This window comes from Manis javanica, chromosome 16, assembly GCF_040802235.1.
Source record: "Manis javanica isolate MJ-LG chromosome 16, MJ_LKY, whole genome shotgun sequence".
Taxonomy (NCBI): Eukaryota; Metazoa; Chordata; class Mammalia; order Pholidota; family Manidae; genus Manis; species Manis javanica.
The window spans coordinates 15,303,432-15,360,000 of NC_133171.1; the positions used below are offsets into that span (position 1 = coordinate 15,303,432).

The 56,569-nt window shown below is 40.4% G+C and overlaps 1 long non-coding RNA gene across 3 annotated transcripts; it reads right to left on the reverse strand.

The window, feature by feature from the left end:
• Positions 1-16,319: 16,319 nt before the first annotated feature.
• LOC108404445 (uncharacterized) lies at positions 16,320-30,826 on the reverse strand. Of its 3 annotated transcripts, none has more exons than XR_005059240.2 (5): positions 30,519-30,826; positions 26,426-26,538; positions 25,211-25,286; positions 20,168-20,344; positions 16,320-16,651 (listed from the first exon to the last, which is right to left on the reverse strand). It is a non-coding gene; the product is annotated as an uncharacterized lncRNA (long non-coding RNA). The 3 variants fall into 3 exon arrangements; XR_012126175.1 differs by having other exon boundaries at positions 20,168-23,172; XR_001854936.3 differs by lacking the exon at positions 20,168-20,344 and having other exon boundaries at positions 30,519-30,816.
• Between the last annotated feature and the right edge of the window lie 25,743 nt (positions 30,827-56,569).

Genomic DNA, 56,569 nt, shown 5'->3' on the forward strand with positions numbered 1-56,569 from the left:
CTCTCCCCTTCATGTAAATATCAAGTCATCAATCTTAACACATTCTGAGACCTATCATTCTCAGTGCACAGAATCAATTTTAGTTCTCATTGTGAGTTTTTGCATAAACCTGCATACAAATAGCCAGTCATCAGCTCAAACTACTAATACTGAATCCAGGCAGGTACAAGTTGGGATTTGTGCTATTCAAACATTTTTCTTTTCCCCCTTGCCGCCAGAGTGCTTCATTACTGGATGATTCAGAAACCCAGAAACTGACCTCAGTGTAATTCTGAACCACTTCTGCCCTTGTGGAACCTATGCCCTTTCTTAGGCAAATCTTCTTTTCCTAGTTCCTCTTAAATATCTGTTCCCTTCAGTCAACTCAAACTCTGCTCAGTGCAACATCAGTCAGTTCAATGGATTCCATGACGTTCCGGACGTCTCAGCTCCCGCTCACAGAGGGAATGCTGTGTCTGGGCATGGAGCTGCTTGCCGAGGAGGTGAAGCTGCCAAGGGAACTGGAGGTCAGGCACCCAGATACGCCGGGTGGCATGGCCATCGCTGCCGGTCAGAGGGGGACACGGTGGGCCCTGTAAGAGAAGCAATGCGTCCCCGGGTTTGAAGCAGGGTCAGGGAGCCAGTCCTTGTAAAATGAGTAGGATTTTACCAAAAACAAAATGGCTGGTGGAGGCAGTAGGCATCTTATGGGGTGTTACATACTGACATGAGCTTGGGGCCCTTATCAGTCAGTCTGAGCAGAGCCTTTGCAGGCCTGGGTTTTCCCTGGAGGCTTCAGAGGCTTCCTAAAGGGACACCGCCTGAAGGGGAAAGAGGTGATAAGGGTTCTAAGCCTGAGCAGAGCTGATGTAGACCAACTATTCTACATTTCAAAAAGAAACCTACTGAATCTTTTTACTTGTTTATTGAAGTGTAGATGATATACCATGTTATTGGTTTCGAGTATACAGCAGTTACACACATTATTAAACCCTTATCCCAGCTAGTGCAGTTTCTGTCTGTGAACATAGGAAAACGTTACAAGATCAATGACTATAATCTCCATGCTGTACTACCATCCCCATGACTGACTTATGATTGAGATTCTGTGCCTCTTTATTCCCATCACCTATTTCACCCACCCACCCCAACCCCATCCCATAGAAACCACCAGCCACTTCTCAGTGTCTATGAATCTACTGTTATTCTTTTCATTTTGTTTTAAGATTCCACATGTAAGTAAAATCATATGGTATTTGCCTTTCTTCATCTGCTTATTTCCCTTAGTATAATACCCTCTAAGTCTACCCATGTTGTTGCAAATGGCAGAATTTCTTTATTTTTAATGGTTTAATAATATTCCAGTAGATATATGTACCACATTTTCTTCTTTTGTTGTTATTTTTTCTTCTTGTTTCTCTCTCTCTCTCTCTCTCTCTCTCTCTCTCTCTCTCTCTCTCTTTTTTTACCACATTATTTTTATGCATTCATTTATTGATGGACACTTTGGTTGCTGTCATACTGTAGGATGCCTCTTTGTTCTGCTGATGGTGCCTACTGCTGTATAGAAACTTTTTAGTTTGATGTAGTCCCACTTGTTCATTTTTTATTTTGGTTACCTTGCCCTGGGAGATGTGTCTATATAAAAATTGCTCACACTTACGTTGAGGAGATTTTACCTATGTTTTCTTCTAACAGTTTAATGGTTTCATGTTTTACATTCAGATCTTTGATCCATTTCAAGTTTACTTTTGTGTATGTGGTTAGAGAGTAATCCAGTTTCATTCTCTTGCATGTAGCTGTCAAGTTTTCCCAACACCAGTTATTGAAGAGACTGTATTTTCCCAACTGTATATTCATGGCTTCTTTATCATATATTAATTGACCATATATGAGCGGTTTTATATCTTGGCTCTCTAATCTGTTCCACTGGTCTATGGGCCTGCTCTTGTGCCAGTACCAAATTGCTTTGATTACTGAGGGTCTGTGGTAGAACTTGAAGTTGGGGAGCATAGCGCCCCCAGCTTTGTTCTTCTTCTCAGGATTGCTTTGGATATTCAGGGTCTTTGTTGTTCCATATAAATTTTAGGATTATTTGCTCTAGATCATTGAAAAATGCTTTTGCATTTTGATAGGGATTGCATTGAATCTGTAAATTGCTTTAGGCAGGATGGTCATCTTGACAATATTTTCATTCTTCCTGTCCATGAACATGGGCTAGATTTCTATTTAATTGTGTCTTCTTCAGTTTCTTTCATCAGTGTGTCTTACAGTTTTCAGAGTATAGGTCTTTCACCTCCTTGGTTAGGTTTATTCCTCGGTATTTTATTCTTTTTTGATGCAATTGTAAATGAAATTTTTTTCTGATTTCTTTTTCTGCAATTCCTTGTTGGTATACAGGAATGCAACATTTTATACACTCATAATTTACTTTCTCCTTTATCACTTTTCTTATTTGTCTTCATATCTCAGACTTGGTCCAATTTGTCCTTTATTAATTGCTTAGCTTTTGCGGTGCCTTTCATTCTAGTCATTCGGGCTTTCTCACTGTCCATCAGCTATCTGCTTACCTGATATATATGAGTACTTTCAATTAGGTAGATTAATTGATTGAGAATGCATTGTTGGCTTTAAAGAGGATGTAAATGAAGTAGATTATTATGGAAACTCTGGCCTTGTAAAGCTCAACATTCTCTGGTTTATAATACACTTTCCTCATGAGGTTTTTCTTTTTTTCCTTCTCCTTATTCTCTTAAAAAAGAATCATAACTGTGGAGACTTTAGAGGAAGAACATCCCAGGTTTCATTATATTATTTCCAGCTGGATGTGAAGGCAAAGGGTGGCCTTAGAAGCTTCTGGCTGAACATCACAGAGCATTGTCAGCCTGCTCTCCTGAGTGGCTGGGGAGATCTTGCCTCTCCCAACCAATTGGGCTTTCAGTGACTAAAGAATAAAGCTATACTGTGTTAAGGCATGAAGACCTAAGGGCTTATTTATTATCGTAGCCATCTTCATAAACCACCAGATACTAGAGACACACACCTCTGTGCCTTTTTACTTATTTTATTTCTTTTAAGGTCCATAAAAAATGTCTTGAAACATTTCTGGGAAAACTATCACTGAAGAATCTTAAACAAACAAATATATGGAGTATTTTTGCTGACTAGGGATGCTATTTGTTTATTTGTTTGATTGTGAATTATCCCCAAGTCAGCATCAATATGAAAGGGGTCCAGGAATGGACTTTTTACATGGAAAGCTAAGAATAGATACTGTAGTGCAGACCGATCTCTTAACCATGGCTGTCAAGAGAAGTGGAAGGACTACCCTGGAAAACAGAAGTTTCTCGTAATATGAATGAACACTGACAAACACATATTTTTTTAATTAAAAGCTAAACAATGCCTTGCATTTATCATTTCCAGTGCTCTTTGTTCTTTTCAGTAGATGTTATGATTTTGCTTCAGCCACAACTTCCATTTTCACAGCTTGTATTGCAGATTTATAAGAAACACCTTCTCTTAGTTTTAATACCCCCCACAAATCTTTATTTCATCTTAGCATTTGAAGTATACTTTTTCTATGTGTAGAATTCTGAATTGTCAGGGGTTATTTTGTCTTTCGTCTCTTCATCTCTAGTTTTTCAGTTAAGAATTCTGTGATTTTATCATTAGTTACCTGTTCTTACGTGTTCCTGGCATCTTTAATATCTTCTTTTTATTTTGGTTGCATCTCTTTGAGGATAATATATCTAGGTGTATTTTTCAAATGTTTTCTTCAATTTGGAGTTTGGTGAGCATCTTAAATCTGTAAATCTATGCCTCTCCCCAAATTGGAAGGTTTTGGCCAGAATTGCTTTAAATATTTTTCTGCCCTATTCTTTCTCCTCTCTCTTCTTGGAACTCCACTTATTCAAACAGATGTTTTGCTATTATTCTACAGGTACCTAAAATTGCATTCAATTAAAAATTTTTTCTTTTCAAATTTCTTTTCTTTCTTTTGTTTCTTTTTCTTGCTTTTTTCAACTGGCTAGAACTTCTGTACAATACTGAAGCGGTGAAAGTGAATGCCCTTGTCTTATTTTCCTGGTAATAAGGGGAAAATTATGTCTTTTGCAATTAAATATGACATTAGCTCAGTTTTCCATAGATGTCCTCTTATTGGATTGAGGATATTCTTTTCTATTCCTACTTTGCTGGAAGTATTTTTTAAAAAATAGAATTGATGCATTTTGTGAAATGTTATTTTCCCATCTATTTCAGTGATCGTGTGTTTTTTCTTGTTTAGTTGGTTAACATGGTGAATTACAATGATTGATTTCTTAACATTAGATGACTTGAATTTCTAATGTAAATTCTACCTTTCATGGCATAGTAATACTTTTATATGTTTTTGGATTTGATCTGCTTAAACTTTATAATTGTCACACTTATATTCATGAGGGATATCAGTCTGTAGCTTATTTTTCTTATGTCTCTGTTTTTTTCCTCAGGATAATGCAGACATCATCGAGTGAGTTGGGAAGAATAACCTTTTCACATTGTCCCTACTTTGCATGTAATAGCAGCATTTCTTCCTTCCGTGTTTGATTACTTGGAAAGTCATTTGGGATTGAAACTTTCTTTGTGGAAAGGATTTTAAATATAAATTTAATTGCTTAAGAGATATATGGCTATTCGTGTTATCTATTTCTTCTTGAGTGAGCTTTCACTCAAGTTTATTTGAGGAATTTGTCTATTTCAGTTAAGATGTCAAATTCATAAGTGAAAAGTTCTTCATGGTGTTGTGTTATTGCCCTTTTAAATCCACAGAATCTATCATGCTGGTACCTCTCTCATTCCTGATATTTGTCTATTCCCACTTTTTTCTTAATGTGTTTTTCCAGAGGTTTACTGATGCTCTCAAAGAACCAGCTTTTTAACTTTTGCTTATTTTTTTTATTATCTTCCTATTTATAAATCATATTCACTTCTGTTCCAATGTTTATTATTTCATCTTTTCTACTTATTTTGGGTTTAATTTGTTGTATTTTTTTCCATTTTATTAAGATGGGAGCTAATACCAATCACTTAGGACCTTTACTTTATCCATGTGTCTTTCATCTTTGATAAGGGAATGAGTCAATTAGCAATAAAAACAATTCATAATAAGTATATCAAGGTTTGATGTACTCACAAAACAACAACAACAACAACAACAATGTAGAGAATGGTTGGAATTGACAAGGAACATGGTCCTTGGTATGGGGGGCATGTAATTTTCAATTTTCAGTGCTCAGGTTAAACATCACTCAAAGGTGACCTTTAGGAAGACTTGAAGACGATGAGAGAGAGTTAGGCCTGCACATTTCTGCAGAAAGGCATTTCAAGGAAGAGGAGAGACCCATACAAAGGCTCTGAAATGACACATGACTGGAGGGTTTGAGTGACAGCTAGGAGGCCAGTGTGGCTGGAGAGCCGGAGGTGCCAGCGCAGTGGGGGGAGAGGCAGTTAGGGGCAGGGTCTTCCTACAGTGCAGAACATGCATTTTTCTCCCTTAAAATCCTAACTGGCTCTATGTGAGTCATTTCTAGGATAAACCTTAGAGGATAGAATCATCTTTAGAGCAGGCCTTACAATCCAGATCTAAAAGGGGAGAAAAATGGATTTGCATCATGCAAAATAGAAAATTGAAAGAAAATGCCAAGTACCCTTGTAGGCATTGACCATCATATGTTGGTAATTTTTCCCTGAGGCACTCATCTTGTCTCCTCTTATTTTTCTATCCCTTCTGACTGCACCATAACCCTCATGCAGCATTAAATCTTGGCTTTCTAGGGTAAATAATCCATTTCCTCATTGGCAAGAAAAAAGTAAGTGATTTTGCCCAGACTCCACTGAAGTACATAAGGGTTTTTTCATGGATGAAATGGCAAAGATGCACTTTTCAAGGAGCATGTGACCATGTTTGAAGCAACATAGTGTGTTGCCTGAAAGAATGTAAAGAATTTTGTTTCTGAGTTTACAAAAATGTACGACACATTTAAAAATAATTACATGGTACATCTGAGCATTGTCTTTCTAATATTTTCTTCTTTATATAGGGCTTTTTCAAAGTTTTTGATCATTGCCAAATAAGTTGCTAAAAAAAATAGGCTTTGTGGTGCTTAAATTATGGCCAGGTTACAAATAATTCCATTTGACTTGTTACGTCTAAAAACTGCATGTCATTTCTTTATTGAAATAAATTCACAATATCCTGTTAGTTACAGGTGTACATCGTAGTGACATGATATTTTTATACACTATGAAGTGATCCACACCATGTCCTCTTTAGCTGACATTCATCTATATACCTTCTTCCATTCTGCTGTTTGTAACTGTGGAGGACAAATAATCATAACAACAAAAACACATGCAAACGAGTGAAAAAGCAAGCACACTTCTTTCCGATGTCTTTGAAGATTCCATGCATAAAGAAGGGTCCTTCCAGGTGGTCTTCTAAGCCAACAGCTTAAGTAGACACCCAGGAACAACTCCTCTGGGATACAGCAAGGGGAACACTTGGGCTTACCTGCTGCTTGTCCCATCCCGTTTGCATCTCCAGTAGCAATAGTTTGCCCACTAGGTTGCTGTGTAAAGGGATATGCTTCCTTTGGACAGAATTTTAAAAAGCAGTTGGGATTAAGTGAAGAAATGCTATATCCACAATTGTTAATATTTGCCATTAATTTACCTTCACAAAGCCCAATTATTTTGCCCCAATATTAGAAATCATGTTGTTGAATGCAGAGGAAACTGAGTGGGGGAATTAGCATTCATTCATCTGAATTCACAGCTATAATGATTAAGAATGATGGTGGCAACCTAATTTAAAAAGCACAAATTGGATTCAGTGTGGTTGAAATCTTTGAAAAATTGACATTTGGTTATAAAAATATTAATAATACTAATTAAGTCTTACATAAAAATGTTGAAATTGTGCAAAACTTTCCAAATTAAAAATCCAGTAAATACGAGGAAATTCCAAACTTTGAAGCAAGTGAACTTTAAGCTGTGTTTTATGCTTTTGCGACATCAGGTCAGTACATGAACAGGCAACCCAAAAAAGATTGTCAGTGTTATTATATGAGGTATAAAGGATGATGGCAAGGTCCTCAGGAATCCGTACCTTGCACGGGAAGGTAGACTCTTGTTACACTATCTCACCTAACCTTGAAATAACCTTGAAACAATGCTAAAGGTTCAGGGCTACTCCAGTTTTCCTCTTGTGGATAGAACTCTGAAATCCAGAGAGAATACATGACTTGTAAATAATCACTCAGCCATCACGTGTTGACATCAGGACTTGAGTCAAGGTGTTTTGACTTAATTGTGTGCTCTTTCTGTCCCATTCTGACAACATAAAAAACTAGGCACCTTGCTAGCCCGCCTCAAACACTGGACATGACCACTGTCTCCTTCTGTTGTGTTTTTTGTTTTTTTGTTTTTGTGTGAGTTTCTTGTTCCAAGTACAAACAATTGAGTTCAAATCATGTGTTAATTACAGATTTTTGAGCTGCAGGGCGAAGGTGGCTTGAAGCCTTAGGTGCATCTGATTATTTGCATTGGTATACTGTTATTTGAAGAATCTTGTTTTAGGATTTCAGCATCTTTAACACCAGAATAAAGTATTTGGGGACATATTGGGTATCTTTTTCTCACTGCACCATAGGCTATTATACATATACATATGACACCAGTGGTAGGTACTAATTTCCGTTCAGGAATGGAGAGGTGGAGGCGAGACGTTAGGGAGAAACTTCAAAAATTCCCTGGATCTTGAACTAGTCTCACCTCGGCACCCCACCCCCTACCCTCTCAGTGCTCCATTTCACCATAATCAAATGAGTTTCTTATTCATCTGTTCTACATGGCAAACTTTCAGTAAGATGTATTTCAATAGGGTCTCTGGCTTAACAGAAGTTTGTAAAGCATGAGAGGGGGATGGAGGATGGGGAGGGGGCACTAAATTCCTGGTGTCTTCCTGATTGGGCCTTTACTTTTCCAGCTGACCAATCCATGCTCTCATACTAGATCCCTTCTTATCTTCTCACTTCTCCTAATTTCAAGGTAGGTGAGAAAATATGCGAATAATTCCCCAACCCGAGGACCTTTAACACAGAGACGTTCAGGTGGTTTTCAAACGGTGGTCTTCGAGCCCTGATAGCAATTTGACTCTGAAAATTTCCTAAGCATCTGGGTCAGATCATGAGCCTGGTGGTTCTGCTGTCTTTAAGCGCCCCAGAGCTTTGAAACAACTATGAGTGACTTTTAGAAGCATGATTTTCCAGCATTCAACTATGTGACAAGGAGAATCATAATTTTCCAATGTTCTGCAAGAAATGCGACTGCACAACACGGAAATGGAGCTACTTACTGCTCCCTGTTGAATTCCCTAGTCTATCACTTCCTACCTTAGTCACCCTGGGGGAAGACAGAAGTGTCCTTTTGTATTTTGTTTTCCAAAAAAAAAAAAAAAAAGTAAAAGACATGAATTATCCCACTTCGATTTAAGCACAAGGCACAAGCAGGTGACCTGTCTCTGTCTTTCTACATGAAAAGGAAGGTGATTTTCAGGTATTGTGGCAGCAACTGGGAGCTAAATATACCCTATCTAATAGTGTCAAGGGTCAAAGGGAAAAGTGCAAACTCTCTGTGGCAATCCCCGTGCTCCGCAAGTGTCACAGAGCATCATCTCTGATCTTCATTATCCATGGTGTCCAAGCACCATCTCTAACTTCGTTTCATCCACATGTGATGTAAGCCACTTAACTTTATTGGAATTGTCTTCTCCCTCCACCCCCTTTGCACCCCCAATTCTTTCTAGTTCTTGACTGTAAGCTTGCCATGCTTCATTTGACATTGATGATAGCAATTTCTGTTACAATGTTTTTCTACCCTCTCCCCAAAGCTAGCTCAATGCCAGATGCAGGTTAGGCAGCCGTATGAGTCCTAGTCAATAGCTAATCCTTCTTCTTTTTCAGGACATTATTTTCATGGACACACACTGACATGTACATGTAGAATTTCATGTTTTCCTTTTTATAAAACTGCATACCCTTTTTCTTAACTCACTTTTTCCTATGAATATGTACACAGTGCCAGAAATTATATTTTAACTACTTGCTTATTGAAGTAGTTACTGCAATTTTCATGCTTTCAATGTGAAGGTATTTAGATGGGGTGTATTTAGCTCCCAATTGCTGCCACAAAACTTGAAAATCACCTTCCTTTTCATGTAGAAGGGCAAAGAGACAAGTGACCTGCCTGTGCCTTGTGCTTAAATTAAGGTGGGATAATTCATGTCTTTTACTTTTTTTTTTTCTTGAAGATAACTGATATTTTCACCACAGAGAGGAAAAAAGATTTTACTGTACATTTCTATAATGGAGCTAAAGGAGTTCGGTAGCCTGTCTGAACTGAAAGGTCTGATTAGATTCTACTTTAATGTACGATCTTGGCTTCAAGGTACTTAACTACTAAGAGAGAGAGGGCTTTAAAAAGAGGAAGCTATGAAATGTTTAAACATAAGCACCCTAAGTGTATAAGTAGGAAATGAAAATGCAATGTACCATATGAACTAGGAATTTTCCAATCCGTTCTGAAAACCACATTTCATGCTTATTTCCATTCAGTATATATCCTATTCTCATAAAGGAAATGGTGATAAAAGAGGTGAGCTCTGAGAGAAAAGATCCCAGCGAGATTTCCAAATTTAAACTAGAGGTGAGCTGCTCTGAGCCATTCACAGCGCGAAGCGATTCACCACTTTCCGCTCCTGCCCTTCCAAAGAGCCGTATTCTCACTTTTGATTGTGGATGGAAAATACAGAAGGTCATTTTCTTTATTGATTTTCTACTTTTTCCAAATTGGCAAAACAGCAGCTCTTAATGAATTTACTATTGTCAGGTACTACTTTGCTGTATGTTGTTATTCTGTTGTCCATGTGAAATTCCAGGACAAATGCTCCTGAAACGCATCTGCACACTGAACCTTACCACCCGAGTTCGTCCGTGATTCTGGGTGTTGGGCCCCGGGGTCCTCACTCCATTAGACTCTCCTGAAGTGGGACTTGGTTGAAGCAGGTGTTTCTTATGACGCTCTATTCACCAGCCATGGGAAGCCACTTAGAGCAGCTGCCTGTTGCGTATGGAGTTAAAAGCTCCGGGGAAAAAGACATTTCCAGAGTTGAGCCCCAGAATCTGGACTTCTCTTCTACCGTAGGGTTAATTTTGCAGCTGAGAAGGCTTCATGCACCCTTGGACTCAGCAGTTTTGTAAACCCACTTGTAATGTGCTTTCTAGCATTTTGCTTTCTAGCGTTTCACCATGTCTGTGCCTTTTGCTGTGGTTCTGATAGGACCACAAAGAAAAGTCTTGTGAGAGAGTGTGGCTCCTGGCCTCTATGCTGCCATCCTTTAATGAGTATGATTTGGTTCCTTTTCTGTTTTCAAATAAGCAGAATCTTAAGGAATGCTTTCAAATGAGCTCAATGTTCGAATTAAGTCCACAATTTATTTGAATATCACTGTTTGTAAAATTGTTGCATTTCTTGTCTCAGGGTCCCATCGGGGGCCTTCACCCGCTCCGGGGTCCCATCAGGGGCCCTCTCCTGTCCCGGGGTCCCTCCAGGACACCCCAGTACATTTTGTCATTGTGTGTCTTGGGCTCCTGTACACTGCGAACACTCATCAGACTTACAGTTTTTAAAGACCTGGACAGTGATGAGAGTCACTAGAACACCCCTCAAATTGTTTTTTTCTGATGTTTTGCTCATGTTTAAATGGGGGCTGTGGGTTTTGGGGAGGAAGAACACAGAGCAAAGCTCTCCTGCTTTTAGCATATCCATAGTGCAAATTGTCAACAAGACTTTTCATTGCTGGTATTCATCTTGATCATTTGGCTTAAGAATGGTTCCTCCTCTGAAAAGTCTTCTCTTTCCGCTTTTCTGTGATGCGCTTTTTGGAAGGAAGTCGTTATGTGCAGTTCACACTAAGGGCAGGAGAATTATGCACGAGTACTTTGAGGGTGGGCATTCACCAAAAATATTTGGAAGTTTTCTGTATGGGAGATTTGTTTATACTCTATTTATTCTATCTTTGATTTATATCAGCATGGACTCAGATATTTACTGTATGTTCTGGGCCATAATCCAATACTTTTATTTTTTGTTTTGTTGCTGAAGTTGTTTCAGTTGCAGTCGCTGAGCCATCGTCCACTTGGCTCCTATGTCCCCTGGACGCACACCATCCTTGTGTTTTCCTAGCATATCTCTAATTGCTGGCACAACATAAAGCTAAGGCTTCGGTTGTATATTGTGTGCCCAGCCCTGGAATCATCCATTTCTCCAAGGAGCCATCATTCCTTTCCTTGATTCACTCTTTGTACTAAAAGGTTCTAGGAGTTTTAACGAAGGCGTAACGTTGTGGGTCCACCACTACAGTACAGTACCGGGCAGTTTCACTGCCCTGAAGATGCTTTGTGCTTTACCTATCCAACCATACCCCTTCCCAAACCCAGGCAACCACTAATGCGTTCTCCTTGCGGGTGTCTCTTGTTGGAATCCTACAGTGTGTCAGCCTTTTCAAACTGGCTTCAGTCACCCGAGTACTCACCTACAAGTCACCCATGTCTTTCCATCACTCAGTAGCTCATTCATCTTCATTGCTGAACAGCATCCCATCACATGGATGTACCACCTTTTGTCTATCCACTCGCCCACTGAAGGCCATCGTGGCTTGTTCCAGTATTTGATGTGAAAGTGCTGCAGGAAACATTCACATGCAGGTTTTCTTTGTAGACATACATTTTCAAATAATTTGAGTAAACATTTAGAAGCGTATTGTAAGGCTATGTTAAGCTTTATGAGAAACTGCAACTGTTTTCTAAAGTAGCTGCACTGTTTTGAACTTCTACCAGTCGTGGGTAAGTTACTGTTGTCCCTCATTTTCATCAACAGGTGGTATTGTCAGGGTTTTTCCTTCTGTTTTTAGCCATTATCCCAGGTGTGTTATGGTATCTCATTGTTTTTATTTGCAGTTTCCTAATGAGCATCTCTTCATGTGCTCGTTTGCCATATGTATGTCTTCTACTGTGAGGTATTTATTCAGATCATTTGCCCATTTTACAGTTGAGCTTTTTGTTTCCTTATTGCTGAATTTTAAAGTCTTGTGTATATTCCGTGTACAAGTTCTATATTTGATATGTGATTTGCAAATATGTTCTCTCAGTCTGTGACATGTCTTTTCATTCTTTTGACAATGACTTCCACAGAGCAAAAGGTTTTCTTTAATGAAGACCATTTATCGCTTTTTTTCATAGGTTGTTCTTTGGTGTTGTACCTAAAACACCAAACCCAAGGTTCTACAGATTCTCCTCTGTGTTTTCTTCTAGAGTTTTTATATTTTTCTTTTTTATTTCTATCTTTGATGTTTCAAGGTGATCTTTGTTTGTAAGCTATGAGTGAGGCCTGTGTTTTTGTTCATGTCATTTGCGTACGGACCTCCAAATGCTCCTGGCCCGTTTGTTGAAGGGACTTCCGTCTTCATTGTGTGCCTTTGCACCTTTGCCAGAAGCAGGTGCCTCCGTCTGTGCGGGTCTCTTTCTGGGCCCGTATTCTGCTCCGTTCATCCATGTCTCTTTTGCCAGTACCACATTGTTGGATTCTGGTACTTTTATAACAAGTCATGAAATTGGGCAGTGTGTGTCCTCCAACTTCATTCTCTTTCAGATGACAAAGGACCTAGAAAAAAAATATTGCAGGCCCTTGAAGCTTTTTGTTGAAGGTTCAAAGGCAAAAATTGTAAAAGTAACTATAACTACAATAATGTGTTAACAAAGGTAAAATGGAGTAAATTGTGACATCCAAAAGCATAAGATGTGGGCAGAGAGTAAAGATATAGAGCTTTAGTATATGTTTGAACTTAAGTTATCAGGAATTTTGTTTTAAATAGATTCTTTGGGGTTGTTAAATAGACTATCATGCCATCCACTAGAGAAAGTTTAATTTCTTCTTTTTGCCTTATTGTACCAGCTATGACTCTGGTATGAAGTTGAATAGTTTTGGTAAGAGAGAAAACTCTTACTTTGTTCCTGATATTAGTAGGAAAATGTTCAGTCTCTCATAACTCAGTATTCTGTTAGCAATAGGGGCTTTTTCTTTAAAATAACCTTTTGTTAGGTTATGAGTATTCCTTTCTGTTCCTAGTATTTTTAAGAGTTTTGTTATGAATCAGTGTTTGATTTTGTCAAATGATCTTTCTGAATATACTGATGTCATTATATTGTTTTTCTTATTTAGTTTGCTAGTAGGATGAATTTTGTTTATTACGTTTTGAATGTTGAACCAGCCTTGCATTCCTGGAATGAACTCAGCTTGGTCATTGTTCCTTGTTTTGCTATGCTTGGTTAGATCAGCTTGCATTTTGTTAAATATTTGTCTCTATCTTCATTAGAAATTGTTCTGTGGTTTTGTTTTCTTATAGTAGTTTTGTTTGATGTTGGTATTAGGGTAATGTTTGCCTTCATAAAATGAGTTTGGAGGTGTTCCGTCTTCTGTCTTCTAGGAAAAGATTGTATAGAATTGTGTGTGAATCTTTGATACAATACAATTGACAGCATCTGGGTCAACTCTTTTGTTTTGGGGGAAGATATTTAATAGCTACTTTAATGTCTTTAATATATATAAAACAATTTAGATGATCTGTTTCTGCTTGAGTGAATTTTGTTCATTTGCATCATCAGGTACTATGTCCATTTCATCTCAGTTATCAGATGTATGTTCATAAAGTTGTTTGCAGTGTTCCCTTAGGATCCTTTTACTCTCAATAGGCTCATAGTGACCGCTTCCTTGTTCCCTGTGGATACGGTAAAGCGCTCTGTTCTATCTTTTTCTTGCTCAGCCTGGCTACAGGTTAATCATCATTATTCATCTTTTCAAAGAGCCAGCATGTGGGTTCATCGATTTTCTCTATTCATTTTCCATATTCAGTTTCATTGATTTCTGCTCTAAATTTTCTTTTCTTTCTTCTGCTTTCTTTAGGTTTGATCTACTCTTCCTTCTCTAGTTTCATAAGGTGAAAGTTGAGGTTAATATTTGTTGCCTTATTTTCTAATACGTATTATTAGTATCAATTATTAACTGCATTCCAAAATGTTTGAGGGTACAGTTTCATTGTCATTTAGTTCAAAATACTTTTTAAACTTTCTTTGTGAGTTTTTCTTTGCTCCATGTGTTATTTAGAAGTGTGTTAATTTCCAAAATGATGGGGATATTTCTTGATTTCTAGTTTAATTCTGCTGTGGTCTAAGAACATATTCTGTATGAATTTTATTGTTTTAAATTTAGTAAGGAACATCTTATGGAACAGAATGTGTTCTGTCTTAGTGCCTGTTCCACATGAGCTCAGGAAGAATGCCTATTCTGCTATTGTGGAAGAAGGGTTTTGTAAATATTAATTAGACCAAGTTGGCTGATAGTGTCATTATCCATAATCTGACTGGCTTTCTGCTTTCTGATCTTTCAATTACTGACAGAAGGATGGTGAGACCTTCCACTGTAACGACGTACCTTCCATATGGAATCCACTGTGGCGCTGGAGACATCTTGTTGCTGTGAGTGGGTGGGGAGCAGAGGGGCCCTTCCACCACTTGCTTACTACATCCCAGCCTCTCAGGGGCCGGGGTCTCTGAGGACGAGGATCACCCAGTGCTTCTGTCTACCCCCCAGGAGTGTAGTTCTCTTTACCCCCTATTCTCCTGCTCTGCGCTCAGGGCATTCCCACTCTGTTTCCTCGAAGTCCAGTACCCTGCTGGAAATTTTTGTGTCCTAAGTGGTAGAGTTTTTGGGCTAAAGCCCATGTGAGTGTGAGGCTGCCCTACAACTGCTGCCCCCAAGAATTTCTGAGCTCACGCTAGTCTGAACACAATCTCTATATATTTGTCAAAACAGTCATTCAGGTGTCCTTACCCACTGTGGGTTCCAGTGGCTTCTGCCCCTGAGGAGCAAACCTTGGAAGCTGTATCTCTCTGGATGCATCTGTTTCTCTAGATTTCAGGATGGTAGTTTATCTTGGAACTACAGTACTTAGATTTGATCAAGAAACGTCACTAATTTTCAGTCAATTTAGCTTTTTTCTTGTTGTAAGGTTAGGAATGACGACTTCAAGCTCTTTATATGCTGGAGTTCAGCTGAAAGGCCTGGTCTATGCTTTTTATTGACTAAGTTGCCTTGGACTTATTATTTGGACTTGGCATCAGTTTCATCATCTCTTTAAAAATCTAAGGTTGGGTTATGCTCTGTAAATCTCCTTTGAGCAAACACAGCAGGACGCCAAAGGATTAATGAACAGGGAACACAGGTATTTTAGAACTCCTGAAGATTTAACTTAACAGCAGTAAGCTACTATCAGTATTAAAATGTCAGTAAGTCCTGAACATTTTCTTTTACATACTTTACCTACTGGAGGCCTGAAATCTACCGACCAGATAATTCTTATTCTAATTAGAGGTTAGAAGCTCACCGCAATCATCAGAATTTACCAAGCACCCGTGAATCCCCCCTTTTCTCCTCACCTTCCCACTCTATACAGTACCATTATGCTACCCTCATGATGAAAATGATTGAAGTTACTGAAGAAAAACAAAACAAAAAACCAAACCGATTCTTACCTCGCTTGTTCGTATGGCAGAAGGGTTCAGGGTCATGTGGGATCACCTAAGATCACCCCTTGTCCTCACAGGTTTCTGGGACTGGAGATGAATGTCTCCAGGACAGTGGAACAGAACCAAACGACACTGTGAGCAGAATGAAACACACTGGTCTCCCTGACTGTTTGATTCAATACTATACCACTGAGTCTTTAGGCACTGGGGCTCAGAAAAGTTTGAGGTGATGATGGGCTGGTCACAATTACACTTTTTACTTGGCCACCTCCAGCTAACAATGACTCCCTCTACCCCATCATCAGATTCCACTAGAATTTGGGGTGTCTTGTGTTTAGTCTCTGGGACCAAATCATTTAATGCCATTTAATGGTCTCTTCAAACTAAACATGGCTCAAAGGTAGTGCATCTTTTGTTCTGGAGATAATTCTATTTTGCCTGGCTAAAAACCTGAGAATTATCTTTAGTTTTGTATTCGTCTCCATCCTTTATATTAGTCTATCACAAAGCCTTGTTATGTCTTCTGTTCAAGTATCTCTGAGTCACTCTTGCTTCTCTGTTCAGACTTAGGAGCCAAGTACAGTGAAAAAAATTATATTAATCTCTCTTCTTCCAATATGCAATGATACTAAACTATAAAGCACAAAAATTATGGGGTAACATAAAAACAGGTTTATTTAGATTGCAAAGACTGTGATAAGTTCATCAAAGCTGTAATTCACCTTCTGGTTTTTAATTTTTTTGTGAACCCTGCATCGCTGGTGCCCCAAACTTACGTTTTGCCTCTTTGGGGCACATAACAAGAATTTATTAGGAGTTCACAGTTCACAGATGACAAAAGAGCCAGGTAGTCGGGGACACAGGGAATGGTGAAGGTATTTGCCGTGGGATCAGCTCAGTACAGACGAGATGCAGCGATCTTCCCACTCTCTCTCCTTCTAAGTCCCAGGCTGTAAGAACCTCTTTGTGTTGTTGTTGAAAGATATATTCTATAAGAATATGCAAAGAGATATATGAGTCTAAATGGATTGACAAATTACTGTTTATTTCTGGGTTTCAGATGTTATTACTCTATATTTCTTCCTAGAAGTTTCAGAATGATGGCAGAGCCGAGCCAAAATGACCTACTTTTTTAGGAGAAATCATTAGCACATTACAAAGTCTCATTTTTAAACATTCTATGGCATTTTTCCACATTAACCTTATTTTCCATAATGGATTTGTGTTTTATTAAATTGTGAAAATGGCACTTTCTATAATAAGAGATTGGTTAATTCGCCATTTCAGTGAAATGGCTAATTGGGATGATTTTCATATTGAATTAGCATTATTACACCATAGATTTTAAAACACATAACTGACTCTCATTATGCTTCCGTGATTGCTTGTTTGTTCTTTAACTGTTTCTGCAGCAAAGTGGACTGTCTCAAGGTCTGATAACTGTAACCGCCCAGAAATGTTGGCATTGTTTCTTTATCACTTTGCTCTCTGGTTTCAAGAACAAATTTAGATGTTTCTATTCTTGGTTCTGATGTTTGGAACACTTACATCCTTCTTATTTGTTGAATTCTATGAAAAATATTTTTTTGTTCTCCCAGTTTAAGGAGAGATTTAAAGCCAACTGCTTCATCTATTACTTTAAGCTTTTCCTGAAGATTAAAAATAATAATCATGCAGAAACTAGTAAAACTGAAACATATGAACACTGCTTTATAATTACAGATACATGTATATGTACGTATATAATATGTATATGTTGCTCTCTATTAAGATATACACTAATATAAATGCTATATCCTTAGTAGATAATACATTTTTGCTTTTTTCAAAAAAGGAGTAAACGTAAAGTAATAGACATTAAATAAGAAAAACTGTCAATATTGAAAAGAAGAATGAAGAAAATGGAAATCATACAGTTTTACCAACTTAGTATAGCAACTGAGGCAGTTCTTGTGTATTTTCGGGAATTTTCCAGGCCTAGGGTGTCAATATAGTTATAATTATAATTTTTCAAGGTACATCACCCTCTTTTATTTAGTATTAAATCAAAGGCTTCTTCTGTGTTTTTGTTTTCTTTTAAATCTTAGATTCTCAGCAGCCCAGTGCAAGGTCATTCCCGCTTATTGGTAGGGTCACTTAAGAAGTGATTGCATGTCTACGAGTGTGGGCAACACTTGCCAAGTTACATCTGAGTGTGTCCTAATTAAGTGCTTGGAAGTGGTCTCTTGTACATTTAAAATAACAGATTTGTGTAAATGAGAGTGGAGGGTAAAAGAAAGATTAATTGCACCAGGCCAGGCTCAAGTAATGACTGAGGCAGATAATTGCACCCGTTGTAGTGTTATTGGGTGTGGGAAGTGGTCCTCATATCATTGACCTGTGATGTTAACAGAAAATGATTATAATTATGTTCCTGGTGTTATAAAATTATAAATTTCATACAAATGGTTATTGTTGCTTTCTATAATATGTTACTAGGGATAATATGTTTTCCTAATGACTATGATATAGGGTGAGTTGAGTAGACTATGTCAGTATATTCTCAGGTTTCACAGAACCATGTTTTATGAATTTGAATTAACTTCTACCAAAATCACGTAATACTTACTAGTTGTGGTGGACACTGTGAGATCAAACTTTTTGTCAGTTTCAAACAGTTTACATGGATTGTTGCTATCATGTATACTTTTGGTTCTTATATGAGGAATGATTTAAAAAAACTGTAATATGAATAAATAAGTTTATACTCAAATTCATATGTTAGAAGGAATGATTGAGTCAATTAAAAGACTACTTTGTCTCACAATTGTTTGCTCTTTTTCATAAGATTTCATTGATCAGAATAACTTTAAAAAAGGTACAGTAGACATTTATGGGATGGCAGGAGATGTCCAACTAAAGATGCAGGTAGGGGAATAAAAGAATGTGTTATTATTCATAAATGTTATTAGAATTATTACAGGAATATGTTATTAGTCATAAATCAGAAAAAAGTATTTGGTACGCCTAATGTCTGCCCCGAATTCTTGGGGCACTATCATTCCTGAAGTGAAAGTCACATCCTTCTCACTTCGTAAGAAATTTTTATTGATGACTTAAAATTTTGTCTCAGTGGACAGAAGACCACTGAGATATTAAGATGACTTAAAATGAAATGCATTTTTGTTCTGGTTAATTTTTAAATAATATTGCTGAGATAGATTTATGTAAGGAAAGTGTATCTTGTTTGGACATGTAAGTATTGACTCACTAAACAGGTACCATGTAGTGGTACCACATACCACTAAACATGTACATGTACATGATACCATGAGGTATCATGATGATTCTAAAGCATTCTGGTATAATTTTGCTTTGGAAGCTTAGTTTAGGTATTCTGGGTCCTTAGTTTAATAAGTGCTCAATATCTCTAAGTTGAGCTTGATTGACTTCATTATATTTCTCTCACAAATATCTTATACGGGTCTGAGGCAAAGCCTTGAACGCCTCACAGGTTTGCCTTTGCAGATAGGGTTCTCGTAGATGGTCTTCAATGATGTTCTTGAATGCACTCAGTCCTGTATATTACGTGATAAATTTTATCTTCTCAACCATGGGGAATAAAATGTTGTTATAATATAGTGATTCTTGTTTAATATCTAAATCAGTCTCCTTTTCAGAAACTTGAGAATTAAGACTGACTTAATTTGGGGAGTACTAAGAATTTTTCCAAAGTAGTTATGTAAAGTTGACCCTTGAACAATATGGGGACTGGGGCCCTAACTCCCTGCACAGTAGAAAATCCGCACAAAACTTTTGGCCCCCAAAACTTAGCTGCTAACAGCCCACTGTTGACGCAAAGCCTTACCATTCACATTAACAGTCAGTTAACATATTTTGTATGTCATTGTGTTATATACCATATTCTTACAGTAAGGTAAGCTGGAGAAAATACTTCTAAGAAACTCAAAAGAAAAGGATACACGTTTACAGCACTGCACCATATTTATCGAGACTGTAAGTTTGTCATCTGTTTATAAGTCATTTGTCAGTACCTACATCAATGTTGTCTTATATAATATGAAACACTATAAACGCAAGTCATATGTATTACAAATGCTAGATCTCAAGATTGAAACAATAACATGAAGAAAATCATATTTATTTGCAGGTATGGTTCATTCTTTGACAGAGAAGCAGCAATGTGGCTAATTTATGGCAGCCTGGTGTGATCAACACGATTGCTTCATGCTAGCCCAGCCTACACAGTAATGAATTAACTTGTATAAAACATACAGTATTACAGTCATATGCATAATACTGAATTAGAAACATTGTTACATTAAAAAAAACGCTTGTGATAATGGGCCGATGTGCAGTTTCTCCAATCATGGGAAGGAGAGGCATACTGTATGGTGATGTGATTATTTGAAAGCAAGGTTATAAAACAGTAAGAAAACTGACACATTCTTAATTTTATATTAAATTCTGCTCAGCTTACACCTATGTAAGGATAGGCTACCTACCCCCATACAAGCCTTGGGCTTGAAGTCCTGCACAAGCAGCTCTTAGGCAGTGATGATGACACAAAAACATCTCCTAAGGTTCTTTTGCACAGTTGCTAGATTTTCAGGTGAAGCCACTCTCACGTATGCACAGTGTCACATGATGTGTGACCTGCATACTCCCCATGCTTCAGCTCCCTGCAATAGCAACAGGAGGCGGCTACAAAATTATTAGAGTACAGTACGTGCTACAGTTATCTTTATGCAGCTATGATTGATTAGCGCATTTTTTTCAGTTTTATGATACTATTTTAAAATTTATTTTTAAATAGATTTGTGTATATTTTAGGGTAGTACATGACATAATAAACTACTAGCGACATATATTTTATGCATTCATGACATACCTTTTCTATATTTTTTTTGATATTTCTAGGCTGCTTGGCTCATCTGTGAGTTTTTCAAAATGTTGCAAATCTCCAAAAATTTTCCACTATATTTATTGAAAAAAATTCACATATAAGTGATAAGTGGACCCACGCAGTTCAAACATGTGTTTTTCAAGGGTCAATGTGTATATGTATACATATTTGTACATGTGTATATATATGTATGTGTATGTAAATGTACATTATTTTCTTAATTTGTTTATAAAAGCAATGTAATGCCAATTATATATATACTTATAAAGCTTTAATCTTAAATATTTCCTTTCTCAGTATTTCCCACCCTGTCACATGAAATCAGTATGTTTGTTTTTCTCAGCAAATCTACCTCCGGAAAGGGCTCAGTTGCTTGCTTTCTAGCTCTGACCAAAACTCATGAGTGTCTGATTCTAGAATCTGGAATAGTTGCACTATATTGCATCAGCTGCTGGCTTATGTTGATCCCCAGGCTTAGCACAAACATAAAGTAGTTTGTGGCTATTTCCTTTGAGGTTTGTGGCTATAATGTTAAAAAATATTGACCTCATATTTTTGAATTATTATTTAAAATTTTTAATTTATTGCTTTGGAAAAATAATTTTTAAGTGAAAAATGTATCTGTGGCTAACCTTTATATTGTCACAAAATGTTCTGTAAAGTCTGTTTCTTTAAGATTACAGTGTAAGCTTCAGAATGGCTTGCAGTTTTACACTTTTGCAGCTTAGGACATAGTTGCAAATTTTCCAGGAAAAATGTATTAAGGGAAATCAAGCTACTTTTTGTACTAGCTTCCTACGAGCCAGCATTTTGAAAGGAAATGAATGTGTATAATTCATTAGGCTATGTTTTTTCAACCTGGGTATATTTGATCAAATCGTGGCCACATTTCCTTTATAAGAAAAGCAGTTTAAAAATGTGGAATCTCTGCTTCCATATGAAAAGATCTAGTTGCTCGTGGATTTGCCTGTACTGATGGAAAGGAAAGACTGACTTTTCATCTAAGTTCCATATTCCTGTGGTGCCTAACAGTGTAGTTCTCAGTATTCGTTCTGCCACCATCCGTTTGTGTTTCCACCGATCTTCTGCTCTAAGAAAGCCATCTGAACGCCTGCGTCAGTCTCACTTGTGCCAGACGGTGTGAGCCATCCTGCCACCAGCGCGGCGGTCACCCAGACGGTTTCCCAGCTGCCTCACTGCAGGGGGTTCCGTGTTCGGGTTTGCAAGGAAGTAAAGTGATAGGGTCTCTGCCTCTTGGAGTTTATAATCATAGAAAAATTTGGTGATGCCAGCCTTATAGACCTCTTTCAGTGATGCTCACTGTGGTATGTTTCCTGAGCCCCTTGCCTTGAACCGGAGGAGCGGGTTGGTAGCAGCATGTGCGCGTGCACATAGCCCTGTGTCCGTGTCTTCATGAGACCGAACATTTTATCAGGTCACAGACCTGGTCTGGTGATGGGCTTGTGAAGAACGCATTCACAGTTTTCCAATTCGAATCTAACTTCTAAATGCAATGCTTTGCCCAGCACATGCTCCTGACCAGAGAGAGGCTGGGGACGCAGAGACGCCTCCCAGCGCCCCTTCTTGCTCCCGGCCCAGCCTGGCGTGAGCCCAACCCGGCTGCTTCTGCACGGAGGCACCGTCCCACCGCCCGGCAGCACCCAGGTGTGGGCCGCAGAGCAGTGGGGGCGCCTGCAGCCCGGGACCAGACACAGGAAACCCAGGTGGTCTGAGGGGACCCGGGAGGATTTCTGCCCCGCACCTCCACGTCTTCCCAAACACAGCCCCCTCAGACTGCACATTATTAATAGCCGTCATTTTTCTTTTTCTTTGTGAACAAACACCCCCATACAGTTGGCGCTCGCAGGCCCTGGAGCGTGTCCCGCCTATCTCCGTACATTAAATGACCTCACTGCGGCGCTGAGCCCGGCCCTGTCTCTCCCTTTCCCCATGGCAGGTGGATTTATCATTTTCCCCACTCTGACCTTCCCAGCTCCAGCTGCCAGGCCAGGCCCCGCGCCTTTCTCTCTGTAGATTAGTTTGTATCCTACAGGATTAAAAAGGTTTAGGGAGCAACTGGGAGTTGGCAGGAAGAGGCCGAGTTGTTAAGAAATGTCAGAGAAGTGTCAGGACTGCCAGGAGTCGGGGAGGGACAGAAGCACTTTTCAATCAGAGCCTAGCAGACAAAACACCACGAGAGAGAGGCAGCCAGAGGCCCGAAGATAACGAGAAATGCTTGCGTTCTGAGCAGGCAAGGAAAACAGGGGAGGACGGGGGAAGGGAGAAACGACTGCTTCGCCACCAGGCAATTCAAAGTCAACAGGTCGGACGGCCCAGCATGTCACACTCCAGTGTCACAGTCCAGCGACAGTCGGCCTGTGGACGTCAGCTACGGAGGAGAGGCAGAGCGCGGGGCGGGGGTTCTGGGGATACACGTGTGACTGGTGCATTGAGCTGCATCTTGCTTTTCCCGTTGCATTTTCTGCTGGTATTCAGATTTCTTTGACTATTTGTGGAGGAGGGAGCTGTCGTCTTTGATGCGTTTCCTGAGCGAAAGGAGACACTTCCCAGGGCTCAGAAAGAAGCCTCGATCTCCCAAATATTCTGTGCAGGTGGCAAAGGAAACACGTGAGTGACAAGTCATAGCGCTGTGTCTATCACATGCACAACCACAACTGCTGAGCAGAAAGAGGAGCAGTTGCCCCTGAAACCTCCAAAGCCTGGACGGCATGAAAAGGAGGTCAGGGGTTTACTGCACTGTGCGCGTGGATAGATGGGCCATGCCATCCTGCCTGGACTTTGTGCCTTCACCGGGGAGGTGCCCTGAGCACCTGGGAAAGCCTGTGACCCAGTGCATCGGGGAAGAGGACGGAGACCTGAGAAACTTGGCGAGGAGTTGCCTTGGCTTCGGCTGAAGCTGAAGGGAAACAGATCCCTTGGCGGACCTCCACTAAGTGATTTGCCCCGAGCCAAGTGCCAGCTTATCTCGCCCTCTGGGACCTTCTGAGAGAGAAAAGGAGGAGGAGCAGATAAGTGCAAAGCGTTTGGCTTTTTCTTCCTGGCATGAAGCATGGGAACAGTCTTAAATTAGGAATCAGAAAGCCAATCGACCGCTTGGGCTTTCTTCATTTGTAATGTGGGTGTGTCGGCCCACGTGACCTGAAGCCTCCTTCTTAAATGAAGCTCTGTAATTTATTTACTAAACTCACCCCCCTGGCCTGAACCGCTGGACTAGGCTGGAGAGCTCAGACCTGGCCCAGCTGTTCTCTGCACACGTGTAATGTTTAAAGGTGTCATGAAGGGAGAGGTAAAATCATCTTCTGTGCTGCCATTGATCCTCTGCCCGATGTTGGGATCCAAGGGCCCATGCCAGGGGCACCTGACACGTGAGCCTATTAAAGGAAATGTCCTTTTGGTCAAAGTGTGGTTTTCAAGCACAGCAAAATTCATTAATCAAATCTAACAGAGGGCAGATCCTACGATCTGTGGGCACGTGTGTTACCCGAGGGGATGAACCGGGCTTTGTCCTCGTAGGATCGAGTCCTGTGCCCATCAAGTTCTTCACTTCCTTGCACGATGCAGTCTCACCACCAGGGTCTCTCTGTCCTCCTCTCTGCAGGTCCCTCTCCTTGGTCTGTGTTCATGCCCACGTCTCCCCTGGCTGCACCTTCACCCCGATAGCTCTGCTTGGATCTCTGCCTGTTACTCTGCTCGGTTCATTTGTGCATCAGCCTGTTAGGGGTGTACACAGGCCAGGCAGCGAAGGCCTGGGCTTCACGCAGTCAACCTCCAGGGTGCTTTGGGGTGGGGGCTTCAGGGGACAGTGGTCAATGACAAACATGTATTTAAACATGCTTTACCATAATAGCAAGTTAAAGACAAGAAAAACGGTGATATAAGGGAGAGTCAAAGCAGGGGAATACACGAAATTCTGAGTAAAGGCAGTCTGTGTGCTTGGCATTTGAACTGAATGTGGATTGCTGGGAGGAGGCTCCATCGCAGAGACCCCTGCAGAGCGCTGAAGTCAGAGAGGCAGGAAGCGCCAGAGCAAGGAGGCCAGCAGGGTCCTGGCCGAGAAGAGAAAGGGGGCCAGGGTGGCCATCAGGGAGCACGATGCGGGGTCGGCGGGGCTGTGTCAGGAGGGCCTGAGGGCCTGGTGAGCTATGCAGGACTGGGGGCTGCTTTTGGGTGATTGTAAGAGGTGGCGCAACCTGACTTACAATTATGATTTCAACCACCCTTCTTGTTGTGTGCTGAGCTGGTTGTAGAGATGCAGGAGGGCCGGTTAGGAGGCTCCTGAAATTCAGGTGAGACGTGACCGTGGCCTGAGCCTAACGGTGGCCCGGGGCTGCACAGAGGGAGACACTCGGGCATAGTTTTGAGATATTCAGTTTTGGAGATAGCACCCGTGGAATGGCAGAGGCGAGTGTGAGGACGACCCGCAGGGCTCTGCTTGAGCTGCTGAGTGGGGTGACCCCACCCTGTCTCAGAAGGGCTGAGAGCGCCGGGGGGCAAGGTGTGAGTGCTGGCGAGGGGTTGCTGGGGCCATCCGTGCCCTGGACCCATGTCAGTGAATGTGGACCCCACTGGGGTTTAAATGAAATATGTGTGATTCCTCCTGGGGTAGGAGGGAGCACCTTACCTTTTCTGCTTCCATGTGGCAAGATTCCAGTTAGACTGACACTGTCGGCTTCTCTCTGCCCCCCGTTAGACATCCCCTGGGAGAAGAACGGAATTATTCGATTAGTAACCTATGAATAGGAACTAGGAATGCTCGGTTCTGTCCTTCCCACCCTGTTTCCTCCTTAAGATTTGCCTTCACTAGGTTCTACCACCTTTTGGTTCCACTGTTACCTTCAATCAATGGGCCATCCTTTTCTATCTGTTTTAGCCCTTGTATCTCCTTTTTCTTGTTATTCTCCAGGTACAGATTCTCATGACTTATCACTTAAAACCTTGACTGCCAACCTACAGTTTCTCCCCATGTATATAATGTTAAGTGAACATTTTGTATCAGTACCTTTCCATGATTTGGCTGAAAAAGAGATGTCAAACTTCCTTAGACCATTTACAATCTGACCCCAGTTAACTCTTTTCCAATTCCTGTTTTTCCACACTGCTTTATACTCTCTGATCTCTATGGCTCATTCATGCTGTTCTCTCAGAGCTTCTGACGTTTCTGCAAGGCTCAATTCTTTCCATCCTGTGAGATCCAGTATTAATGACACTAGTGAAATCAAATATTTTCCTTTGATATCCCTAGATAGAGAGAATTTCTCTCTGTAAGCATTTTATTAGAATCTGGTCTACATCCCAATAAGCACACTGACAGTTTAATAGAAATTTTGTGCCTAAACACATCTCCCACTGACCTACAACTCTGCACTTAAGGTGCTCCTGCCGTGGTGTTTTGTACGAGTGGATTTTCAAATAGTAACTGCCAGATGAAAAAACAAATTGGTCTAAAGGACTCTGTGCTATTCTGAATCCTGATGGACACCATGGAGGTACCAGGCACGTCGCGGAGAACACAAGTCGTTAGTGAGGGAGAAGCAGAAATGAGGCCAAGGTCGCCCCTGCTCTGTGCAAGGCACCTGTTTCTTTTCTTCTCTGGAACTTCCAGAAAAGTCTCATGGGACCTCCACAAGCACATTTTCAGTTGTCCTTTGTGGGTTAAAGTTACAGATTCTTGACTTACTCCTGCCATCCTCAGACCTGCTCATTTCCTGGCCCTTGGCTGAGGGAAATCAGTAACGGTGACCCTTCACGTGTGGGTTGTTCTGTTTTTTGATAAATATGGAGCTTTCTGATATTTACGCAAAACCCCTGATTCCCTCTGGGCAGCACTGAGTGTTACCTGCATCAGGAGGAGGCTTTTTCTTTTACATCATGACGTTTCTTCAGCACAGAGATCAATACAAGCAATAGTTCTGAAATCATCCACAGGAAGGACATGGACATTCTCTGCTCCTAGACAATTAAAAATGGCGCTTTTTAAAGAAGCTTCCAAAGGGCAGAGACCAGGTGGCCTGCCGTCCTATCATATTACTGCCATACACTTTGAGTTACAGAATACCTCCCAATGCAACAATAATTTTTAAAGCAGGATGCGTATTTTAAATTCACTCTAGTACAGATAAAGCAGCTGAAGCTCAGAAGGATTGAAGCGGCCCCAGGTCACAGTGTGACCGTACACGAGAACCCAAATCACCGTGCGAGTCTCACACAAAAGCTCTGTTGCTGAGGTTGTACAGCAGACTACAAACGTGGCTAAGGTCATCAGACCCGGGGGAAAGTGTGGGGTTACACACACAACACAGACACAGAGATTGGTGGTGCATAAAAGGGCAATATTCCTCTAGCCTTTCAGTTTTGCTATATTTAATAGTTATGTTAATTTCTGTTTCTTGATGAAACCCTAAAACAGAGGCAGCAGCTAAAAGAAATCAAATACTGCCTATCTTACAGTTTCCCATTTTTTTTTTTTATATAGAAGCTTGGATTTAACTAGATCTAGTGAATGCTATATACAATAAAAAAAAATTCTGCGATATCTTGTTATCCCACCCATTTCTTCTTTCATATTTGTTTTTGTCTATGTCAAAAACACTTATAAAAACCAAATTTGGGGTGAGGGTGGGGCTGATTTCCAGGGGAAGACAATTTGGGACTGAAGATTTTCCACTTCTTGCAAAATCAGTATTGGGGCCACGGCAGTGGCACTGTCTGGGACGCGGGCATGGTGGGGGTATGGCTGGCCTCTGCGGGTTGGTCCCCAGGGACCCAGGTGGCTGCCCGCGGGCACCCTGGTCCTTCTGCTGCAGCCCCCCGGAGGGTCTCCCTGCTGCTCCCGGAGCCATCCCAGACTGTCACTGCATCAGGTACCAGGTCCAGGCAATGACACAGATCGACAGTTTGTATTTGCTTTCCAGCACTTCTGTAATGAAGTCCTGCAAAATGGGCAGCTGATGGAACACAGATTTATTGTCTCACACTTCTGGAGGCCAGACGTCCAAGATCCAGGTGTCTGCAGGGCTGGTTCCTGCTGAGGGCTGTGAGGCGGGGTCTGCCCTCGCCCCTCTCCTTTCCCAGTGGAGAGCCGCCTTCTCCCTGGGTCTGTGCCTCGGCTGGTGACTGCCTTGTTCTCTGCTCCTCAGGGCTTATTTCAATGCTATTACACAAATGCTTTACCCCTTCAACTTCTGTGAGAGCTGGCGTAGCCTCCTGTTTTCTTCAGTCCTTCCTCTTCCAACCTAGAAGCATGCCCTGCAGGTAGAGGGGCTCTCAGGAGCACACATGAGACCCTTAGGGAGGGGTCTTGGAAGTCAGAAATGGAATCCCTTTGGATATTACACTTCCTTGATTTTGAACTGGGCATCCTAACATTTGAAAGCCTCTTATCAGTTAAGAGTTCATCAGTATTACTTGCATAATATATAAATATAAATACTATATATATATATATATCCACATACACATTCAAAGGTAAGCTTCCCAAGAATATATGAGTTAGTAACAAGGATCAGGGCTCCAGTCTGATTTCTTTCAATTCACAACCTCATCTTTAATTCTGATTTACTTTCCGTCAGAGCATTGATTTACCTATTTTTAGTCTTTTCTCACTCTGTTCTTCATAAGCTCTTTGTTGGCTTTCTTAAAGTTATTGCTACTGAATTAGATTTTAATGGAGTTAATATATCAGTACGTTATTTAGGGTTTTAGTCTGTGATTAATCCTAGAAAAGCGGGGTGAGTGCCTTGCCAGAGGGTTGTGTTTTCTCCAGGTTGTAACATTATTCATGTCAGATGGAAAGTAATGAGTACAGAGAGGCAGGAAACATGGAGTAAAGGGAAAAAGGGGAACCTGCAGCTCCCAAGAACAAGGGCCCAGATTTTTTCAGGGAAGCACAATTTTCCACATAAGGGTCTTTGATGAAGCAAGTAAATTTCAATTTGTGGTGACTGGGATTAAGATGTAATGTATTTCTGATCTGCTTAAGGATGAATTAACAGAGTTACTTTTATATTTGATTACATATTATGTGGCATCTAAACAAGGGGTGAGGTTTTATGGACCCAAGACTTACAGTTCTATTTGAGCTTCTGTCTCGTGCTGGGTGACAAGGAGCTTAGTCTTTATGTCATTCCTCTGATAATATTCAGAACCAGTTATGTCTGATCCCCAATTTTTATGCATGTTATCAAATATGCATTCATTTCATGCCACGATACCTACTTTCACCAGGTTACCCACACCCTTCTTTTATTGCTTTCCTGGTGCAAAGGCAAAGAGAAAACTGCAGGAATTTTACCTGAATTCTCCTCTTGAACACAGATAGCTAAAAAAACATGGGATGGTCCTATAGACAATCCTGCTGAGATTTTCTCTCCAACTGGTGCTGAGAACCTAGAGATTCTGCTGTGTGGGCTGTGGCGGGAGCCTGTCTTCCACAGGCATTGTGTCCAGGAGCAGGCAGTGTGCTTCCTCCTTGGGTGCATCTGGGCCCAGTACTGGGGGCGAGTGCTTGTTACATTCAAGGTACCTGGGGCCACGGGGCACCGTTCAAACCAGCAGAATACCCTGTGGTTCTAGGTAACTCTGACGTAAGTAATGACCTAAATTCCTCCAAGCTTAGGTCTTCCACTTATAATCTCCAAAGTAGCTCTTGTTGTCCCTGAAGGTTTTTGCCTTTTCAGCTTTTGGAGTTGTAGGTTTCTGACCAAACTAGGCACCAAAGTCCTTAGCTTATAGCGCCAAACCTCCTGCAGGTCGGGGTGGCGGATGTGTGCACGTTTGTGGGGAGAGGGCAATTACAGTTACTGAAATAAGGAATTGAAGAATTTTCCTATGATGAGTAGAAGAAATGGGCTGGATTTCAAAGGCACCCACAAATACCTGGCTGAATTTGTAGCAGAGCTGGACAAAACTTTAAAAAGGGTGGGGAATTATGAAAGGTTATAGGACAGTTCTTCTCCACTCATCTTTCTGGCTTTTTATGTATATTCTTGTACCATGTGAAGCCAAAAAAAATACACATACACACATACACACACACACACACACATGAGAGAGAGAGCACCCAGTTTCCTTGTGATTAGGCTTACTTTCAGAATCCCACGAACACGATATATCTGTCAGCAACAGATAAATTATGAGCTGCTTATAGATATGAATGACAAATATTATTTTCATTTCATATAATTAGAGGGCTTGAGAGGAATCTAGGATGCCATTAAAACTGCCTGCCTCACTGTGTGCACACATGGCCGTCCTCACAGAAAAGTGCGGACACAGAGAATCTGGGCTCATTTGAAAGGAAGTGGGCATTCCTGCCTTGAATAAGTCATTCCTCCTATTGAACCGCCTTTAGAGTTGGGACGTGCCCTCTCGTAAAGAACTTGCTTGACCACATGCTAATGCTTCTGTAGCAAAAGAATCCGTTACACGGAGAACACAGCAGCTAGTGGGCGTTTCTCCCAACAGTCCTCTCTTCCCTCCGACTGACCTCTGCAACTTCAAATGGGATTTTCTTGCTTGACTCCTTCCTGCTCCTCTGGGTTAACAGCACATCACACTAGATGGCAGTAATGCCCCAGCTTGGGAGTCCCTTTTACGCCTTCCCCACCCCCACCTGCAACCTTTTCTTGTCCAAAATAATATGGAATAAAACATGCAAATAAAATCAGCTCATTTTGCACAAGGTTCATTCAGAAAAGCTGATACACAATTAAAGCTGGTGAAGAAAAATATGTGTTAAATGATATTGAAAACTCAGGCATTGTGGGGTTTTCTTGGGGGAAGGGGGCTCCTCTGGTTTATTTCTTTGTTACTGTTTTTCAGATAGAGTTTAATTACGAAAGAGAACTTAGTGGGCCAAACATCTAAGCTTAAGTGAGAAAGTAAAGGTGAATTTCAGAGAGAGAAAGGCCCTCAGCCACGCCAGTTCTTACCTTTTTTCAGATCCCATGCTTCCTCCAGCAGATTGGCGTTCACGCAACGTTAACCTGGATTTTCTAGACAGAGATGATCAGACTCAAGCTCAGAGCCCAGTATGATTGCCCGTCGCCACTGAGGCGACACAGCGACGTCCCCTTTGCATCATCTGGAGGTCTGTTGAAGATTTGCAAGGAGACCAATTCCCTTTCTGTAAAATGTTCCTGGTTGGGTAATCCAGATTCCCAGAATGCCCCACCAAGGTCTGAGAAAAAACATGCAAAAAAAAAAGTGTCCTCACACAGTTCACAGACATTGGCTTCACATGGGAAGCCATGAGTGCAGTGCTCCCGTCCTAAAGGACAGCACGTGATCACCTTCTAAAGGTTACCGCCGGGGAAACTGAAGCCTCGTAAGGAGCAGAGTGACTTCATGAGCAAATACGAAGCCTGCTCTTCAGCCTGCACGTGAAAATGCCTCATGCATTATTTATGGCACTGCTTCACCACAGAGATCAAGGTCACTCAGCAGCCTCTCCAGCAATGGGTCAGGCCTTGAGGGGCCATCCTGATAAACCTGGCGGACAGTTTCTTGGACAGAGATGGCGTACCTCAAGTAGGCGTATTTTCCAACTTGGAAGCAACAGTAAAACTTTTTTTTTCTTTTAATTAGACAGCTACTCATTTATCCAACTTGAACACAACTCGTTAATTTTGATCAGAAACAGTTCCTGGGGCTGGGAGGTATGTCTGGTTTGCATTCCCTCCCTGAGTTCTAGGACTCCTTCTGCTGATGGCAACGCGGTTCACCTCACCTGTCAATGTGTCTTGCCCTTCCACCCTTCCAACGATATGCTCCAATGTCCAGAGTAAAGCAGACTTGATAATAGTGTGACTTATAAGAAAGTCCTGGAATCCTAGGATATTAACTTCAGAATTTCCAATGGAAAATTATTTCCAAATGTTTTTCACAATCAATATATATTTAGCATTACAGATGACATACCCACAGGCTGCCTGGGCCCCTTTGTTGTATGTGTCTCCCTTGGGTTCTCCTGTGAAATACGGAAGATGTAGGCCTGCTTGTCCAGAGACCTTGGGCCATGATATTGAGGTCCTGGCCTCTTCTAGCATTAAACAGGCGGTGGTACATGGAGGACCAGGGGTTGTGGGCCGCTCCTGTGCAGGCAATGGAGGTGAACTGTCCGAGGAGAATATAAGAACAAGAATCAGCCTTACTGAAAGCAGGTCTGGCTGTTACTGTCATCACGCACCTGCCATTCTAAACAATGTCAGTAAATAAGAGAGTCACCCATACAAACAGATTCTCCGGCTCCCTCTCCGCCCCACAGGGCTGCTGAGAAAAGGCAGGTTTCTTCCTGACGGTGCCTGTCAGCTCAAAGCTGCTGTATTTTTCTACTCTGGCTTAAATGTAAAAAACAAAACAAAGCCATGAAAGTTCTCTCGTCCTGTCTTTTAATAATCTCTCCCACTTCTGATCTCCTATATCTCCTTGTGAAGTTCCCACACACTGTCCTCGCGAGCATGGAGGATTTTGCGGCAATCAGCACCGTCCATGAATCCTGAGCATTTCTAGGCTGATCTGGGCTTTCCTCAGAGCCTGGGACACATTCTTTCTTTCTGTCTTTCCCGGTGTCTGGGGTCAATAGATCATAAATCAGCCAAAAGTAACACAAATCCTTCATATTAATAAAATGCTGTAAAATCAAAACATTCAAGAAAGAAGGGTCCCTATTTAAGAAGCAATGGAGTTCAGGACAGTGAGAGGTGAACATCTGCAAGAACATCACCAAAGCTGGTGTGAGTCAGGGAGGCCCAGGCGAGACTTTGAAGGTGATTCTGATTGAACTGCATTCGATATTTTTAGGCCAGTTAAGATCAATGACTGAGTTAACAGTAAAGCCACTGTGTGAAGAGAAGCGGGGTTGCTATCATTTGCACATCCTGGAGAGGGATATAAATAGGGTCTGTGATCAGAAGTGGGTATTTTGAGGCCAGGAAACCTACCATTTACTAAATGGATGACATTGCTTAAGTTTCCTTTTAAGACTTGGTTAAACTGGCATACAAATAGCATAGTAAGAGCCCACTATGGTGTGGCCATTAGGTTTAATGAGATGATGGAGGTAAAATGCTTGCCTCACTTCTTGGTGCACTGAAAACTTCCAATGTTTCTTTGCTGTTTTGTTCCATATAGAGCTTCAGCGGGTGACAGGAAAATCCTCCTCGGCGCCGACGAGCTCCCAGCTGCGTCGGCAGCAGGTTCCCGGGCCTGAGCGGCGTCGTTCTGGCTTCCCAGGTCTCTGTGCTTGATCATGCATCAGTCCCGATTTTCCAGCCCAGCTCTGGTTTTCAGAAGGTGTCCCACACCTTCTCACCGGGGTATAAATAATAACAGTATGATAATAGTGCTAACATGGTGGTGAGTTTTCACCAGAGAAAGAAAGAAACGCAAGATCTGTTTGGACTGAAATAAGACAAGTTTCCATGGAGGGGAGCAAAGTGAAGACAGTCTCCCAGGATAGTGGGACCAAAGAGGCTGAGGCAGGAAGATGACCCCACTCAGCACTGGGGAAGAGCATGAGCAGAGGAGTGGAGAGAGGGAAGGAAAATGCACAGGAAACAAGGAGAGCCAGTGTTGGCGGTGTGGGGAGAGGCGTCATGAGCAAACCGGGCTGGGTGGGTAGGCAGGGCTGGCCACACAGAACTTCTGATGCTGGACGGAGCTCCACTGACCTAAAGCGGGAAGATGGTGGGATTTAAGGTGCAGGGTGGGAGCTGGGGATGGGCTTAGAGCTGGGAGTTCTAGTTAGAGTTTGAAACTGCATCTGTGGGTGGGGATAGCTTTGGGGGCCACTCAAGTACATAAGTGAAGATGATTCTGTGTATGGATGCATAAATTTCAGAGCATCCAGACCCTTTGAAGTTAATGGATTTCTGGCTAAGAGCTTTTCTCTCTCTCTCTGGATATATGTGATGTATGTATATATATATACAAATACAATATATACACATGCATATAGTCAAAATAGGGACTGGTTCTTTTATAGGAGATGTTTTCTGATATTTTTGCTAAACTAAGTAATAGAAATATTAACTAACATTGATTCAACCCAAATAACATATGTGTTATCTAATTTAATTTAAATCTAATAGAAACGGGAGAAATTTCAGATAAGGTGGAAAGGGGCCTGGAGTCAACAAAACTAGCTAGCAGTCTGTTGTCAAAATCTGAATTTGAATTGGTGGAGCTGTGGAGCGCAGCAAATCAAGTGGTAATGGAAAGGAAGGAGGGAAATCTATTAGGAGAAGTGACCTCACTCTGAAAGAAACCAGGCAGAAGAGATTTAAGGGAGGAAATGTTGGAAGCTGTTTGAAAATTTAAGAACTTGGGAGGCTGCAGGAATAAGAGAGGCCCTATAATGTGTGTAAACTGTAGTGTGCCTATCAATGAATGGTAATATTTGTTATTTCACCTACCAATCAGTTCTTCAAAAACAATGCTTGACACCCTTCTGCATCCCAGCCCCTGCTTGGTGGTCTGCTTGTAAAGACAGCCTCCAGCCCTCCTCTGACGTCATCACCTTCCTCACAGTCTTCTTGTCTCCAAGAAGACGAGGGGGACACAGCTCTACACTGGCTGGCGTCAGTGACGTCATACCCCCAAGACTGTCTCCTTTCCAATCAGGACGTGGTTACCCCAGCAACCAACTTTCCTGATTTTTTTTTTTACTTTCTCCCCCAATAAGTACAAGTTAGTTTACATTGACTGACTGAAGAAAACCCATTCACTGTACTTTGTATTTTACAATTTGGCTCCTCTCAAAGTATCCCAGTGTTTCTCTTTCTTAAATGGGTCAGGATCTTTTATGTTTTTTCCGAATATTTTAAGGCAGTTTCAACAAAGAAGTGATGTCCTCATGAAAGCAAAACATTTCACACTCTCAGTATTTGAGGCTGAGCTTGAAATAGGTAGTCTGGTGAAATCAGGAAATATTAACAATGTCCTCCTGAACTTTGAGGCCAAAGTGAGACAATGAACTCATGTCTTATTTTTCTCGAATCGTCCATTCTGCCTTCTTGCCATTCCTCAGCCAGCATTCTCAGCAAAGGGGAATCTTAAATGATTCAATATGGCTAGATTCATACTGGGGGGGTGACTAAATCTAGATATCCACATACACACCATATTTATTATAATTTGTTAAAAGGTTTCTGAAAACTTAGATGTTTTAGAGATTTGGGAATTCCTGAAGTTTGAGAGATTAGGTTAGAGTTCCTAATCTAATGAAAATAGGGTGGTTAGGGTGGACCTCATCAAGAAATGAAGAGGGTGATTTGAATGGAGAACCGAAGGAAATGAGAGGTGAATCATGGGAATATGAGAGGGGAGGAAATTTCAGTCGAAGGATCTCCAGAGGAAGGTCCCAAGAAAGAAATGTGTCTGAGTCTGTGAAAAAACAAGGAGGCTGGCAGGGGGTTAATGCTGGGAAGTAATGAGGTCCGAGAGACATTAGGACGAAGGTGGGAGTTGGAGAGCAGGTTGGTGTAGGTCACTGTGAGAAACTGTAAGGATGATGGTTTTTCTGAGGGAAAATTTCTGCTAAATGCTGCTGCATACAAGCCACCAACATTACCCACACCTTTAGATTTGCTTATAGCAAGTAGATGCTATTTTTCATGAAGAGCTGGACAATAAATGCTCTAGGCTTGTGGTCCATGTGAGATCTGTTGCGACTGTTCAACTTTGCTATTGTAGGGCAAAAGTAGCCACAGGCAATATGTATAAAACGGGTGTGGCTGTATTCAAATAAAACTTTATTTACAAAAAACATACAAGCTGACCACAGGCTACAGTTGGCCAACCTGTAATCTAGAGTGTCAGTCTTATTTATTTAAATTTATTCCAGGAAAATTATGCTGAGGGGAAAGAAACTAACATTGACTGACTGTCTATTATATGCCAGCATGTGTTCTAAGCATTATCTATATACATAGTTATTTATTTCCATCCCTATTATTAGCTACTTGTCCCAGACAGCTTTGTCTCTCAGGAAAATGACTTTGGTGACCTGTTCCCTGATTCTGCTTTGCTTCTGCGCCTTCTCAAGTCAGTCTGCTAGAGTGATGTTTCAAAATATAATCATGCCAAATATTTGTAGAAGTATAGGAATATAGAATTATTTAGAACACTAATTCTATATAAGCTCTTCTGAAAGGTAGAGTAAATAGGGGTTGGCTCCCAATCCATATTATAAGGTCAGCATTACTCTGACATCAAAAAACAATGACCACAAAAAAGTACAGAAAAATATTCTTCATGAGCATAGACATAAGATTTTTCAACAAAATATTAGCAAATTCATGTAACAATATATAACAAGAATAACACAAAAGTATAAATTAGAATTTATTCCAAGAATGCAAGAATGGATCGATCAATATATGAAAAGTCATTCTAATTAATCTGTAAATTAAGATTCAAAAGAAGCAGGAAAAGCACATGGTTGTACCAGGTCATGCAGGAAAAGCATGTGACAGAACTTAATGCCCTTTCATGTTGCAATGTTCCATTGAATTCGGAATGGAAGGGGGGACATCCTCAACCTGATAGAAAAAAAATCTACAAAAGAAACTGCAGTTAATTAACATCATGCTCAATGATAGAAGACTAAATACTTTCTTCCTCAGATAGGGAAAAAAAATCAAGAATGTCCATTCCCACCATCCATACTCAACCCATTATTGGAATACTAGCCTGCACAATAAAGCAAGAAAGGAAAATGCATACAAATCAGAAGAAAAGAAAAGCCTCTGTCACTAATTGAAGATGACAGTCATATTTCCATATTCTAATAATACCTAAGTTATAAATAATTCTAAAATAAATATCATTTAAAATAGTTCTCCCCAAAATGAAATACTTAGGTATAATCAAACAGAACATGTATAGGATCTGTACAGAAAACGATACAATGATAATGAAAACATGAGACTTGAAGAAATGGAGAGACGTAATGTAGGATTAGAATGCTCAGCATAATTAAGATGGCGATACTCCCCAAACAGATCTGTAATTTTAATGTAATTGCTGTCATAATCCCCAACAGAATTTTTTAATATATAGTGAAACTGATTAAAAAATGAACATGGAAAGGCAAAAGAAACAGGATAGTTTTAAAAAATTTTGAAAAAGACGAATAAGGTGGGAGAAATCACAACAGCCAGTGTTAAGATATATCTTAAAGCTACAGCAATCAAAACAGTATGGTACTGGCAGAGGGACAGACGCATAGATCAATGGAGGAGAACAAATTAATACAGATACGGACAACCGATCTTCAACAAAGGGATTGATCTTCACCCATTCTTCCCCATGACAATCCACTGAACCTTCTTCCTTTTTATTTGTTGTAGTATAAGTATCTGACACTATGTTTTTGTGTGCTGAGGCATCTCTTTCAAAGACACCTATTTTGAATGAACACTCTGCTAGCTGTATGACACAACACTAGTAAAAGACCAAATAGGCTGCCCCCACCCAGGAAGTCCCCCTTTCAGAAAACCTTGGGCCACCTGAAGAACTGATGCTTGAGTGACCCTGCCCTATTCTCCCAGGCCCTACTTCCTACTACTGTGCATCAAATTAGCCAATAATGAGTGGCCCTAGAATTCTCAAACTTCTCCCTCTTGCGCCCTAATAAAACCAGTCTCAGGTTCGCTCCCTTTCTTCCCTGCCCATCAACCACACCGTGAATTGTGTGGCCCTCAGGCATGCAGTGTGCCCTCCATGGTTTATGAGTGATGAGTAGTAAATCTTGTTACCCCAAGTTCTCTGCCCAATTCCTGGTGAAGTCCAGCCTGTGCCCATAGGAGCCACAGAGGTGCCCCAGCTGGGGAGAGGCCCTCCTGGCTGAGGCCGTTCCGTCGACAGGCTGCGGCTGATGTAACACCGGTCCAGCCCCAGACTAGTCATCTTTGATTGTGCTTTTCCTCTCACACTTCTGCTTAATGTGTTAGAAAGCCCCATCAGCTCTCCCTTCAAAGTGTATGTAGATCCTGACTACTTGCCACCTCCTCTGCTATCACCACCACAGCCTGGACCACGTCCCTTCTTACCTAGACTGCTGCAGTAGGCTTAAGCGGTCTCATTACTTCTACACCAACCTGTAGTCCATTAGCCATACAGTTGGCAAAGGAGTTATTTTAAAAATTAAGATAAATCATATTTGAGTCAATCCATGACTCAGAATCTTCAAATGGCTCCTCATCTCACTGAGAGTATAAGTGGCAGCCCTGACTGGGGGCTGAAAGATGCTCCAGGCTCTGATCTGGCCTCCAGCGTTGCTCTGCCCTCAAGTCCCCTCCCTGTCTCCCTGTCTCCCTGTCTCCCTGTCTCCCTGTCTCCCTGTCTCCTCTCCTCTCTTGCTCTAACTGGCTCTTCTGCAGTCACACTGGACTTCTTGATGTTTCTGAATCTACCCTCAGAGTTTTATGTATCTATTTATTTATCTGTTTATTTGTTTGTTTATTTTTATTTTTTTACTTTTTTACTTTTTTAATTTTGGTATCATTAATCTACAATTACATGAAGAACATTATGTTTACTAGGCTCCCCCCTACACCAAGTCCCCCCGACAAACTCCATTACAGTCACTGTTCATCAGCAAAGTAAGATGTTGTAGAATCACTACTTGTCTTCTCTGGGTTGCACAGCCCTCTCTTTGCCACTCGCAACATTATACATGCTAATCATAATGTCCCCTTTCTCTTTCCCCGCCCTTATCCCTCCCTTCCCACCCATCCTCCCCAGTCCCTTTCCCTTTGGTAACTTAGTCCATTCTTGGGTTCTGTGAGTCTGCTGCTGTTTTGTTCCTTTAGTTTTTCTTTGTTCTTATACTCCACAAATGAGTGAAATCATTTGGTACTTGTCTTTCTCTGCTTGGCTTATTTCACTGAGCATAATACCCTCTAGCTCCATCCATGTTGTTGCAAATGGTAGGATTTGTTTTCTTCTTATGGCTGAATAATATTCCATTGTGTATATGTACCACATCTTTATCCATTCATCTACTGATGGACACTTAGGTTGCTTCCATTTCTTGGCTATTGTAAATAGTGCTACAATAAACATAGGGGTGCATATGTCTTTTTCAAACTGGGCTGCTGCATTCTTAGAGTAAATTCGTAGAAGTGGAATTCCTGGGTCAAATTGTATTTCTATTTTGAGCTTTTTGAGGAACCTCCATACTGCTTTTCACAATGGTTGAACTAATTTACATTCCCACCAGCAGTGTAGGAGGGTTCCCCTTTCTCCACAACCTCGCCAACATTTGTTGTTGTTTGTCTTTTGGATGGTGGCGATCCTTACTGGTGTGAGGTGGTATCTCATTGTGGTTTTAATTTGCATTTCTCTGATGACAAGCGATGTGGAGCATCTTTTCATGTGTCTGTTGGCCATCTGAATTTCTTCTTTGGAGAACTGTCTGTTCAGCTCCTCTGCCCATTTTTTAATTGGATTTCTTGCTTTGTGTTTGTTGAGGTGCATGAGCTCTTTATATATTTTGGATGTCAACCCTTTGTTGGATCTGTCATTTATGAATATATTCTCCCATACTGTAGGATGCCTTTTTGTTCTATTGATGGTGTCCTTTGCTGTACAGAAGCTTTTCAGCTTCATATAGTCCCACTTGTTCATTTTTGCTTTTGTTTCCCTTGCCCAGGGAGATATGTTCATGAAGAAGTTGCTCATGTTTATGTCCAAGAGATTTTTGCCTATGTTTTTTTCTAAGACTTTTATAGTTTTATGACTTACATTCAGGTCTTTGATTCACTTCAAATTTACTTTTGTGTATGCGGTTAGACAATGGTCCAGTTTCATTCTCTTACATGTAGCTGTCCAGTTTTGCCCACACCAGCTGTTGAAGAGGTTGTTATTTCCCCATTGTACGTCCATGGCTCCTTTATCATATATTAATTGACCATTTATGTTTGGGTTAATGTCTGGAGTCTCTATTCTGTTCCACTGGTCTGTGGCTCTTTTCTTGTGCTAGTACCAAATTGTCTTGATCACTGTGGCTTTGTAGCAGAGCTTGAAGTTGGGGAGCAAGATCCCCCCCACTTTAATCTTCCTTCTCAGGATTGCTTTGGTTATTTGGTGTCTTTGGTGGTCCATATGAATTTTTGAACTATTTGTTCCAGTTTGTTGAAGAATGCTGTTGGTAATTTGATAGGGATTGCATCAAATCTGTATATTGCTTTGGGCAGGATGGCCATTTTGACAATATTAGTTCTCTCTAGCCAAGAGCATGGGATGAGTTTCCATTTGCTAGTGTCCTCTTTTTATTTCTCTTGAGAGTGTCCTATAGTTTTCAGGGTATAGGTCTTTCACTTCCTTGGTTAGTTTTATTCCTAGGTATTTTATTCTTTTGGATGCAATTGTGAATGGAATTGTTTTCCTGATTTCTCTTTCTATTAGTTCATTGTTAGTATATAGGAAAGTCACTGATTTCTGTGTATTAATTTTGTATCCTGCAACTTTGATGAATTCCAATATTAGTTCTAGTAGTTTTGGAGTGGAATCTTTAGGGTTTTTTATGTACAATAGTATGTTATCTGCAAATAGGGACAGTTCGACTTCTTTTTTAACAATCTGGATTGGTTGTATTTCTTTGTTTTGTCTAATTGCCATGGCTAGGACCTCCAGTACTATGTTGAATAACAGTGGGGAGAGTGGTCATTCCTGTCTTGTTCTTGATCTTAGAGGAAAAGCTTTCAGCTTCTCACTGCTCAGTATGATGTTGGCTGTGGGTTTATCATATATGGCCTTTATTATGTTGAGGTACTTGCCCTCTATACACATTTTGCTGAGAGTTTTTTTCCTGAATGGATGTTGAATTTTGTCGAATGCTTTTTCAGCATCTATGGAGATGACCATGTGGTTTTTGTCCTTCTTTTTGTTTATGTTGTGGATGATGTTGATGGATTTTCGAATGTTGTACCATCCTTGCATCCCTGAGATGAATCCCACTTGGTCATGGTGTATGACCCTTATGATGTATTTTTGAATTCGGTTTGCTAATATTTTGTTGAGTTTTTTTGCATCTTTGTTCATCAGGGATATTGGTCTGTAATTTTCTTTTTGGTGGGGTCTTTGCCTGGTTTTGGTATTAGGGTGATGTTGGCTTCATAGACTGAGTTTGGGAGTATTCCCTCCTCTTCTATTTTTTGGAAAACTTTAAGGAGAATGGGTATTATGTCTTCTGTATGTCCGATAAAATTCTGAGGTAAATCCATCTGGTCTGGTGGTTTTGTTCTTGGGTAGTTTTTTGATTACCACTTCAATTTCGTTGCTGGTAATTGGTCTGTTTAGATTTTCTGTTTCTTTCTGGGTCAGTCTTGGAAGGTTGTATTTTTCTAGGAAGTTGTCCATTTCTTCTAGTTTTTCCAGCCTCTTAGCATATAGGTTTTCATAGTATTCTCTAATAATTCTTTGTATTTCTGTGGGATCTGTTGTGATTTTTCCTTTCTCTTTTCTGATTCTGTTGATGTGTGTTGATTCTCTTTTTCTCTTAATAAGTCTGGCTAGAGGCTTATCTATTTTGTTTATTTTCTCAAAGAGCCAGCTCTTGGTTTCATTGATTTTTTTCTTTTGTTTTATTCTTCTCAATTTTATTTACTTCTTCTCTGATCTTTATTATCTCCCTCCGTCTGCTGACCTTAGGCTTCATATGTTCTTCTTTTTCCAGTTTCAATAATTGTGCCATTAGACTATTCATTTGGGATTGTTTTTCCTTCTTTAAATATGCCTGGATTGCTTTATACTTTCCTCTTCAGACTGCTTTTGGTGTGTGACACAGAAGTTGGGGCTTTGTGTTGTTGTTGTCATTTGTTTCCATATTACTTGATCTCTATTTTAATTTGGTCATTGATCCATTGATTATTTAGGAGCATATTGTTAAGCCTCCGTGTGTTTGTGAGCACTTTTTTTTTCTTTTTACAATTTATTTCTAGGTTTATACCTTTGTGGTCTGAAAAGTTGGTTGGTTGGATTTCAGTCTTTTGGAATTTACTGAGGCTCTTTTTGTGGCCTAGTATGTGGTCTATTCTGGAGAATGTTCCATGTGCACTTGAGAAGAATGTGTATCCTGTTGTTTTTGGATGTAGAGTTCTATAGATGTCTATTAGGTCCATCTGTTCTAGTGTGTTGTTCAGTGCCTCTGTGTCCTTACTTATTTTCTGTCTGGTGGATCTGTCCTCTGAAGTGAGTGGTGTGTTGAAGTCTCCTAAAATGAATGCATTGCATTTTATCTCCTCCTTTAATTCTGTTAGTATTTGTTTCACATGTGTTGGTGCTCCTGTGTTGGGTGCATAGATATTTATAATGGTTATATACTCTTGTTGAACTGAGCCCTTTATCATTATGTAATGTCCTTCTTTATATCTTGTTACTTTGTTTTGAAGTCTATTTTGTCTGTTACTAGTACTGCAACACCTGCTTTTTTCTCCCTGTTGTTTGTATGGAATATCTTTTTCCATCCCTTTACATTTAGTCTGTTCATGTCTTTGAGTTTGAGGTGAGTCTCTTGTAAGCAGTATGTAGATGGGTCTTGCTCTTTTATCCATTCTGTTACTCTGTGTCGTTTGATTGGTGCATTCAGTCCATTTACATTTAGCGGGATTATTGAAAGATATGTACTTATTGCCATTGCAGGCTTTAGATTCATGGTTACCAAAGATTCAAGGTTGGCTTCTTTTCTATCTTACTGTCTAACTTAACTCGCTTATTGAGCTATTATAAACACAGTCTGATGATTCTTTATTTCTCTCCCTTCTTATTCCTCCTCCTCCATTCTTTATATGTTGGGTGTTTTATTCTGTTCTCTTTTGTGTTTCCTTTGACTGCTTTGTGAGTAGTTGGTTTTATTTTTTGTCTTTAGTTAGTATTTGGTTGGTCTGCTTTCTTTGCTGTGATTTTATTTTCTCTGGTGACATCTGTTTAGCCTTAGGAGTGCTCCCATCTAGAGCAGTCCCTCTAAAATACCCTGTAGAAGTGGCTTGTGGGAGGCAAATTCCCTCAACTTTTGCTTGTCTGGGAATTGTTTAATTCCTCCTTCAAATTTAAATGATAATTGTCCTGAGTCCTCATAGTTTTTGTACTCAATTTTTTGTGCTAGAAACTGTGTTTTCCCCGAATTCAGAAAGATTCATTCCCTCACTTCCTTCAGGTCTCAGCTAATATGGCATCATATCAGAGAGCCCTTCCCTGAACACTCCATACACAGCAATCTGCCCATCCCTGGCATTCCCAACTCCCCTACCTGCTCTTTTTCTTTTGATGCATACAACCTACTAATGAATTATATAGTTGTGCCTTTATTAAGCTATTCCATAAGTAGAATTTAACTTTCATGAGGACAGAGATTTTTTTCAGTTTTGTTTACTGCTGCATCTCCAAAATCTAGAACAGTCCCATATATCGGGATCCAATACATATATGTTTAGTGAATAAATTTAGTAATGGTGTGGCCTTCATGTCCAACTCACAATCTATGAATATAAATAAATTAACAAGGCTTTTTTATGAATATAAATTTTAAAAGTATTTTTTAATAAGTAATTTAGGTTGTATGAAGTCTTACTCATATTCTTTTCATAACTTTAACATAAGCCAATATTTTTGTCTATTCCTCCAAAGTTTTGGTAAATTCTTTATGACATTTCATAATACATTTTTCATAATTTTACTTTCTATGATTTGTCATTAATACATTAAGAATCTAGATTCCATACTCAATAGGCTACTTTAGCCTTAGTTTTTTGCTGAGAACCAGTAAAAACTACTTCTAGGTGTGTGCTGGGTTTTGCACAGTTCCAGCTGTCAGCTTTAGTAGAAAGGTATGCAATTCAAGGAGAAATCAGTGGTTTGGGTGGTGTTACCCCCATTCAGATATCTTTTCTGTAGAAAACAGAAAACAAGATGATTCATTTCTGTTTTGACAACAAGTTGGCCAATGTTTACTACTAAATATCAGTTTCCTTTCACAGTCATAATTGACAATTATTAGATTATATAGAACCTGTGTCAAGAGCCTTCTAAACAGAATGGATGACCTTTGACTTTTATATGCCAGATCAAAATGAGAGAGGGGGTTGTCATACCTAAATAGGTTCAGGGAACATAAGATCCTTGAGATCATTCCACTCGGTGGTCATGAGACTACCGAACAAAACAAGCCAAAAAGCAAATGGGTGAACATCCATGATGTACCTCATTCTGTAGGAAATGGCTATCAGTAGAGATGCTCCTGAGGCATGGAACATGTTTACCCCAAGTTGTGTGCAATCTAGGTCACAGGAGAGGCCAAACCCACAGCTCCCGCCACATGACAACAGATGAAAGGGAGACAAATCGTCACTGAGTTCTGGGTTCCAAAGCCTTCTGGGGACACTTGGAGCTTGCAGGGAGTCCAGAGAAGAACCGCAGAGATGATGAAAGAGCATAAAATGGGACCTTTGAAGACATGTTAAAAGAATCGGGATTATTTAGCTTAGAGGTGAGGTGATTAAAAAGTGGTTTCATAATAGCTTTAAAAAATCCATGTTAGCTGACTGATGGTGGTGACTAGCTCTTGTCCAGAGTGAAAAGTGGGAAAATATGCTACCTGAGAGATCTGGGTTAAACATATACAGTAAGGGGGAGTTTTCAGAGACTGAAGCGAGAATGGATCGTCAAAGTATGATATTATGTTTTCTTTTTGGTTTAGTCTTTAAAAAGAGACAAGATTCATGTATCTGGCATGGAAAGGCCGTGAGTGAAAGTCAGCCGTCTTTAAGGCTATAGCGCTAGATGACTTCTCAAAACACCTTCTGCATACATGGCCTTCGGACCTGATTAAGCATTTGCTGGGTTTTACAACAGGCTTAGTGTCAGTTTTGAATAGGAAATCCTCCACCTTTTCCAATCATCTCTAACTTTTATACGACACTAATTATCTCTGCAGACTGAAATCTGACCTGTTTGGTGTTTTGTATCCACTTACAATCAAGCACACTAAAACACTGTGACGGAATACATTGCTTGTTTTCTTTAGGAAGCATTTCATACTTCCTTGGTAGAGGATATGCATCCTTCTGGTATGTGAAGCCAGATTGGCAATAAAAATTACTTCCATAGGGATTACAATTTTTCCTGCATGGATTGTCTCCGAACAGTTTTTGCAAGGGAAAAAAAAAATCTGAACTAATTAAGCTGTTTCACATTTTTTACTTATTAAACACTAGTCAAATTAAAAGGAATGGTTAATACACTGATTGAGGAAATAAATTCTTTGGTCCAAAGGCAATCATTCAGTTGGAAAGCTCATAAAAAACAGTACTCTGACACAATTCATCTCTCTGAAAGCTTGAATAATGTTTGATTTCTTCCAAACCAAATTTTAAACAGCCTAAGCAAACCCAAATTTATTTGAAAACCCAACTCTCATTGCTTGCTTTTTCAGTGGGTTTTCTTCTTGGCAACAAAGAGCCTATAAAGTCTTAATAAAGTTGGGAACCTACTTAAATGCGTAATGAAGAAATTGGGCCAATGCTTTGGGAAGCTATTTGCCAAGGAATTTTAGAATGACTGCATTTTAAGCATTCCATTTAAGAGGTGGAATTAAACTTCTATGGAGCAAAACTACCATTTTACACCTTATCATTGGAGTATGCTTTGCACAATCTTAAATGGAATTAGGTTTCTCATTAATGAAGCAAATAAATCTGAATTTATTTCCTGAAAAGACAAGATATGGATTCCAGTAATAGTGTTTTAAATACACTCTTGTGTACTTACCTATATTACAGTATTTCAAAGTAATAGAAATCTTGGCCATCAAACGTTTCTTCATTAGTTTCACGCTGTGTGCATATAAATAAATAGCTAAACTCAGCACAGACTCCTTATGTCTTTTGACCTCATCCATTTGCCTACTCTCTTAGTTTCATTTACAGTGATGTCAGAGCCAGCCATGTGACTACTGTTTTGGTATGAATCAATACACGTTGAAGATAAAATTGGTTTTTATTGTATGAAATTGTACATTTCAGCTGGAAAAGAAATTTTAAAAAGGAGGAAAGAAAGACAATGAAGCGTCCATCCACTCCGCCTTTACCTATCTCTAACCAGATGCTTTACTCTGGGACTTGAAGAAGCCACAGGCGAACCCCAGCTCTGGCGCACGGGACAGTCATCGTGGTGATGGAGAAGATGATACTCTGGGAAGCTGAGCTGGCTTCTCCACTCCTGTGCACAGACTTCCTTTCTGTAGCATACTGTTGCTAAATTGCAAAAAGAGCGTTTCCAAGAAAACTGGGAGTTTTGTTCAACAATACAGATCAATGCATGCTGGGCAAGTGTGATGCTTCCTGAAAGGAATACCTGCAGGAAAATAACCCACTTGAAGATATTTTGCTCTACATTAGTCGGGATACAAAAAAACAAAAAGGCCATCTGGGTAAAATTATGAACACCAGCTTTTTACCTCTGAAGTTTTTTCAGAGATATGCTCTCGCACTAAGGCTCCATTTGGGCATAAATTAAATTTCCACCCTTATCAACTGTACAGACTCCCGTGGAGTCATGCCCACAGAGCTTAATCCAGACAGCAGTGTTTTGTCATCCACAAATCCCTTCTGTTCTAATCTTTGGGTGTGTTTAGAAATAGGGATGTGATATTTTCATAAGCCAGGCTGCAAACTGGAGGCGTACCACGAGTCTGAACATAGGAGCTGATGGAGGGGAGAAAGGGCTTAGGTATTTTACTCCAGATTGACAAATAGGATGCTCCTGACCCCAAAGGAATTCTTTGGCTCATTCCTGAATGCCATTAAAAAAATGTATTACTGAAAAACAGACCCAAACTGCGATCCTTTAGAAAATAGTATTTCAGCATATTTTCTATTATTCACCATAAGAATTCGCACCACTGAATTAAATGTAAAGCAAAATGAATTGAATAAAAATACCTCTATCCTTATGAAACTCATGATATGGACATAGATGTGGAAAGGAATACAAAGAAGAAAATGCCTTTTGTTATGGAGATTCCAAGGGAGAGAGCTCTTTGTAGTAATGTGTTTGGACTAAAGGATTCCTGAGAAATTGCCAAATACCCTTTTGATATGGCTAGATTTGAAAGTAATTTAGGTGACACCAAGATATAAGGACAGGCATTGGGGCATCGCAGGATCGTGGTGGAAACACAAAGTAGGCTCAGTAGGTGCATTACAAAGCCTGGAAAAAGGGTGAAGGGGAAGGGAGTGAATGTTTATATAAAAGACAGAGGCCTCCAGTCTTGTCACTGCCTCTCAAAATACTGTTCTTATTATCCATAAAATAAATGTTCTGAGGACAAGCACTCGGTGGCACAGATACCGACTGAGATGTTCTGGAGTAAGTCCTGATGGAACCTTTATGCTTCATTAAAGTGCTTGGGTGGAAAAGTTGCTTTCAAGCATCGTTATCTCCCAGCTGGTTTCGGTTCCTCAGCACGCTGGGCGTTAACGCATATTACCTCCCGATCCTGTTCCTGTTCAGCAGAGCAGCCTTTCTGGGCATCCAGGGAAGAATCCGTACCATGCACACAGGTCTATAGCTGGGAGTCATCTTTAAGTCCACACCACCTTCCACCTGTTACCTTTGAAGTCGCTGTGTTACTTGTTTTATTGGTGTATATGAATTGAGTTATGAAGATGTAATAATGTATTCATCTGGATGGTGTGAACAGGGTACAATTTATATACAAGTCTTGGAAATTATTTCGATGGGCTATGGCAGTTATAACATATCGAGTCCTTTCATATGCATTCACTTTACTTTGTTTTTAAAGATTGCTCATTATATTCAGTTCAGTTGGTAAGTTTATAAAACCACTTATATTAAATGGATAACCCTTAAAATAAAATATATGGCTTAGTGGTTCTTGTGACTTAATAGCTGTATCTATTTACTATTTTCTGTATTTATTTAATAACATCTTTAAACATTTATTCTAGGAATTCAGAAATAGAAGTGAATTAGAACTTGACCCTTTCTGTTTTCCTGTACCCAACAACCTCAGTGTTGGTCCACCTGTCACATCCTGTGGGAAAGTAGTCCACACATGGATGATTCTCAGTGTTTAGGTATTTTATTTTCTAATACATTAGAAATCAGTTCTTAATGTGCACGATAAAATATGCTGGTTGAAATTTATACGGAATATTCTCTAGGGAAATAAATGAAGAGTGCTTTTCAGATTTATAAAAATTTTTAAATGTCTGTAAGATCCTAGCGATGTGCTTTAAATTTTTTCATTAATATGACATCTCATTGAGAATTAGAACCTTAAAACTCATTTTATTATATATATCTATTTTTACTGAGAGTTATCATATCTCCCATAAGTCTCCTGGTGAAGTATAAATACAAAAAACTATGTCAGAGAGCCTCTCATTCTGACTTCTCTAATTACACGTGTAACACATTTAAATGGGATCTTGGCTCATCTTTTTTCACACGAAGCTATACATATTTTTGAATTTGTCTCTGACATCAAACATTAATCACTGCAAGGGTCACCCTTTTGGGTCCAATAGTACAATTAGAGAAAACTTTTTTTGTAGAACTGTAACTCGCTTTAATAAAATCTAAATGGAAACAGGTACAGTGCACAAAAAATGAACACGAGACATTCAAGATGACTTAGTGCTTACATGACGTTTGCATTCTTTTTGTGAAGTAGTCGTACTGTAGGATTAAAACGTTCTGTATTTGCAACAGAGTTTCTGGGTTCAAATTCTATTCATGTGTCCTTTGGAAACCTGTGTAAGGTGTCCAAGTTTCCTTATCTGTCAAATGGAGATAAAAAAATGTGGTGGATCATAGAGTTTTCATAAGTATCAAATGAGATAATGCATTTTGGACACTTATTAGAATGTCTAGCTTATAGCCAGCATTCAGTAAACACTAGTTACCATTTTTGTTTGAATAATCGGGAAGGAAGAATGAAATAACAAATTGCTGTAAAGGACACAGAAACATGCCACCCAGATCCCATTCAAGGAAAAACTTGAGGCCCCACGGCTATGAATGTGGTCAGAGACTGCATTTGGCTGGTGGCACCTCCTGGGATTGCTTCTCCTCAAGATCACATCCTTTGGGGAAGCTGTGTGCATTGGAGACAAAAACATAAGTATAAAAGCCCAGCCATTTAGGCCCAAAGCAGGCCAACTGTGACAGCCCATTTCAGCTCCAGAACATCCAGTATAGTAGTCAGGGGCTACCAATTTTCCCCTGCTCACACCTGTGTCTTTTCCCTCCTTTCTGGAGAGACTGGGCCGATTTCATGGCTACCCCCTTACAACCATCATGAACACCAGACTCTATCTCAGAGTGTGCTCTCTGGAGGACCCAACCAGCAACCTTACTTGAAAAGCATTTAAGAAAATACTGGCATTTCTAAAAAATTAATATTTAATTCAAAAAGACAAAAAAAATGTGAAAAACATCTTCTTAACCAAAAGCACTGTTTGAAGCCCAGCACACTTGTCTTCAACGTCACTTCCAGGCAGGCTCCCTGGAAAGGCACGTACGTCTAAAGAGATGAGTTTCTGAGACAGTTTTATACCTTGAAGTTGCATTCTTGATCCAAAAACCTGATATCCAAAATTTTCTATAGAAATTACCATAATAACAAATGTATTTTTATAACTGATAAAATTGTTCAATGGAGTATGACAATCTTAAAGGTGTGAGACAAACAGGAGCGTGGGTTGAGCTGACAGAGAAGGTTCATCTCTTACATAAGAAACACTGTCAAGATTGAATCAATAATCAGAAACCTCTCAATAAAGACCAGATGGCCTCACTCCTGAGCTCTACCACATATTTAAAGAAGAATTAATATCAATTTTTCTCAAACCCTTTCAAAAATTGACAGCAACACTCCTAAACTCATTTTATAATACCATCATTATCCTGACACCAAAGTCAGACAAGAATAATATAAGGAAAGAAAATCACAGGCCAATATCCCTGATGTACATAGATACAAAAATGCTCAACAAAATAGTAGCAAACTGAATTCAACAATACTGCAGAAGGATCATACACCATGATTAAGTGGGTTTATTCCAGGGATGCAAGAATGTTTCAACATCGTTAAATCAATTAATATGATAAACCACATTAACAGAATGAAGGATAAAGTTATATGATAAACTCAATAGATGAAGAAAAACATTTGACAAAATTCAATATTCCTTCATGATAAAAAATCTCAACAAATGGAGTGTAGAGGAAACATACTTCAACATAATAAAGGCTTTGACATATTATGTATGTATTAAACTCTAAAGATTCCACTAAAAACTGATAGTATGAAAACAAATTCAGGTTTCAAAATCAATATATAAAAATCTGTTGTGTTTTTATATACTGACAATGAAATACTAAAAAAAGAATTTTACTGTTTTACTTACTGAGTTTTACTCAGGAACGGCATTTTTTTTATGGCCTCACAAAAATATGTATTCATATTATCACCCACCTAAGTAATTTCTTATTGAAGCCTTGCATGCAACATTGCAATGTCCTGAGGGTCTGCTTTGGGACCAAGACAATGAATTCTCTCATAGGAACATTTGGAGTTGAAGATGAGTAAAATTAAGTTTTAAGACAATAATTTCACCTAGCCTAAAAATCATAGTTCATAGTTATATCTAAATATAACTTCTGCAGTTATAAGTATGGAATAATACTTGAGTTTAGTTATCGTAAAATGATGACCGGCTCCTGAAGTAGACGCCAATTATTTTCAGCTGATTTGTGTCTTCTCATTTTTATTTCATCTGTAATATCACTGTTCTCTTTCTCTCATGGATGGTAAATATTGACAAAAATATCTTGCACAAGTTACATATTCATTACCAATTTCCAAAACAAACAATGTTTTAATACTGATTTTTTCAGTAAACTTACAATTTTATTTTTTGATATGGTTGTTGATGGAAGTTGTTGATGTGAAATACAGTAAATTCATATGCCAGACCTATTGATATCATTTACTTTAAAACTCTAGGGATATGAAAGAATGGATGGAATTCTTATTTAATGTGAAATCATTCTTTGAGACAGATTCCTTTCTTTGAAATTAAAAATTAGGACCATTTACTGTAGTCAGTGATTTTTTTGAAAAAATTACCTCAAAAACATTTCAAATTGCAAACTACAAATATATGTGTAAAACTGCTAACTTGCAAGCTGTTTGGGACTTTTGCAGGTGTGGGTGAGTGGGGGTGGGCTGGGGTCTGATGGTTGTGGAGGGTGGGAAAGGAAGGTAAACAGCTAGGTGCTCACGCTGTGGGACAAACACGCCCTCCTTCTGGCGTGGCAGTCAGTCCGGGAACAGTGAGGGTCTGCGCGACCAGGAAGCCTGAGTAATCGCGTTAACCTGCTGAAGGTCCCCTCTTAGTCCATCTGTGGGTCACATGAAGCTGCATTTCTGCCCACTGCAGGACACACACGTGCAAATGACAACAGACAGCAGTCGGTGTCAGCCTCTGTCCAGGCCCTGCAGGAAGCTGCAAGGAAAAATGGGATGAAATCCATTCGGGGCAAATATATCCGCCAGTATCTGCTATGATTTGTTTTCCTAAGGAAAGCTGTAACTCATAGTTCATTTCAGAAATACAGCATTGATTTTGTCCCTGACAAAATAAATAGGTCCCACAGGCAACCCCCACACTTTGTGAACTTATTTCAGCAGAAAGACGTTCATCACGTTGCACGATGGTGTCATCCCCTTTTCAATTTTTTACTGTTATTTTTCTTGGAAAATAGCAGAATTCAGGCTATTTTTCTATATATAGGCGAACATAAGCTTCACAAACATTGAGATATTGAGGGTAGGGAAGGAATTGAATGTTTAATTGGTGGTAGTAGTTTCCCATCAAACTTGGATTTTGAATATAATTTTTTTATTTTTTATTAATACTTCCCCATATAGAAATGCACGACTGTGGTCACAGCTCTATGGCGACAGTCCTCGACTTGACTTAGCATTACGGTTACCCGGAGAGCCTGTGAATGTTTTAGACATATGCTCTTCACTATTTTCTAAAGATCTTAGATGTTCCCCATTGATTTCTTACTGAAGTATAGTTGGCCTACAATATTATATTGGTGTAGGACAGTGTGATTCAACAATTATCTACATTATTAGATCCTCACCCCTGCGAAGATGTTACAGAATCTCTGACCGTAGTCTCTGTGCTGTGCTTTCATCCCCATGACTGATTTATATGATGACTGAGATTTTGTGCCCCTCCATCCCCCTCACCCTCCTCACCCACCCATCCCAACCCCTTCCCCATGGAAACCACCAGTCACTTCTCAGTGTCTATGAATCTATGAATCATTTTTAGTTAAAAAAAAATATTTTATGCTTCAGAGCAGAAGCACTGTGGACAATTAATTTATTTCACAAGTGTGGGAACTGTATTTAGGAGAACACTGTGTCTAGTGTCTGTAGACTCACCTAAACACACTCATTTATTCATTTGAAAACACTCATTGTGCTGTGCACCGTATGGACAAAAAATTGTTTGCAAAGAATCTCATCAATGACTGAACAAACTAGGAGAGGAAAATAATGCAAACAAACCTTACATTCCCATGCAGTAAAATTTGTCACAGGAGCACTGCAGAAAAGAATATAGATTTCAGAGGGAGTCCACCCAGCTCTCCCCTGAGCCCCAGACTTTTGTCCAGCTGCTAAGGTGGCATCTCCATCTGACGTCTGACAGACACCTCCCACTAACATGGAGAGAACCGAGTCCCTGGGACTTCCCAGCCCTACCCCTCCTCTAGTCTTCCTCGCTTCAGTAGATGGTACTTCACAGTGTGGAAGCAGTCAGCTTACGCCTGTCTTTCTCTCCTGTATCACTCACCCTTCCACAAGTCTTCTGTCTGCCTTACCCATCGCTGAGACTTTACCGACTCCCGTCTTCTTGTCTGGAATGCCCGCAGTCCCCGTGCATTTCCAGTACAGCAGCCAGAGCAAAACGTGAAATCTCTGCAGTTTCTCTGGAGAACAGAGCCATTTTTCTCTGTGTAAAAACCAAGCAATGAGCCACAAGGACCTACAAAATCGAACTGTCCCCCTTCGTCTGCTGGCCTGAGTCAGAGCAGCTTCTCCCGGTCACGGTCACGGTGATGCAGACGTGCCTGCCCACCACCTGCCCCTCGGACACCAGAGGTGGGCGCCGGACGAGGGCTTCCGCGTGGGACGCTCCTCCCTGAGGTCGGGCTGAGAGGCCCCTCTGGGCCGGGCGGGGAAGCTGGCCTCCACCGCCCACGGACAGGGGCGTGCACCCCGGCTTGCATCCAGGGGGCATTTGTTTCTCGGCGTCCTCAAGGCCCAGGGCAGGTGATCCTGGCGGGGATCCTCGGCGGTGGCCCACGTTTCTCCAGGCAGTGACCTGGTTTCTGTTGCATCTTACGGGCCAGCCATCGATAGGGAAGGGAGGGCCTGCCTGCCTACCAAATGTGACCGCAAATGTGTTTGCATGGGCCTATAGTACATTTTTAAGGGACTGTGGTGGTGAAAATAAGGGTATACAAATATATAGCTCCTATAAAACCTAAGAAAAAGTTGCTAATCTTTGAGAATCTAGGCCATAGATTAGACCAGAGTAAGTGCAATTATCTAAAATCTTAAAGTCATAAATATTTTTCTGTTTTTTACTAAACCCTTTAAAAATGAAAAGAAAAAATAATTCCTAATTTGTGAGACATACAAAAAGTGATGGAGGGCTGGGCTCAGCCTGAAGCCATAGCTCGCCAACCCCAGTTCCCAGCCTTCACTGACTATTGAGGTGAAATCATCGTCTAGGCTTCAAAGCTAGGACCCATGATGTAATTTTTTTTTATCAGCAAGTATGAAAACTTCCAGCATAATACACTCATCTTGTGTTAAAAAGACAGGGTTTGTTAAGTTCGTAAGTGAAGGGGAAGGAGGAAAGGCCTCTATGGGCTCTGCACCTTCTGTCCTGACCGAGCATTTTTACTTGAGTTGGAGTTCTAATCAGTGGTCTGCAGGGTTAGCCACAGGGAAAATCATTACTGTGCAAGTTTGGACAATGCAATCTGATAAAAAAGAGAATTTTCCCCCATACGTCCTGATAAAGCTATGGCATAAAGAACCTGCCTCTTCAAATATGTATCTCTCTGCTGTGTCTCTGTGTTCATGCTGGCGGCATTCACTGGGAGCTAGAACATTTCCTTACATGTGTGGCTAGGGTTATAAAAATAACAACCTTGTGTTGAATTTCAAGCATGCTAGCATATAGTGAAGATACAAAACTAACAAGCCTAACCAGTGACTGCTGTTGTTTGGGAAACAAGAAATAAAATTTTCCTGAATGTTGAGGAAATAGATATTTGTGTGGAAAAGAGGGATATGGAAATTGCAGTTGCCAAAACAGAAGTCCTGAGGTGAAAGTTTGCTCTGTCCTCATGTGAACTGAGTTAATATCTGGGGCTGTTTGATCTTCAACGAGGACATCGGGAAAGAACTGGCCTCAGAGCACTAGGCTGCTCACCCCAGCCCCTGCTCGTGTGTTCCACGGTGTCATACACCAGGGAGACTGCTGGAGCACCTGCACAGTACGACAGGTAAACCACCGCAGGTGGTGGCTTCAGTTCAAGTCAACACATGCTTGTGGAGGGCCTGTGATGTACCAGGTGTGTTGCTAGAGGGCATGGACATAAAATAGTAATTCTGTTATGATCCCTGCTTTTAAGAGATGTTGGGACCCAGGAAGCCATTGTGATACATAGTGGGTATCACTGCAAATGAAGCTGTCATCACAGAAGAAGCCCCCTTCTTGGGAGGCAGCTTGGGAGGCAGCTGATGTGGACTCCAGCTCCCGATCTGCTGTGATGGACCTGGGCAAAGCTATCTCGCTCTTTCTCTGCTGTATCTTCACCTGTAATACTGGGGAAAGGCCTACCTGACAGGTGTGAGAGGTAACTGATAGTAGGTATATAGGCGAAAGAATAAGTAGGTCGCTAGGTAGATGATAGGTGGGTAGATAGATTTTCTATGGGATGAAACATTTGGCATGGAGAGTTCTCAGCAAGCAACGTTCTTTCCTTCCCCTGGTCCCATAGCTACACTAACCTGAAATACCTCAACATTGCAGAGAAAAGATTTAAAGTACTCCATGATGTTTTCATAAATACAGATGTTTGCTTTTAACACCACACCATATTTTTATAACCACTTCATAAATTTCAAAATTATCTTCTTTTTGGCACTACATAGATTGCACACATTTACCAACTTACCTTCCTTGACAGCATTTCAATACCCTGAAGAGCCTCCACGTTTGTGAACTGGAGGCAGTTTGCCCACATTAGATTCTAATAATATCAGTCATAGTCTCATTAAATGCAATGAAACACATTTTGTTCTAGGGTTTCATAGGAAATATATTTCTTTTGTTCATTTATTGAAGAAACTGGTGTGTGGTTTCTTTTCCTGTCTCTTTCTTTGGCTATTGGGTGTTTTAAGTTCTTGGATCATTGTGTATTCACACAGATTTAACATTTACAAAATACCTTTTAATCAATTATTGGCAATTCATATTACAGTAATTAGCATATATGTGAAAATACATGGTTTGAAGATCCACTTGTTGAAAATGTGACAAATATGTATCTTTTGTTGATTTGAAATGGCAAGGAGCTCTTGCAATCTATATCTTATTAAAAATGTTTTCAATAGATGTTACAGGTGTATTTTATTATAAAATATTAGAATACTTGGCAATGAATTCATTATGCAATCCCACATGACTTGAATCAGCAGAATCATTCTAGAAGCGTGTATAAATGTTTTCTCCCAGCTGTATGTTTTCCTTTGGCAGATTCTATGTGAGAATATATTGCAATCATCAGTGAATTCAAAATGGAAATATGGGATACCTGGGAGTGCAAAAACACATATAAGTTTTAAAAACCGTGTTTTATCCCATACTCTAGACAGGAATGTACCTAAACCAGCCAATGAGACAACTTTCTTTCCTCTGTTGTTATTTTGTTTTCATGTGCCTGGAAGTCTTCAGGGCAGCTTTCCAATATATTGAAAACCTGACCAACAGAAAGGCTTTTTTTGGCGGGGGGAGGGTGTGTTTGTACCTACTTACCTTCTTGGATAGAGTGAGAATACCGGAAAGTTTTTGAGGACTTGAGTTTTAAAGGATCAGAAGAAATCAAAGAATGTGACCAGCTTGAGGCAGGAGAGGGCTACCTGAACACTTGTGCATCGAGAGGAGAGAGAGCAGTCATTTAATCGGTGCCGGGGAGGTGGGAAGCATGGCCTCAGTAAAGCAGCCCAGAACCCCGAGCTCCGGAGCTTCTGTTCAGTCTTTGGCGTAGAGGCTGAAAGGGTGGAGGGCTCTGCCACACCTTCACTGCCCTCTGCCTATGAGCCAGACGGTGAAAGAATTGAGTAAGGGAAATTGGAGTGAAATGTGAAGATTCTGCTTTGCTGTAAGAAGTTGCAGGTGCCTCTGTGTGCTTCACGTCTCGGGGGTGGGGGTCGTGGACCCTGGCTGCCCGGCAGTGGCCTCCACATCCATCAGCTCATGCTTTCCTACCCAGAGTCAGCCCCAGACAGCGCCGTGTGCATTCGGCAGGTGCCAGGGGAACTTGTACCTGGGCTGAGGCCCTCAATCACCGACTTCAGTCTTAGCATGTGTCATGCATTTTAGCACCCTGCCCAGATTGCAAAGCCACCCAGAAGTTTTATGTATCCCTTGTGTATCTACATCCTTAAAATATATATATCCTTAAGGATAGCGGGGTTTTGAAGGTGATCAGTGATGACCACAACATGTGTAGCAGAGAGGGTAAGGGGTTTGGAGCCTGAGACTCTTAATTTAAAACCCCAGAATTGCCACTTACAGGAGTATAAAATTATACACGTCATTAAACTTCCATGAATCTTACTTTCATCATT